Source organism: Aquarana catesbeiana, linkage group LG09 (genome assembly GCF_042186555.1).
Source record: "Aquarana catesbeiana isolate 2022-GZ linkage group LG09, ASM4218655v1, whole genome shotgun sequence".
In the NCBI taxonomy this organism is placed as follows: domain Eukaryota; kingdom Metazoa; phylum Chordata; class Amphibia; order Anura; family Ranidae; genus Aquarana; species Aquarana catesbeiana.
The window spans coordinates 4761243-4833331 of NC_133332.1; positions in this window are offsets into that span (position 1 = coordinate 4761243).

Consider the following 72089-nt stretch of genomic DNA (forward strand, 5'->3'; position numbering starts at 1 on the left):
CATGACCTCAAGGACAGCACCAGAAACCTGCACAGCAGAATCACCTTCCGTTCACTGGCTCTAGATCACCAAAAACTGGACCACATTACAACACAGAATGCCATTCCTTAGACCAGTGATCTCCAAACTGTGGCCTGAGGCTAATCACAGTGGTCACAGTATGGTCCCCTCAAAGTCTGAAGGGTCCTTTGTTTGGAAAGTTTGGAGACCCCTGGTTTAGACTTAAGACCTTCAACACTGGTTGGGTTTGAGGTTCCTCAATCTCTGGTCAAGATGACAATGACCCCTACCCTGCATACTCAAAACAGCCCGCCCCTCCACCCCTTACAGTCAGGTATGATGACCCAGGTCCTTTTGTTCTCTACCCTCTTCTTATGAACCCCCCCTATTGCCAGACACCCTTCCCCCATGCCATGAGGCCCCTTCACTCATTTGTCTTCTTGCTCTGAGCCCTTCTATAGTCACATCACCCACATCAGGTGGAATCTCTCTGGGACTCTGAAGGATGTTTTGGAGAAGTAGGGCGTTGTTGTCGTGTCTTTGATAATAAAACTTGGAAGGTAATTCTGCGCAGGACTCGGAGCGGGATTAATTATACATTATATAACATTAATTAAGCGTCCTGGATTCTCGGTGTTGTTTCCCCTCAGAGGAGAATCCACAGAAAACTTCTGAGCTGCGAAGACGCCTTTTTTGTAGCTTTGAAAGTTTATGCAACAGAACAAAACCCGTTCCACTTCTACGCCGGTCCATTAAATAATATCACAGCCTATAAACCCCCTATCTCTCTCTCCGCCAGCCGCGGACGCGTTGCGGCGTTTCAGGCGGAGTTTTTGCGCTGCGGCTTTGCTCGGTTCCACTTCTGTAACGGGGAAAGTTTGAGACATAATTAACATACGCTAATTAGATTTGTAGCCTTTTTAGCTGAGGGCAGAATGCAGTTAGCGGTGGAGGATGGGGGGGCGGGGGGTGTCTGTGCTGCAAATCTACTGAGCGCTGAATTTACGCAGTTATCTAAATCCCCCTCAGGTGTTGTCTCCTTATCGTTCTGTGTAAGCCGCCAGCAACCGGGCTCAGAGCGAACCGCGGCGAAAGGACTCCCAAAATCCCCCCCCACCACCACCACCACCATGGTTTAAAGTTACAGAAGTTTAAAGAGACCTGGATTCAGAAAAAGTAAAAATAAAATGGATTTGTTACGGTATTAGGAAATCTTTAGCTACCTAGGGGGCGCCATCACTGCAAATTTAGAATTGCTCTAGTTTTAAAGTGGAGCTTTAGTCACAGAATTAAGACCCTGGCGGCTTTTGCAAGTATAGCTATGTATGTGTCTATCCTGCTTAAAACACAGTAATACTAACTAATTCCAACCCTGGCTCTGCACATGATCAGTTGCTGCTCTGTTTTTTAAGCACTGTGCTGAATTTGTAGAGGCAGATCTGCCGACGGCCTGAAGATTTACTGCTGCTCAGGGGCTATTTCTAAAGGTGCTCATTACCAAGGTGTCACAAAAGAAACACCTCATGATGGGTAAAAGCAAAGAGCTTTTTACTCTAAGAGTGGCAAGGATGTGGAATTCCCTTCCACAGGTGGTGGTCTCAGCGGGGAGCATTGATAGTTTCAAGAAACTATTAGATAATCACCTGAATGACCGCAACATACAGGGATATACAATGTAATACTGACACATAATCACACACATAGGTTGGACTTGATGGACTTGTTTCTTTCTTCAACCTCACCTACTATGTAACTATATGTAGCGCTCTCAAGACCTTCATAACCTTATTGTTGCAAAACACACTGATGGCACTGGTTACAGAAGGATTTCTAAACTTCTGAATGTTCCAGTGAGCACTGTTGGGGCCATAACCATGAAGTGGAAAGAACATAATTTCACCATATTTCGGCCACCACCAGGTGCTCCTCGCAAGCTTTCTGACAGAGGAGTGAAAAGAATCATCAGAAGAGTTGTCCAAGAGCCAAGGGCCACATGTGGAGAGCTTCCTGGAGACCTGGAATGTAATGCCCTCACCCGCCATGGCCTGTATGCACGCTCACCACGGAAACACTCCATTGCTGAAGAAGAAGCATGGTGAAGCTCGGTTAAAGTTTGCTGCACAACATTTAGACAAGCCTGTGAAATACGGGGAGAAGATAGTCTGGTCAGAGGAGACCAACATTGAACTCTTTGGATGCCATAATACACACCATGTTTGAAGGTCACATCGCCCCAAAAACACCCCCCATACCAACCGTGAGGTTTGGAGGTGGAAACATCATGGTGTGGGCGGGGCTGTTTTTCAGCATACGGTACTGGCAAACTCCATATCATTGAATGGTGATAAAAATCTGCTGCCATCTACCAGAATGATGAAGATGAAAAACGATGGTGGACATCTCAGCAAGAAAATGAACCCAAACACAAAGCCAAGGAAACTCTCCATTGGTTTCTAAGAAAGGAAATAAAGCTGCTAGAATGGCCCAGCCAATCACCTGACTTGAATCCAATAGAAAATCTATGGAAAGAACTAAAGATCAGAGTTCATAGAAGAGGCCCACGAGACCTTCAAGATTTGAAGAGTATTTGTGTGGAAGAATGGGCCAAAATCACAGCTGAGCAACGCATGCGACTCGTTTCTCCATACAGCAGCCTGCGTCTTGAAGCCGTCATCACCAACAAAGGACTTTGTACCAATACATTTCATTTAGCGGGTTCCAATACTTTTTCCCAGCGTCCTTCCATTTTATTACACAGAACTTCATTTCTGAACGTATTTGTTTTGGTGTCTTTGTATTGATGGATTGCACGGGTTGTTACCGTCATGTGGGGAACATTTCATGTCAATATCACCTTTACCAATAGATCTACCTAGAAAAATGGTGACGTGTTCAATACTTATTTTACTCGCTGTATACATGACAAGGGTAATTCAGACAACTTACTGCCCCAACTCAATTATGTACCTACCAACACCTTTCCCTTTTCTCCCCAGTCATGACACGGACACTGTGTTGGATTTAAATGGCCGCTTGGCTTTTTATTAACTCAAACCTATTTAGAACATAAACCTTATATGAATAGATGATTTCAGATCCCCGACGACACCATCTTCCAAAACCTTTGGAATCAGTGGTACCTCTAAGTTAGTTTCTGTCCCCAGTCGCAACACCGCCTTGGGGACTTACTAACTGACCACAGACCCCTACCACCTTACTACCCGGTAGTCTAGACTGAACTAGACAAACCGGGAGGACTCCATACCCGAGACGGGTCCCACCGTTTTATCAAAATACCTCAATTTTGTACCTTCGTCAAGGACCCCAATCGCCACACCTTTTGCATGAAGTACTTCCAAACTTCTCCTCTAGGGCGGGAGGCCGGGACGTTCCACCACCGACTTCCACCTGCAACCGATGCCTCCTACTTCCTCCATTCACCAACTATCCAGCTCCTCCCTATCCTGCACTAAACTCCTCCAATCAGGTAAGGGGCCAGTTTATTTTCCTTGAACAGTCCCAACCCCTCTTTAACCCATTGCAGTCTAAAAGTTCCTTCCACCCCTGTCATGTATGGCCGGCGCTTACATTTCCTTACAGCTCCATACATGTCTGTATATTGCTGGAACAGTCCCTTTGGTCTTCTCTCCCACCAATGCTGTGTTCAGGACCATGTCCTGGGACCACAGTATTAGGACGACGAACAGATCCATTCATTGTGTGAAGAAGGAGATCCGGGGACTTTAGGAAAGGAAGTTTTGAACATTTTTTTCGGTTCATTTGCCGTTTTCTGGAAAGTAGTATTTCCGGGAACGTTCGTATCGTTGGTTGTAGGCGATCTGATGGAGATGTCTCCTCTCCGGTAGATGAAGGTTTGGAGATGATGGCTGATGGACTTGACAAGGTGGGATTGCAGAGTAAGTCATTATCCTGACACCTCGGAGATAATTAATCTGTACAGAAATTAATTGTTGTCATTCCTGTTGACGACTCATTACAGCGACGCCGAACTGTTTACTGATTAGCGCAACGTGAATTCCCCTCCACGCAGTGCGGCAGATAAGCTCTCCTCGGTGGTGTCACCATTGTTGTAGATGTTGATATTACATGTGTTTGTCCACGGCTTCTTTAATTGGAGCTCTAATAACGGGGATTGGATAACCCCCTTCCCCGCTGGGATACTGAGAAAAGTGTTAAAGGAAAGAAATATACATTGTAACTAAATGTAACCAAAGAACACTCACATCTTATATCAGGTACTGTGGGCTCCCCGGGTGTGTTGAGTCCGGAGATCCCGAGAAGGTCTGGTTTGGCTGTTGGATATTTCCAGAGAGGGGCCCTCAAACTGGCTCTGTTGGCGACAGCTGACATGAAGGAAAGCACCAATCTGTGGTCAAGAGTAAAATCCAGAAACAAGTTCTGGTCGGGTAGGCTGAAGGCCTCTTGAGCCCCCCTAGGGAAAGAGAGCCTTGACTGATGGGGGCATGGCTGGGTGCCGGACAAAGGAAATGATTGGTAGAAACATGGGGGGTGGGATGGGCCTGAGCTCAGGGGACGTGGGCCCCCAGGGAATTCTGGGTCTTTCGGAAGAATCGGATGGAAGAGCTGCCCACCCTCTCGCCCCTTTTTTCCTCTGTTATGGTATGTCACAGCTTGCTGCGGTTTCTTGACCTTGCCAGCATTTAAAGTTGCTGTAATGGACTATGCCCTTGATGAAAAATTGGCAGTAGGCTGTCTGTCCAGCACTTATGGTAAGGACAGGCCCCACTTCCCCCTTTTGGAATTGAGTGCCCACAGTATGACTGGCACTGGTTAAATATGTTCACATGTTACGTGTTGGAATTTAATAAAGCTGTGGCCTTGCCCTTTCCAACCTAATGGTTGCAAGTGTTTTATTTAATGGGGTAAAAGGGCAAGGGTGGTGGTGGGGGATTTGATCCCATTGGTTACATTAATTTGGACCTGGGCCCATTGCGCCTCAGCGGTCCAGTGTCCAGGCTGAACCATAACACAGGCCAGGGACCAGGAGGACAGCCAACAGACAGAGCTACAATAGAAGACTACCTGGGAGCAGTGGCTTGCGTGGGCAGGGCCTCAGGGGGCGGTTGCCCCCCGGGTGCAAAAATTCTTAAGGGGTGCAAAATTAGTAAGATTTTGGGGTGAGAAGAGGCGGGAGATCATGTTCTGGTCCTGTCAGCAGCATGGTCCTTCCTCTCTTAGGCTGTGTATGTGTGTGTGTGTGGGGGGGGTAACAGCTGGGCCATTCTAAGGAATGGGAGGAGTTGAGAAGAGAGAGCAGTGCCACCGGGGGGGGGGGTAGATGGAGTTGGGGGTGCACAGTTAGGGGGTGAAGGGATTGGGGTGGTGTATGGAGTTAGGGGCACAATGAAGGGATGAAGTAAGGGGGGTGCATGATAAGTGGGGCGGGGTATAGAGTGGGGGGTGCTCACTTTGGACATGGAATGTATGAAAAAGTTGGACACACAGGGGATCTCAGGTGAGGCACGGAGTTTCCCGCTATGTATCATACGAGTATTCTAGCGGAAGGGAAGAGAGTTCTAACAGTCCTTGGGCTAAGGGGTACAATACCTACCTTGCCCCACGCTATGCCACTGCCTAGGAGGTATGGTTACTGAACCCTATGGGGGTCTATTTATGTAAAATTTGCCTTAGCTTTCATAGAGCCATCTCAAATATTTCCCATAATGTGTCTAATGTGTGCATTTCCTATGATAATCAGCTCCATCTAGTGGCCATATTATGATATTTTCGTGGTTGTGGTGTTTCAGAACAATACTGCAACATGGCCACTAGGTGGAGCCGATGTCACACATATTAGAGACATTATGGGGATTATTTGAAACAGAAGGACTGGGGGGGGGGGGGATTCCTCCCTTCACCTCAATTGTATGGATAGAGAAATCCTTTCATTTTGATCGATCTATGGCCAGCTTCATCCTTGGCATTAGGTATTCTCCAGAAGCTCCAATGGTGCAAATGTTGCATTTCTAACACCTAGGGCACAAGGTGTTAGAAAATAGGTGTGCGCAGGCGGTGTGCCGCGGGGGGGTGTGCCAAGGGGGTGCGCCAGGGCAGTACAGCCAACCCTCCTGTACCGGGCCCAGGTCCTATCAGTTCAAAAGGGGAGCTTGGCCACCTGCCGAGGAGGAGGACCGGCTGTATTACCTTATTGCAGACACTGATTCTCTTGTTCCTCCCCCTGCAGCACTGCCAGCTTCTCCTCATTTTCCTCCCTCCGGGGGGCCGGGGGGGGGGTTGTCAGGAGAAGGGGGAGGGGCTGGAAAATATGTCATTTACTGGCCCCTTCCTTTTTTGAATGAACACAGTGAGCGATTGGTACTCCCGTGTCCATTCATCACTGAATGAATGTGTTTACTATGCTTCAGTTTGTGAATGAATAGGAAGCTGGTAAGTGCTTCCTATTCATTCATCTGTGTCTTAAATGTGAGACATCAGGGGTCCGCTTAGACCCCCTGAGATTTCACCAACTCCCCCCAACAGGGCACTTAAAAAATAATTAATTAAATAAAACAAATTAAAAAAAAAAAAAAAAATCTAAAAACTTAAAAAAAAAAAGTAAAAAGAAAACAAAATGATAAAAAAACATCGGTTTGCTCTCTATAATTTCTATAAACACCCCTAACCACTGCCTGTCGTTCTGAATCTGAGCTCATCCTAATGCACTGGGCTGCCCACTCCTATGCCAGGAGGGTATGTGGGGGATGGGCAGCTGGCAGACAGCAAGGCACAAAGTTTAAGACAATCAAGGAAGATGGCGGATAGAGAGCAGGATCCAAATACAGGTCAAATATCCAAGAGACGATCCGAAGAAAGTTCAGACGAGAGGATAAAAGCTGACAGAACCCGCTGATCGGGCGCTGGGGGGAAAGTATTGAGATCTTTGTGGGAGGAGTTTGGGGACGGCCCCTTCCTGTTCCAACGTGACTGTGCACCAGTCCACAAAGCAAGGTCCATAAAGACATGGAGGAGCGAGTTTGAGGTGGAGGAAGTTGACCGGCCTGCACAGAGTCCTGACCTCAACCCCGATAGAACACCTTTGGGATGAATTAGAGCGGAGACTGTGAGCCAGGCCTTCTCATCCAACATCAGTGCCTGACCTCACAAATACTCTTCTGGAAGAATGTTCAAACATTCCCATAGACACACTCCTAAACCTTGTGGACGGCCTTCCCAGAAGAGGTGAAGCTGTTATAGCTGCAAAGGGCGGAGCCAACTCAACTATCTGTGCAATGAAGAGAGCTGGAAGAAAATTTTAGCGGAGAGGAGAGGTGGGGGGGGGGGATTTTAGTAAGGAGGGGGGGAGGGGGATTTCAGCAGAAAGGAGAGCTGGAAAAGTGTATGAGAAGAAGGGGTTTATGCAGATAGGGGAGCTGGGGGCAAATTTAGCAGAGAGGAGAGCTGGGAAAGGGGAGATTTGTGCAGAGAGGAGAACTGGGAAAGGGGAGATTTGTGCAGAGAGGAGAGCTGGGAAAGGGGAGATTTGTGCAGAGAGGAGAACTGGGAAAGGGGAGATTTGTGCAGAGAGGAGAGCTGGGAAAGGGGAGATTTGTGCAGAGAGGAGAGCTGGGAAAGGGGGAGATTTGTGCAGAGAGGAGAGCAGGGAAAGGGGAGATTTGTGCAGAGAGGAGAGCAGGGAAAGGGGAGATTTGTGCAAAGAGGAGAGCTGAGAAAGGGGAGATTTGTGCAGATAGGAGAGCTGGGATAAGGGGAGATTTGTTCATAGAGGAGAGCTGGGAAAGGGAGAGATTTGTGCAGAGAGGAGAGCGGGGAAAGGGGGAGATTTGTGCAGAGAGGAGAGCTGGGATAAGGGGAGATTTGTGCAGAGAGGAGAGCTGGGAAAGGGGAGATTTGTGCAGAGAGGAGAGCTGGGATAAGGGGAGATTTGTGCAGAGAGGAGAGCTGGGATAAGGGGAGATTTGTGCATAGAGAAGAGCTGGGAAAGGGGGTGATTTGTGCAGAGAGGAGAGCTGGGAAAGGGGAGATTTGTGCAGAGAGGAGAGCTGGGATAAGGGGAGATTTGTGCAAAGAGGAGAGCTGAGAAAGGGGAGATTTGTGCAGATAGGAGAGCTGGGATAAGGGGAGATTTGTTCATAGAGGAGAGCTGGGAAAGGGAGAGATTTGTGCAGAGAGGAGAGCGGGGAAAGGGGGAGATTTGTGCAGAGAGGAGAGCTGGGATAAGGGGAGATTTGTGCAGAGAGGAGAGCTGGGAAAGGGGAGATTTGTGCAGAGAGGAGAGCTGGGATAAGGGGAGATTTGTGCAGAGAGGAGAGCTGGGATAAGGGGAGATTTGTGCATAGAGAAGAGCTGGGAAAGGGGGTGATTTGTGCAGAGAGGAGAGCTGGGAAAGGGGAGATTTGTGCAGAGAGGAGAGCTGGGATAAGGGGAGATTTGTGCAAAGAGGAGAGCTGGGATAAGGGGAGATTTGTGCAGATAGGAGAGCTGGGATAAGGGGAGATTTGTTCATAGAGGAGAGCTGTGAAAGGGAGAGATTTGTGCAGAGAGGAGAGCTGGGAAAGGGGAGATTTGTGCAGAGAGGAGAGCTGGGAAAGGGGAGATTTGTGCAGAGAGGAGAGCTGGGATAAGGGGAGATTTGTGCAGAGAGGAGAGCTGGGAAAGGGGAGATTTGTGCAGGAAAACTGAGAGAGGGGGATTTCTACTTTTTACTATTATTTGGTGCCGCTGTGCTTCTCTACCCTAAGGAAGGCGTGGTCGGGGGGGTGGAGTTTGGGCGTGCTTGGGGGGCGGGTTTGGGTGTGGTTGGGGGCGGAAAGTTGGCTGTGGAGTTCCTGCACCTTTTCTCTGAGAAAAAAAGCTCAGCCTTTACCAGTTCCCAACACAAATGTAACAGTTTCTTCACTTTCTCTACGATCTCTCCTTGTAGTTCTTCCATACACGGAGCTCCCGGTGTCTCTCATTAGACCATCCGATTCACTGACACGGAATCCCCTGAGCACCTCCAATCTTCTTGGTGGTATCTTCCTCAAGCGTCTCCCCCGCCTCTCTCCTGAGTCCTGAGCTTGGCACTTCAGATACTTCTCAAGCTTCACCCCGCTGGCCTGCTCGGTCCCTGGCTTGGCACACAAGACTGCTCTGGAAGTGTCACCTCCGATGGTTGGGTCCCTGGCTTGATACCCACTGAAATTCCCGATTCCTCACCGTCCCCGGTTGGTGAGAATTCTGCTCCGGTACTTGCTTCAGTTACTCATGGTGGTCCCTGGTAACAAGGTGGTTGGTCTACTTCCGACCACGAGAGGTTCTCCGGCCGGCAGAACCATCACTTCTGGTTGGACTGCAAGCCGCAATCCCAACCCTACGCTGCTCTCTTGCTTCTGGATAGGCTCTCACACAGCCTGGCAGCCAGATGCCCCCGGGATAGGCCCAAACTCTGGTCTAGCAGCCCGGGGCAATACAACATACGTCCGCCCAGACAGCCGTCCAGGTGGCACAGAACCCGGATCACCTGACTCCACCCAAATATATATATGTTCTCCCAGTAGGCCAAGGGATCCAAGAAAACCCCTGCCCATTGGCTGAGATACCCCACATACCCATAACCTGACCTTCCATTGCCCTTCTCATATCTAGTACCACCAGGGGTTTTTTTTCAGGGGGAACTTGGTGGAACTCAGTTCCACCACCTCTGGCTCAGACCCTTTGGTGCCCGCTCACCACAATCACTTGTAAACACAGAAGTCTGGTTTCTGTGTTTACAAGTGACAGCTCTGCACTCTGTATGTAATGCAATCCTGGTATTTAATGCCCCCTTAAGACCCTCCTACTGTTTTCGTGAAATTTGATTGAACACACCCACTATTTGATGTGATTTGGAGGGCGTATGCAGGGGGAGGGGTTTTGTGGGGCTGTGGTTAAGTTCCAGCACCTATTGTTTGAGAAAAAAAGCCCGGAGTACCACCAAGTGTCCGGCCACCTAGTGGTAGAAGAGAAAAGTACAACCGGGCCAAACTTAGGGAGAAATCAATGGATCTCTAACAATTAACCAAGATGACTATTCCTGGCAAGTAAATTTCAAGGAACAACCCTGCCTAAACTCCAGGGTGCTACATATAGGAGGGCCGGGTATATGGGAGAGCGGTGTATATAGGAGGGTGGAATATATAGGAGGGCGGGGTATATAAGAGGGCGGGATCTAAATTAGGGTGGGATATATAGGAGGGCAGGGTATATAGAAGGGCGGGGTATATAGGAGGGTGGAATATATAGGAGGCAGGGTATATGGGAGGTCAGGGTATATAGGAGGGCGGGGTATATAGAAGGGTAGGGTATATAAAGTAGGAAGGGTGTGGTATATAGGAGGGTGGGGTATATAGAAGGGCGGGGTATATAGGAAGGTGGAATATATAGGAGGGAGGGGTATATAGGAGGCGGGGTATATAGGAGGCAGGGTATATAGGAGGCGGGGTACATGGGAGGGTGGAATATATAGGAGGGCGGGGTATATAGGAGGTCAGGGTATATAGGAGGGCGGGGTATATAGAAGGGTAGGGTATATACAGTAGGAGGGTGTGGTATATAGGAGCGTGGGGTATATAGAAGGGTGGGGTATATACATACTCTGCCCTCTTATATACCCCACCCTCCTATATACCCCGTTCTCCCATATACCCCGCCCTCCTATATACCACACCCACCTATTTACCCCACCTGCAGTTATATGTTCAATTCAGGTGAAGCTCAGTCTTCTTGTCATTTCCTTCTGTGGTTCCCCCTCCCCCTCATCTACATGATAATGACATTATTCAATAAAACCTTTCTGTTTTCATTACATTCCTTATTTTAGGCTCAGTGATGTCATCACTGGGTCTCTGTGCTTCTCTATGCAATGCAGGCATATGATGGCTGGTGAGAGGAGCCAGCAGGGGGCTGTACAGAGCTTCCTGATAACATCCCAGCCCCCGACCTCTGTACTCATCTCAAGAGCCCTCAGTCCTGATGTAAGCAGTGGGAGGAGTTATGCAAATATCAAAATGTCATGATGGGTGGGTGTCAGTCTGGAGGAGTGGGCGTTCCTAGGCAGGCTGTATTTGCATAGGTAACGCCCACATGTGACTCTGAGCCTCCAAGATTGACAGAACGGAAATCTGAAAAAATGAAAGGGGTGGGGCCAGGCTGGGGAGAAAGACCCTAGATAATGCTGGACGTCCTCCAGCCAGGAAATGAGGGCGGGGCTCTGTCTGACTTGCTGCAGCTTGTAGTGCACATGGTGAGAAGCTCACAGTGTGCAGTGAAATCAGAGGAAGCCGCTACAACCTGTGCAGGACTGGAGGGGGGGGGGGCGGAGGGAGGATACGAGGGCTCTTTAAAATGTTTCCACACTTTTTTTTTAACTCTATTAAATATAAAAAGGTGCGGAAACTTTTTGCAGATAATAAAATGACCCCCTTCATAATTCTCCTCATTGAATGATAAGTACAATTACGTGAAATCTGACTTAACCCCTTCCCACCCGCCTATAGCCGAAAGACGGCTCACTCTGTTTGTCGTCCTCCCGGGATCTCGCTGCCCGGCGCGTCCTTCGGACTCAGCTGATCACAGATCGGGGTAAAGGGCCAATCACAGCGGCCCTTTACCATGTGATCAGCCGTGTCCAATGACAGCTGGTCACAGATGTAAACACAAGCCGGGGATCTGCATTTCTTTCCTCACACTGACAACATGAGGAGAGGAGAGGAGAGGAGAGCCGATAACCAGCAAGTGTTAGAGGGACAGCTATACTGATAATCAGGGCAGTCCCAACAGTGCCCACCAGTGCCTCCTCATCAGTGTCACCTATCAGTGCCCACCAGTGCTGCCAATCATTCCCCCCATCCCTCCTCATCATTGTCACCTATCAGTGCTGCCAATCAGTGCCTCCTCAACGGTGTCACCTTTCAGTACCCACAAGTGCTGCCAATCAGTGCCCACCAGTGCCTCCTCATCGGTGCTACCAATCAGTGCCCACCAATGCCTCCTCATCAGTGTCACCTATCAGTACCCACCAGTGCTGCCAATCAGTGCCCACCAGTGCCTCCTCCTCAGTGCTACCAATCAGTACCCACAACTGCTGCCAATCAGTGCCCACCAGTGCCTCCTCATCAGTGTCACCTATCAGTGCCCACCAGTGCTGCCAATCAGTGCCCACCAATGCCTCCTCATCAGTGTCACCTATCAGTGCCCACTAGTGCTGCCAATCAGTGCCCACCAATGCCTCCTCATCAGTGTCACCTATCATTACCCACCAGTGCTGCCAATCATTGCCCACCAGTGCCTCCTCATCGGTGCTACAAATCAGTGCCCACCAGTGCTGCCAATCAGTGCCCACCAGTGCCTCCTCATCAGTGTCACCTATCAGTACCCACCAGTGCTGCCAATCAGTGCCCACCAGTGCCTCCTCATCGGTGCTACCAATCAGTGCCCACCAGTGCTGCCAATCAGTGCCCACCAATGCCTCCTCATCAGTGTCACCTATCAGTACCCACCAGTGCTGCCAATCAGTGCCCACCAGTGCCTCCTCATCAGTGCTACCAATCAGTGCCCACCAGTGCTGCCAATCAGTGCCCACCAATGCCTCCTCATCAGTGTCACCTATCAGTGCCCACTAGTGCTGCCAATCAGTGCCCACCAATGCCTCCTCATCAGTGTTACCTATCAGTGCTGCCAATCAGTGCATCCTCAACGGTGTCACCTTTCAGTGCCCACTAGTGCTGCCAATCAGTGCCCACCAATGCCTCCTTATCAGTGTCACCTATCAGTGCCCACCAGTGCTGCCAATCAGTGCCCACCAATGCTTCCTCATCAGTGTCACCTATCAGTGCCCAGTAGTGCTGCCAATCAGTGCCCACCAATGCCTCCTCATCAGTGTTACCTATCAGTGCCCACTAGTGCTGCCAATCAGTGCTCACCAATGCCTCCTCATCAGTGTCACCTATCAGTGCTCACTAGTGCTGCCAATCAGTGCCCACCAATGCCTCCTCATCAGTGTCACCTATCAGTACCCACCAGTGCTGCCAATCAGTGCCCACCAGTGCCTCCTCATCGGTGCTACCAATCAGTGCCCACCAGTGCTGCCAATCAGTGCCCACCAATGCCTCCTCATCAGTGTCACCTATCAGTACCCACCAGTGCTGCCAATCAGTGCCCACCAGTGCCTCCTCATCGGTGCTACCAATCAGTGCCCACCAGTGCTGCCAATCAGTGCCCACCAATGCCTCCTCATCAGTGTCACCTATCAGTGCCCACTAGTGCTGCCAATCAGTGCCCACCAATGCCTCCTCATCAGTGTCACCTATCAGTGCTGCCAATCAGTGCCTCCTCAACGGTGTCACCTTTCAGTACCCACAAGTGCTGCCAATCAGTGCCCACCAGTGTCTCCTCATCAGTGTCACCTATCAGTGCCCAACAGTGCTGCCAATCAGTGCCCACCAATGCTTCCTCATCAGTGTCATCTATCAGTGCCCACTAGTGCTGCCAATCAGTGCCCACCAATGCCTCCTCATCAGTGTTACCTATCAGTGCCCACTAGTGCTGCCAATCAGTGCCCACCAATGCCTCCTCATCAGTGTCACCTATCAGTGCCCACTAGTGCTGCCAATCAGTGCCCACCAATGCCTCCTCATCAGTGTCACCTATCAGTACCCACCAGTGCTGCCAATCAGTGCCCACCAGTGCCTCCTCATCGGTGCTACCAATCAGTGCCCACCAGTGCTGCCAATCAGTGCCCACCAATGCCTCCTCATCAGTGTCCCCTATCAGTACCCACCAGTGCTGCCAATCAGTGCCCACCAGTGCCTCCTCATCAGTGCTACCAATCAGTGCCCACCAGTGCTGCCAATCAGTGCCCACCAATGCCTCCTCATCAGTGTCACCTATCAGTGCCCACTAGTGCTGCCAATCAGTGCCCACCAATGCCTCCTCATCAGTGTCACCTATCAGTGCTGCCAATCAGTGCCTCCTCAACGGTGTCACCTTTCAGTACCCACAACTGCTGCCAATCAGTGCCCACCAGTGCCTCCTCAGTGTCACCTATCAGTGCCCACCAGTGCTGCCAATCAGTGCCCATCAATGCCTCCTCATCAGTGTCACCTATCAGTGCCCACTAGTGCTGCCAATCAGTTCCCACCAATGCCTCCTCATCAGTGTCACCTATCAGTACCCACCAGTGCTGCCAATCAGTGCCCACCAGTGCCTCCTCATCGGTGCTACCAATCAGTGCCCACCAGTGCTGCCAATCAGTGCCCACCAATGCCTCCTCATCAGTGTCACCTATCAGTACCCACCAGTGCTGCCAATCAGTGCCCACCAGTGCCTCCTCATCAGTGCTACCAATCAGTGCCAACCAGTGCTGCCAATCAGTGCCCACCAATGCCTCCTCATCAGTGTCACCTATCAGTGCCCACTAGTGCTGCCAATCAGTGCCCACCAATGCCTCCTCATCAGTGTTACCTATCAGTGCTGCCAATCAGTGCCTCCTCAACGGTGTCACCTTTCAGTACCCACAAGTGCTGCCAATCAGTGCCCACCAGTGCCTCCTCATCAGTGTCACCTATCAGTGCCCACCAGTGCTGCCAATCAGTGCCCACCAATGCTTCCTCATCTGTGTCACCTATCAGTGCTCACTAGTGCTGCCAATCAGTGCCCACCAATGCCTCCTCATCAGTGTCACCTATCAGTGCCCACTAGTGCTGCCAATCAGTGCCCACCAATGCCTCCTCATCAGTGTCACCTATCAGTGCCCACTAGTGCTGCCAATCAGTGCCCACCAATGCCTCCTCATCAGTGTCACCTATCAGTACCCACCAGTGCTGCCAATCAGTGCCCACCAGTGCCTCCTCATCGGTGCTACCAATCAGTGCCCACCAGTGCTGCCAATCAGTGCCCACCAATGCCTCCTCATCAGTGTCACCTATCAGTACCCACCAGTGCTGCCAATCAGTGCCCACCAGTGCCTCCTCATCAGTGCTACCGATCAGTGCCCACCAGTGCTGCCAATCAGTGCCCACCAATGCCTCCTCATCAGTGTCCCCTATCAGTGCCCACTAGTGCTGCCAATCAGTGCCCACCAGTGCCTCCTCATCAGTGTCACCTATCAGTGCTGCCAATCAGTGCCTCCTCAACGGTGTCACCTTTCAGTACCCACAAGTGCTGCCAATCAGTGCCCATCAGTGCCTCCTCATCAGTGTCACCTATCAGTGCCCACCAGTGCAACCAATCAGTGCCCACCAATGCCTCCTCATCAGTGTCACCTATCAGTGCCCACTAGTGCTGCCAATCAGTGCCCACCAATGCCTCCTCATCAGTGTCACCTATCAGTGCCCACTAGAGCTGCCAATCAGTGCCCACCAATGCCTCCTCATCAGTGTCACCTATCAGTGCCCACTAGTGCTGCCAATCAGTGCCCACCAATGCCTCCTCATCAGTGTCACCTATCAGTACCCACCAGTGCTGCCAATCAGTGCCCACCAGTGCCTCCTCATCTGTGCTACCAATCAGTGCCCACCAGTGCTGCCAATCAGTGCCCACCAGTGCCTCCTCATCAGTGTCACCTATCAGTACCCACCAGTGCTGCCAATCAGTGCCCACCAGTGCCTCCTCATCAGTGCTAACAATCAGTGCCCACCAGTGCTGCCAATCAGTGCCCATCAATGCCTCCTCATCATTGTCACCTATCAGTGCTGCCTCATCAGTGCCTCCTCAACGGTGTCACCTTTCAGTACCCACAAGTGCTGCCAATCAGTGCCCATCAATGCCTCCTCATCAGTGTCACCTTTCAGTACCCACCAGTGCTGCCAATCAGTGCCCATCAATGCCTCCTCATCAGTGTCGCCTATCAGTGCCCACCAGTGCTGCCAATCAGTGCCCACCCATGCCTCCTCATCAGTGCTACCAATCAGTGCCCACCAGTGCCTCCTTTTTCATTTGTTTAGCAAAAAAACCTCAGTGGTGATTAAATAACACCAACAATAAATCCCTATTTGTGTGAAAAGAATGATAAAAATGTCCTATGTGTACAGTGTTGTATGACCGCGTAATTGTCATTCAAAGTGTGACAGCGCTGAAAGCTGAGAACTGTCCTGGGCAGGAGGGGGGGGGGGGAGTGCCGGTAGGCAAGTGGTTAATACTGTGTTTCCACACACCAGCCGCAAGCTGAAATCAGGCATGCAAGTGGGAGTGTCTGCTTTGTAAGCCGACGGGTCGGAAGAGGGAGTGACTTGAGAGTGGGAGGGCTCTGGTGATGTCATCAGAATTTGCTAGCAGTCCAAAAGAAGCCAGCAGGAGGCGGAGCTTTGGGCAGGTCCCCTCGGTGACATGCTGTAGGTCCCTCTTAGGACAGTCCCTTGTAAAGCGATATACTATTTTTTTTTATTAGGCCAATGACGTCACAGGGGGTGGGGGATTCTCATCCTTTGCAGCATCGGTTCTATTCTCTGTGTTTGGGCTCCGCCCTCTTCTATGACGGGCCGCCGCACATAAATATCCAGCAACTTCTCCTGCAGAGCAATGTTTTCCAGCTCATGAAAAGACTTCGGGTCTCTTTAGCTCCATCTAGTGGCCACAATGCAGTATTTTTCTTGAATGAAAATACCAATTCAGGACAATAACACATTATGTCCACTAGATGGAGCTGACGGTTATAGGAAATCTTAGGCACAATATGGGGATTGTTTGTGACGGCTGAGAGATTGCTGGGATGTTCACACTGTGATTTTTTTTTTATAAACAGACCCCCCCTCCCCCCAGAGCGAGTTGAAGTTTCTCCCGGTGGTGTGATTAATGGCCTCCAGGCTGTTTAGTGATTGGCGGAGCAGATTTTCCATGAACCCTTCATCTCACTATGTCTGACAGCTGATTGGTCATCAGTAATTCGGCACCCCCGGTTGGTGAGTCTGGCCCGGCTCATAGAGAAAGGTGCTATGCACAGAAGGCATGCAAAGCGAAGAAATCAGCCGCACTTCTGCATGCTGCCACTTCTTGAGGCCTTACAGTTCGCTAAGGTGACGTCAACACTTTGCGATTTTTCTTAATACTTTTTTTTTTGTCAATGTCGCCGGCGGTATTCGTATTTCTTTCATTCTTTTTTTCCCGTCGGCTCGCCTGGCTCTGCGTCTGCAGCACAAAGCACACAAAGTCTCTTCTTTTTCTTTTTTTCAGAAAAAATCTTCTAAAAAGCAAATTTTTCCTCTTTTATTCTTTTCTTTTTCTTTTCCGCGGCAGCGAAGAAAGGACCAATTTGGCGCACAATGGCGGGCGCTCCAATCAGCGCCTCTTCTGTCTGAGGTCTTTGTAGCCGTTTGTGAAATGAGGCCAATTACCAGAGAGCTAATGTCAGGGCAACGAGCGCTGAATGTCGGGGGCAGGGCTGATTGAGGGATATTTGTGTGTTCATCGCCCGCCGTCTGGGTACCTGGAGCCGCGAGAACACCTCCCGACCGCCAACATGGCGGGTCTGAGGGGTCTACAAAATAAAGACCCCACCAGTCACTGACGAGTCCGGGGTCGCCTAATTCAATTTCTAAAATGAATGTTACACCGAACGTTCTCCTCGCCGTACAACTCTGTGATACATTCTGATACATTGTTATACATTGTGATACTTCCTCATACAGTGCCTTGAAAAAGTATTCATACCCCTTGAAATTTCCCACATTTTGTCATGTTGCAACCAAAAACGTAAATGTATTTTATTGGGATTTTATGTGATAGACCAACACAAAGTGTCACATAATTGTGAAGTGGAAGGAAAACGATAAATGATACAAATAAATATGTGAAAAGTGTGGGGGGGGGGGGGGCATTTGTATTCAGCCCCCTTTACTCTGATACCCCTAACTAAAATCTAGAGGAACCAATTGCCTTCAGAAGTCACCTAATTAGTAAATAGAGTCCACCTGTGTGTCATTTCATCTCAGTATAAATACAGCTGTTCTGTGAAGCCCTCCCCTTGTCAGAGTGACGGGTGGCCCCGCCCTCAGGTACATAAGAGCTGTCAAGCTAGCGCCGCGTCATTGGCTGGGTGCCTCCGGTGGAGGCAGGATCCTGTGCGTGTTCCTCGCTGGAGTCGCTGGAGATCGAGAATTGGATTACATCGCTGGAATCTCTTTTTTATTTTTTATTTTTTTATTTTTAATAAAGGACTTGTTCCAAGCCGTCTCCCGTGTTTTTTTTTAACATTTTGGCACTTTATTTTTGTGAAATGGTAGGGGTACAAAGTACCCCTTACCAATTCACACGGGGGGGCGGGATCTGGGGGTCCCCTTGTTAAAGGGGGCTTCCGGATTCCAATTAGCCCCCCGCCCGCAGACCCCCACAACCACCCGGCAAGGGTTGTGGGGATGAGGCCCTTCTCCCCATCAACATGGGGACATCCTCCCCATGTTGAGGGCATGTGGCCTGGTACGGTTCAGGAGGGGGGTGCTCTCTCATCCCCCCCTCTTTTCGTGCGGCCTGCCAGGTTGCGTGCTTGGATAAGGTTTTTGGGGGAACCCCACGCCATTTTTTTTTTATTTTGGCGCGGAGTTCCCCTTAATATCCATACCAGACCTGAAGGGCCTGGTAATGGAATTTTGGGGGACCCCTCACACATTTTTTTTTCAATGACTTTCAATTACTTTTATGTGTATTGTCGGGACCGACAATACACAAAAGTGTCAAAAAGTGTCAGTGGGAGGAATAGTGCCCCATCATTGGTATCAGTGGGAGGAATAGTGCCCCATCATTGGTGTCAGTGGGAGGAATAGTGTCCCATCATTGGTATCAGTGGGAGGAATAGTGTCCCATCATTGGTGTCAGTGGGAGGAATAGTGCCCCATCATTGGTATCAGTGGGAGGAATAGTGTCCCATCATTGGTATCAGTGGGAGGAATAGTGTCCCATCATTGGTGTCAGTGGGAGGAATAGTGCCCCATCATTGGTATCAGTGGGAGGAATAGTGCCCCATCATTGGTGTCAGTGGGAGGAATAGTGCCCCATCATTGGTGTCAGTGGGAGGAATAGTGCCCCATCATTGGTATCAGTGGGAGGAATAGTGCCCCATCATTGGTGTCAGTGGGAGGAATAGTGTCCCATCATTGGTATCAGTGGGAGGAATAGTGCCCCATCATTGGTGTCAGTGGGAGGAATAGTGTCCCATCATTGGTATCAGTGGGAGGAATAGTGCCCCATCATTGGTGTCAGTGGGAGGAATAGTGTCCCATCATTGGTATCAGTGGGAGGAATAGTGTCCCATCATTGGTATCAGTGGGAGGAATAGTGCCCCATCATTGGTGTCAGTGGGAGGAATAGTGCCCCATCATTGGTGTCAGTGGGAGGAATAGTGCCCCATCATTGGTATCAGTGGGGGGAATAGTGCCCCATCATTGGTATCAGTGGAGGAATAGTGCCCCATCATTGGTGTCAGTGGGAGGAATAGTGTCCCATCATTGGTGTCAGTGGGAGAAATAGTGTCCCATCATTGGTGTCAGTGGGAGGAATAGTGTCCCATCATTGGTGTCAGTGGCAGGAATAGTGCCCCATCATTGGTGTCAGTGGGAGGAATAGTGTCCCATCATTGGTGTCAGTGGCAGGAATAGTGCCCCATCATTGGTGTCAGTGGGGAGAATAGTGCCCCATCATTGGTGTCAGTGGGAAGACCATCATTGGTTTCGGGGGCGGGGGAGAATAGAGCCCCAATCATTGGTGTCGGGGGGGGGGGGGGATAGAGCCTCATCCTCAGATTGGAGACCAGTGGTGTAAAGAATAGTTTTTTTCTACCATGAAATGTTTGTTGTAATTTGTTGTAAAGTTTATTCTCACAATGACAATGGGAGGTTTTCTAAATCTTCTCATTCTAATTCTCACCTATGATGACCCGGCCAAGCTCTATGAACAATCCCTTCCCCCGCTGAGCTCGTCCTGCTTTCACCGTAGAACGTTCGGCAGATGCCGAATTTTTGGAATCCTCGCTGTGATTTCCCCAACTAAGAGGGAAAATCCCGAATCTCTTCCGCCTCACCTCCTCTCTTCTCCTCGCTCCTTTTTACGTTTTTTTTTTCACTTGCGTCTGCAAAAAAAAAAAAAAAAGGAAAAGAAGAAAAGACTTTTATTGGGATCGGTGCAGCAATTTACACGCCGGCGGCGGATCACCCCCACTTAGCGGTGACACGCAGAAGAGTCTTTGAACACATTTAATTTTTAATTTTCCTGAATCAGTGTTAACGGGGAAAGAGATGGGGGGGGGGAGGGGGGGAGGTAATTGTTGTCAAGAGTATTCAGACTGTCAGAATATCCCTCAATCTCGGAGCTGTTAGAATCTGTGCCGAAGTAATTACCGGCGTCCCATTCAGCCGTAATAATAACCTGCCACCGAAGACGGCAATTACCCGCAAAGTGTAATACAAATCAAAGGAGCGTTTTTTTGTGTGACAAGTGCGCTCTCCGCCAAAGGTTTACTCTCCTCCGCCGCTGTTGACAATGATGATGTGCTTGTATCATTCTTAATCACGGATGGCGTGATGAGACCGCGCCAGCAACTCGCCGGTTGCCAACGCCGCTAATTGCGTGTTTCGCTTGACTCCGGCCGGATTATATTTTAAGTGCAGATGGGGATCTTTTAGCCGAGTAAAAGGTTAAGTATTGTTTCTACGCCGCTGTTTCGTGGAGAAAGAAAAGACGATCGGCTTCGGTGATTGAGCTCCTGTGAACTGCACGTCGCGATAATACGGCGGATTTATTACAGGTGAGCTCCGGGTACTGGCCACGGTGACTTGGAGCCCAATGGTGGCTGGTGCTCAATTTTACTTGGGGTAGCAGGCCACGGCCCCCCCAGCCAGCCAGCCAACCAACCACTGAACCCCCACCCAGTGCTCGCTTGATCAACCGCCGCTTCCCCCACCCCGCTCTCTTGCCCGTCAGGCCCCCACACTTACCCTATCCAGGTCGCAGCTTCGGCGGCTCCCCCCCTGCATCCCCTCCCGGGGTCCCAGTGGTCGCTTTCCCCCTCTGGCCAATTAGGAGTTAGGACTCGCGGCCAAACGGGTCTTAGGACTCCCGGCGTCTCGCTGTTTCTGAGAAAGAAAAGACGAGTTATGAATAGCGATCGGCTTCGGTGATTGAGCTCCCGTGAACCGCACATCGCGATAATACGGCGGATTTATTACAGGTGAGCTCCGGGTACTGGCTGCGGTGACTTGGAGCCTAGTGGTGGCTGGTGCTCAGTTTTCTTGGGGTGGCGGCTTCAAAGTTTCAATGATCGTGAGAACGGTGAGGAATCACCCCAGAACTACACGGGAGAATCTTCTCAATGATCTCAAGGCAAATGGGACCATAGACACCAAGAAAACAATTGGTAACACACTACGTCGTGAAGGACTAAACTCCTGCAGCACCTGTAATGTTCCCCTACTCAAGAAAGCTCATGTACAGGCCCGTCTGAAGTTTGCAAATGAACATCTGAGTGATTCAGAGGAGAAAGTGTTGTGGTCAGATGAGACCAAAATCAAGCTCTTTGGCATCAACTCAACTCGCCGTGTTTGGAGGAGGAGGAATGCTGCTTATGACCCCAAGAATACCATCCCCCAACGTCAAACATGGAGGTGGAAACATTATGCTTTGGAGATGTTTTCCTGGTAAGGGGACAGGACAACTTCACTGCATCAAAGGGACGATGGACGGGGCCATGTACAGTCAAATCTTGGGTGAGAACCTCCTTCCCTCAGCCAGAACACTGAAGATGGGTTGTGGATGGGTCTTCCATCATGACAATGACCCAAAACACACGGCCAATGCAACAAAGGAGTGGCTCAAGAAGAAGCACAATAAGGTCCTGGAATGGCCTAGCAAGGCTCCAGGCATTAATCCCATAGAAAATATGTGGAGGGAGCTGAAGGTTCAAGTGACCACACGTGGGCCTGGAAACCTTAATGACTTGGAGAAGATCTGCAAAGAGGACAAAATCCCTCCTGAGATGTGTGCAAACCTGGTGGCCAACTCCAAGAAACATCTGACCTCTGTGACTGCTAACAAGGGTTTTGCCACCAAGTCATGTTTTGCGAAGAGGATCAAATACTTATTTCACCGACATATGGAGTAGCACATCTTAAGCAAATATTCCATAACTTCTGACATTCGCTGCATTACAGAGTAAGTTCAGGGATGCCGAGTCCTCCAAAGGATTTATTTCACAAAGATATGCCCTGCTCTTGCAGTCCTACCTGAACCGGCATCCCTTGAGAGTGATGGAACATTAGGAAAGAGATATCAGTCACTTGGATGGTGTACAGTGGGAGGAGGCCTTTCAGGCAATAGTCACGTGCTCCTTAAATGTTTCACAAAGGTTGACTCAAATGTATCTCCTTCTCAGGGTGCATTATACTCCTCACAGACCCCACTTGATGGGCTTGAGATCAGATTCCAACTGCACAAGGTGTAAGAGGGACCACGGTGACCTAATGCACCTTTTGTGGCGATGTCCGAAACTACGCTCCTGCTGGGCGGGGGGTGGTACACTGGACCAATTCTGTATTTCAGGTGACCCTTCCCATAGACCCTAAAAGTCTGCCTGCTGGGCGTAGTGGATGAGTACGGTTGGGAAATGTGTACTAGGGAGGCCCGTCCTCTGAGTTTTGTTCCAGGCACGCAAACTGATTATGGTTCACTGGAAGTTGGAGGCTCCCCTTACTGTGAGGAAGCAGCAGGGGTTATATCATAGGCGTGCGCAGGGGGGGGTGCCGAGTGTGCCTGGGCACACCCTAATCACCCCGTGCGCCAGGGCCATTGATAAGACAGTACAGCTGGCCCTCCTGTACCGAGCCCAGGTCCTATCAGCTCAAAAGGTTGGGTTCTGTCACCCACCGTGCAGAAGGACCAGCTGTACTGCCTTATTGCAGACATCCTCTTGTTCTTCCCCCTGCAGCACTGCCAGCTTCTCCTCATCTTCCTCACTTCAGCTGCACTGGCGGATCGGGGGGGGGGGGTATGATAATTATGTAATTTACCGGATCTTTCCTTTTCTGAATGAACACACTGAGCGATGAGTACCAATCGCTCTTGTGTCCATTCATCACTGTGTTTACTATGCTTCAGTTTGTGAATGAATAGGAAGCCTGTAAGTGCTTCCTATTCATTCATCTGTGCAGCTGAGGCTCAGTCTTAAATGTGGGACCTCAGGGGTCTGTTTAGACCAACAGGGGACTTAAAAATTAATAAATAGATTTTTAAAAAAATTAAATATATAAAAAAAATAATCTAACTTCTAAAATAATATTGCTTTGCTCTATATAATTTCTGCCATGGCATAGCATCACAGCCGTGGCATGTGTACACCCCTAGCCACTGCCTCTGTTGCTCTGTGTCTGAGCTTTTGGGGGGCACACCCTAATGCAATAGGCTGCACACTCCTATGGGCTATATATGACCCAATGAGTCCAAGACGGTAACCCAAATCTCGAGAGAGCTGTGTGTCCAGTGAGACGCAGGCTCTCCCAAAATGGCGCCCGGAGTCCATGACACATTGGTCCTTTGCCAAGTTCTTCTCTAGAGCCCACTAGTGAACAACCACGACCATGTGAGTGCTTTGCATACCGCAGAAGTAAGAAATGATTTACTGATCCTGCAATTACCGCATCACCTCCTAACCCTGTTAATCTGATAGTTGTTCCTCCGATTATCAGCAGCTACACCAATACCTGCCAACAAGCAGTTTTCCCGATCCACTAGGTTCAGATCCGTTGGTATGCGGTCTTCTCTTTTTGCATTCTCTTCACGAGATGTAAGAGTCCAGGGCTTACTACGCATGCACCAATGGCGCGTTGCCGCAAGAGGAAATCCGTGCCAACTGAGCATGCGCCAAAGACACCTCAGGGCGCCAACCCGCACCTGCGCAGAAGACTTGATGGAAAAGGGCAGGAAAATGCCCGGGAAGTGCACAGAAAGTGACCTCAACCTGATGGAAGAAGGCGGGAAAATACCCAAGAGGTGCACAGGAAGTGACCTCAACCTGATGGAAAAAGGCGGGAAAATACCCAGGAGGTGCACAGGAAGTGACATCAACCTGATGGAAAAAGGCGGGAAAATTCCCAGGAGGCTCACAGGAAGTGACCTCAAACTTCCCTATATAAGCCCAGCCCAGACACTGCCAAATTGCTGGATTATCTTCAGTCCCCCCCTTGTTCTTGTGCTAGTGTGTGATCTGTCTGAACCTGTTGTGACCTGGAAACCTATTTGACTACTCTTGATTGCTGCTTGCCATTGACCTCGGATTTGTACCTTCACCATTCTACTTCTTTGCCCCATTTGTACTCAGCTGCCATAAGGAACCGATCCGGCCTGGATCTTGACCATTCTTCTTCTGATTAACCCTTTTATGCTTCATTGCCCAACTGGACTTGACCTCGGCTCAGATCCCGAACTAAGGCTTGCACAGTGCTCCGCACCCTTGGCACCCCTGTCCCCAGCAAGTCTCCATCTCCAGAGGCTTTAAGGACCCGAGGTGCAAGGAAGGCCTCCCCACTACTTCGGTCTCACATCAGGTACGTGGCCCTCCTGGCACGAGAGCTGTAATTGAACCAAAGCCTAAGGATGTGCTGAGAGGCATAACAGGGCTAATGGCTCCATCTGATTAAAAAAATTCATGGTGTCACCGGAATCGGTGATCTTTGCTCTTTCACATTGCCTATCGAACAAGTGACACGACAAGCTTCATCAGGTGGGGACATTTTCCCTGCTATGACTCTCAGCACATCTTACACTTTTTGGTGCACCTTACAGCCCGGATGAAGAAGATGCAAACCCTGAAAAGTGTTGTCTTTGATTATACATTCCCAAATAAAAAGTAATACTGCCCTTAAATATTGCGCCGGCTCACCTTTTTCTGAAGCTAGGTGTTGGCCTTCTGTCCTGAGAGGCGTGTGTGAGCTCCAGTTGTATCATTACGTATACATTGTATGTATCTCTATGTATTCGAGAGAAGCAAGATAACCATTTCCACATTTGTGACTCCCGATCTGTCCCCGATTTCTTCTTCTCTCAGCCCAGCTTACCAGGCCCATTTCCTGAGAAAGGTTAGCCAGAGAATGGGGATAAGCCTGACAAGGAGCTTCAAGTTTCCACCCCCCACCAAAAAAAATAAATAAAAGTCAGCAGCTACAAATCAAGTACAAATACTGTAGCTTTTGACTTTTAATATTAGGGCACTGTCCTGGGATCCAGCACTGTGCTCCACCGAGCCGATTTTTCAATCAGCTATCGGGTGCTGGTGCCACCATCTTGACTAGGGGAAACCTACAACCTACATCCCCTTTTGGGCGGAGCTCCACTTGAAAGTTTGGTGCAAACACAAGTTCAGATCGAGCCTTGGTTGTTCAGGCATTCGATGAAAGCCCGAACATCCACCCATTTGGCGGGAACCAACCATCTTGTTCAAAAGTGGTATTACTAGAGGGAGGACAGTCAGGGCCAGGATCTGAACCTAGGACCTCTACTGTGTCTGGTGGTGGCTCTTCTTGCCGTGCCACCTGAGATGCTAGACAGTGCCCTGCCTGACTGCTTAGACAACCTCGCCTTGAACCTTGTTTCTGGTGAGCCTTGAACCCTTTGCTCCTCCAATGAACTTCCTATTTTAAAGGAGAAGTATGGCCAAAGCTCAGTTGGCTGGGCTTCTCTTATGGGTCACAGGAGTAAAATTGGTTTTGCAGTCCTGTGACCTATTTTCAGCAGAGAGTGGGCTGAAGTCTGCTCCCTGCTGACGTCACAGGAATCAGTCCAGGCACCGCGTCTTCCCGGCAATGGAAGTCTGGATCCGCCAGGTGCCTGGACTTATACCCGTCTCAGCCTCTCAGCGAGCCGCTGAGAGCCTGAGACAGCCGCTCCCCGCCCCTCCACAGCCCTGCGCTACAATGAGCGAGGAGGAAGCAGAGCGGAGAGCTGATGATTGACTGTCTGCAGCACTCTGCTCGGGGAGCTGTGAGAACCAAGCCATCGGCGATGTTCCATTGCTCAATTCTCAGTGCAGAGGTGCTGGGGGACAGATGCAGCAACCACCTTTTAAGCCATGTGTCTGTTCCTGTATTCTTCCTGTTCACCAGATTGCTGTGGTACTGACCTTTGGCCTATTTACTGACTGTGCTTCTACTTGATCCGTTCCTGCTATATCTGCCACTGAACCCTGGCCTGCTCAATTCCTGGTGGGGTGTTCCTGAGGAAAATACTCAGGCTCGTGTCCTCTTCCAGGGTGACCTGCATGTATACCTATCCTGGTCAGTGGGAGCCTCTCTACTGCTATAGCTACTGGTCTCCAAGCCTGACCCCTGACCGTGATAGTTGTCCTCAACATAGGAATGAATGGGTTTTTCTATGCTCGTGAACAGGAGCAAAGGACCAGACAGAGAGTTCTGCGGCTCCCCATTGGCTAAATAGCATGGATCTGGCGTGAGGGTGAACAGATAAGTAACAATTTTGGGGGAGGGTGCAGGGAGAAGGATGTTTAACTTAAAGATTAACTACACAAAAGTATTCTAAAGGTGGCCATACACTGTTCCAATGTTGTCCAATTCCTAAAAAAAGTATCACGAACAGTAGTCAATTTTCTCTGCTGGCTCAGCTGAAATTTGAGTAGAGTATGGACCTGCCGGCACCGCCATGCAACTAAAGTTCATTGATTGATTAATTGACTTTTGTCCAAAGAGCCTGTTGGAAAATTGTCGGATGTACATTCAACAGCCAATCAGCTGCAGTCACTGTTTAGGTATTTAATGGCCTGGCAGGGAAGTTTCGTCCATTGGTGTAAAGAAGAGAACTTCTCCTGTTACTTTTTCTACTGCAAATCTTGACTTTGTGCAAGAGCTTCTGTGATCGAAGAATCCTCTTTGTTCAATAAATTTCTTAGAAGTGTCTAATTCCTCATTCCCCACCCTGGTTTGATATGTAGCGCTACCCAGGTAGGAGCTGGTCCTTCCCCAAACTTCTTGCTTCAATCAGTCTAGGGGTTGTCATTTTATAGTTTATTGCTTGTAGAACTTGGGATGGGAGAGGCGTCAAGGGTGGTATGGTATAATCAAGGCACGTGGAATAGTAACCCGAGTCACTTGAATCCCGAGGTCAGGTCCATTCCCGCAATGTGTCTCCAGGACAGCTGGATGCAGTGCCGAATCGCAAAAAAGTGCTCTGGTCAGGGGAAGGGGGGTGACTTCTTCCAGGGCTGAAGTGGTTAAGCAAGTGTTTGCATAAGACCCATTGTTATGTGTTTAAAAAATAAATAAATAAATATGTATGGCTGCATTAACTTTAACTGCTGTCAAGATGACGAGGTCCTGAGGAAGCTAATAGGCGAAACACGTCGACCTGTTGCATCACTTCTACAGAGTACAATGCTGATGGTTTAACAGTATGACCTGTTATATCCATATAAACATGGTGATGGCTCATTAACATGGCCAATTGCACAAAATTCTGGAATCAATGTTTTTATCCTTTTTTTTTTTTTCTTTTTTTTGGAATAAAAGCTATATTTTTTATAAATCCTATGTGGTCGTTCCTCTCTGGTACCAGTAAAGTCCGAATATTTTTTTTTTTTTCCTCTTAGTAAAATATATCCCTATTGCATAAAGGATAGTGTGTGTATGTGTATGCTTATGTATGTCTTGTATTGTTTTCATGTAACTTGAAGTAGTTTTGTATATTCAGCATTTTTATTTAGTAAAAGCAGATTACTATATTACGGGGGTTGTTTTCCTTGCCTTACTGCAAAAAAATTTAGACAAACGGCTATAAAGATAAAAGCATTTATCATTTTTTAACCACTTAAGGACCGGAAGGATTTGCCCCCTTGATGACCGGGCCATTTTTTTTTTTTTTTTGAGATACGGCGCTGCGTCGCTTTAGCTGACAATTGCGCGGTCGCGCGACGTTGCACCCAAACAAAAAAATGACGTCCTTTTTTCCCCCCACAAATTCTTTTGGTGGTATTTGATCACCTCTGCAGTTTTTATTTTTTGCGCGATAAACAAAAAAAAAAAGAGCGCCAATTTCGAAAAAAAAAAATATATTTTTTACTTTCGGTATAATAAATATCCCCAAAAAATGTATATAAAAAAAACACATTTCTTCCTTAGTCTAGGCCGATGCATATTCTTCTACATATTTTTGTTAAAAAAAAATCGCAATAAGCGTATATTGATTGGATCGCGCAAAAGTTACAGCGTCTACAAAATAGAGGATAGATTTATGGCATTTTTATTATTTTTTTACTAGTAATGGCGGCGATCTGCGATTTTTAGCGGGACTGCGACATTGCAGAGGACAAATCAGACACTTTTTTTACACTTTTTTTTTGGGACCAGTGATATTTATACAGCGATCAGAGCTAAAAATAGCCACTGATTACTGTATAAATGTCACTGGCAGGGAAGGCGTTAACACTAGGGGGCGATCAAAGGTTAAGTGTTCCCTAGAGAGGGGTTTCTAACTGTGGGGGGAGGGGACTGACCGGAGGAGAGAGATCGCTGTTCCTGATCAGTAGGAACAGCAGATCTCTCTCTACTCCTCTGTCTGTTTACATTGACAGATCCCTGTTCTGGCTCTCTGAGAGGTGTTCGCGGGTGGCCGGTGGACATTGCGGCCGCCAGACAAGCGCAGCGGCTCCGGCGTAGTGCCACGGGTGCACGCACACCCCCTACTGCTCCTAAAGCGCCCGACGTACACCTACGGTGTTTCGCGCAGCCGTGTCGACCTGTCGCAGTATAATGATGGCGGCTGGTCAGCAAGCGGTTAATTTAATCGATATACTTGGTGGACTATATGCATCAGATAGGCAGCCATATTGGTTGATAATCGATCTTGTACAGTGAAATCCAATTCAGATATGTGTCAGGGCTGGGCTCAGCCCTTCCTTCTCTGAGCTGGCCGCTCAGCTGTCGGCTAATTGCCAGCTCCTATCTCTCTCCACATTTGCTCAGCTGTTGATATCCTGCTCATCAGTCCTGCCTACTTAAGCTGTCCAGCCCAGTGGATCTCTGCCTTCGCCTTGGTCAACATCACAGAAACGTTCTCCTGCGATCCTGTTCAAGCCTTGCTTTGCTGACATCCCTTCTGGCTCCAGATCCTGCTTGCTGTTCCACTACATTGATCCCTGACTTCTGGCTTGGCTGACTATCCGTTCTGGTTACTGAGCTTTGGCTATGTTTTGACTACATTTGTTCTTTTTACTTTTATTATTAAAGTGGTGTTCCACCCAAAAAAAAAAAAAAAAAATTCATGAATGTGCCTAAAAAAAAATAAAAATAAAAAACATTTGGAAAAATTTTTTTTTTTTACTCACCTCTAAATGGCTGTTGCTAGGGGGTCCCTCGTAGTCTGCCTCCTTCAAAGCCTGGGCTCTTGACATCACTTCCCCTCGGCGCAGGAAGGGCTCAGCTCTGCCCCCTCCCTCTTGTCAATCATCTAGGGACGCGTCACAGGTCCCAGATGATTGCGCGGACAATCGCGGCACCACTCGCGCATGCACAGTGGGTGCCTGGCTGTGAAGCCACAGCTGGGCACCCACAGTCACAATGACGGCGCTGCCAAACAGAGGGGGAGGCAAGCGGGGCCTCGATCCCCCGCATCGCTGGACCCTGGGGCAGGTAAGTGTCCGATTATTAAAAGTCAGCAGCTGCAGTATTTGTAGCTGCTGACTTGATTTTTTTTTTATAATGGGAACTCCTCTTTAACCACTTCCCGACCGGCGCACGCCGATGTACGTCAGCAGAATGGCAAATGGGCGTACCCGTACGTCCCTTAGAATTTGCCACCGTGCCATTGTGTGCGCGCCGCCGGCCGGGGGCTCCGTGAGTCGGGTCGCGGGTCCCGCGGGCTCGATCGCCGTGGGGATGCCCGCGATCGCCTCACGGAGAGGACGAACGGGGATATGCTAATGTAAACAAGCATCTCCCGATTCTGCCTAGTGACAGTGTCACTGATCTCTGCTCCCTGTGATCGGGAGCAGAGATCAGTGATGTGTCACATGTAGCCACGCCCCCCCATGGTTAGTAACACGCCCCAGGACATACTTAACCCCTCCCTGCCCCCTAGTGGTTAACCCCTTCACTCCCAGTGTCATTTACACAGGAATTAGTGCATTTGTATAGCACTGATTGCTGTATAAATGACAATGGTCCCAAAAATGGGTCAAAAATGTCCGATGTGTCTGCCATAATGTCGCAGTCACGATAAAAATTGCCGATCGGCGCCATTACTAGTAAAAAAAAATAATAATAATAAAAATGCCATAAAACTATCCCCTATTTTTTAAACGCTATAACTTTTGCGCAAACCAATCAATAAACGCTTATTGTGATTTTTTTTTTCCAAAAATATGTAGAAGAATACGTATCGGCCTAAACTGAGGGAAAAAAAAATTTTATTAATTATTTTTTGGGGATATTTATTATAGCAAAAAGTAAAAAATAATGCGTTTTTTTTTTTTTCAAAAGTGTCGCTATTTTTTTGTTTAAAGCACAAAAAATAAAAACCGCAGAGGCGATCAAAAACCACCAAAAGAAAGCTCTATTTGTGGGGAAAAAAGGACACCAGTTTTGTTTGGGAGCCACGTTGCACGACCGCGCAATTGTCAGTTAAAGCGACGCAACGCCGAAGCGCAAAAAGTGCTCTGGTCAGGAAGGGGGGTAAATTCTTCCGGGGCTGAAGCGGTTAAACAAGTGCGATTTAACTGTACACCTGTCTCGGCCCGATTTCATGGTTTCTGACAATATGGTTCTGCACCAATCGATCGTTCTCTACTGGTTCAGTGACCCTCGATTCTCAGCCTAACGCTCGGGAAAACGACCTTGTGGCCTCCCACCGGATCGAACCGCTCGGATTACGAAGGACTTGCCCTTTAACTAATAACGTTAGCAGAGAAATGAATTTGCCTATTTAGGAGGCTTTTATCGTTTTTCTTTTTCGGTCGCACTCGGCGGGGATTAACGGCCTGCAAATGGACATTTGTTTGTGGCTTTTCCTCCATTAAAAAGGCAGCAATGAAAATGCGGCGCGGTCTCCTCCCTGCAACGCCATTTGCAGGCCGTAAGTCATACATCTAAACGGGACAGATTTTTTTTTTTTTTCAAGTAATAAAATGCTCAATTTGCTTCTTGCGCTGTTCAGATTCATAAACAGAATGTAAAGTAACAAGCGTGGAAGCCGCAGAAAAAAAAAAAAAACATGACGATCGGAAAAATATGTTTTAAAGGCATTTATCATCTTGCCAGATTCCCGAGCCCATAATACGTTAAACTGTCCCAGATGCCCTTCGCAAAGCACCAGTGAGGGGAAATGATAAAACTTAATGTCATTGTATCAAAGATTTTAATCCTTCGGAAAATGTGAGGCGGGGGGGGGGGATTGTCAGCGCCCGCGACGCCCCCCCCCCCCCCAATTCCGCCGCGGTTATTTTTAACAATCTATTGATTGCTGCCTCTAATTCAATCTTTTAAGAGCATGTTTTATGGCAGTGGGCGGAAATCCAATTTTCCAAAAAATATAGTTTAGGACGTGAATGGGGGGGGGGCGATTCGGCGCTGGCGGTATACGCGGCAATTGTGCTTTTTTTTTTTTTTGCGCAGGTCGATATTTGTAAATAACACACAGCCGGTTATTATTCTGGAGATTTATAAACGTTCCATTTGTCAAGTGAATGTGGAACATGGAAGACAACAATGTTATGTTCCAATTTTTGTTCTTTTTACTTAAAAAAAAAAATGCAATAAAATAAAATCTGATATAAATTTACTGTGTATAGAGAAATCTGAAACACACACACTATGTACACTATGGGTCGAACGTTTTGGAACGCCTCCATTTTTATTACATTAAGTACAATACAAATATGTCTGAAGGTTGTCACTTATCCAGGTCTTGGTATAAAATGTATCACAAAGTATAAGAAAGTATTACAATGTATCCCAACATGTAACAATGTATTATAATGTATCACAATACATAGTTACATAGTAGGTGAGGTCGAAAAAAGACACAAGTCCATCAAGTCCAACCTATGTGTGTGATTATGTGTCAGTATTACATTGTATATCCCTGTATGTTGCGGTCATTCACAGAGCCTTGAAAAAGTATTCATACCCCTTGACATTTCCCACACTTTGTCATGTTACAACCAAAAACGTAAATGTATTTTATTGGGATTTTATGTGATAGACCAACACAAAGTGTCACATAATTGTGAAGTGGAAGGAAAATCATAAATGATATAAATAAATATGTGAAAAGTGTGTGTGTGGGGGGGGGGGGCATTTGTATTCAGCCCCCTTTACTCTGATACCCCTAACTAAAATCTAGATCAGGGATATGCAATTAGCGGACCTCCAGCTGTTGCAGAACTACAAGTCCCATGAGGCATAGCAAGACTCTGACAGCCACAACCATGACCCCCCGAGGCAGAGGCATGCTGGGACTTGTAGTTCTGCAACAGCTGGAGGTCCACTAATGGCATATCCCTGATCTAGAGGAACTGATTGCCTTAAGAAGTCACCTAATTAGTAAATAAAGTCCACCTGTGTGTCATTTAATCTCAGTATAAATACAGCTGCTCTGTGAAGCCCTCAGAGGTTTGTTAGAGAACCTTAGTGAACAAACAGCATCATGAAGGCCAAGGAACACACCAGACAGGTCAGGGATAAAGTTGTGGAGAAGTATAAAGCAGGGTTAGGTTATAAAATAATCTCCCAAGCTTTGAACATCTCACGGAGCTCTGTTCAATCCATCATCGGAAAATGGGAAGAGTATGGCACAACTGCAAACCTACCAAGACATGGCCGTCCACCTAAACTGACCGGCCGGGCAAGGAGAGCATTCATCAGAGAAGAGCCAAGAGGTCCATGGTAACTCTGGAGGAGCTGCAGAGATCCACAGCTCAGGTGGGAGAATCTGTCCACAGGACAACTATTAGTCGTGTTCTCCACAAATCTGCCCTTTATGGAAGAGTGACAAGAAGAAAGACATTGGTGAAAGAAAGTCATAAGAAGTCCTGTTTGTAGTTTGTGAGAAGCCATGTGGAGGACACAGCAAACATGTGTAAGAAGGTGATCTGGTCAGAGGAGACCAAAATTCAACTTTTTAGCGTCAAAACAAAACGCTATGTGTGGGGAAAACTAACACTGCACATCACCCTGAACACACCATCCCCACCGTGAAACATGGCGGCGGCAGCATCATGTGGTGGGGATGGTTTTCTTCAGCAGGGACAGGGAAGCTGGTCAGAGTTGATGGGAAGATGGATGGAGACAAATACAGGACAATCTTAGAAGAAAACCTGCAAAAGACTTGAGACCGGGGCGGAGGTTCACCTTCCAGCAGGACAACGACCCGAAACATCCAGCCAGAGCTACAATGGAATGGTTTAGATCAAAGCATATTCATGTGTTAGAATGGCCCAGTCACAGTCCAGACCTAAATCACATTGAGAATCTGTGGCAAGACCTGAAAATTGCTGTTCACAGACGCTCTCCATCCAATCTGACAGAGCTTGAGATATTTTACAAAGAAGAATGGGCAGAAATGTCCTCTCTAGATGTGCAAAGCTGGTAGAGACATCCACAAAAAGACTTGTAGAGAAAGGGGGTTCTACAAAGTATTGACTCCGGGGGGCGCCATACAAATGCCCCTCCCCCACACTTTTCACATATTTATTTGTATCATTTATCATTTTCCTTCCACTTCACAATTATGTGACACTTTGTGTTGGTCTATCACATAAAATCGCAATAAAATACATTTACGTTTTTGGTTGTATCATGACAAAATGTGGGAAATTTCAAGGGGTATGAATACTTTTTCAAGGCACTGTAAATATATATATATATCTCAAACACACACACTATGTACACTATGGGTCGAAAGTTTTGGAAAACCTCCCTTTTTATTACATTAATTACGATACAAATATGTCTGAAGGTTCTCACTTTTCTGGGTTTTGTTATAGCTACAGTAATAGTAACCACTTGAAGACCGGGCATTTTTCTGACACTCTTTGTTTACAAGTAAAAATCAGTATTTTTTGCTAAAAAAAAATTACTTAGAACCCCCCAAACATTCTGTTTTTTAGTAGCAGAGGTCCAAGAGAATAAAACAGCAGTAGTTGCACTTTTTTTTATGTCACACGGTTTTTGCGCAGCGGTTTTTCAAGCGCAATTTTTTGCGGAAAAATACACTTAATAAATTAAATTTAAAAAAGAAAAACAATATATACCACAATTTTTATTTTTTTTTTGTACAGATGATGTTACACCAGATAAATAGATATCCAACATGTCATGCTTCGTGGAATAGCGCCAAACTACGGGAACCTAAAAATCTCTCATAGACAAAGCTTAAAAAATTGCTACGGGTTACCGGTTTAGAGTTGCAGAGGAGGTCGAGCGCTAGAATTATTTCTCTCCCTCAGACGTTCGCGGCGATACCTCACCGTTTACATATGTGGGCGGCACCTACGTATACCTTCACCACTGCACAGGAGAACGGGGAGGATGGAGGAGCTTAAAATGTATTTTTTTAATTATTTATTTTATTACTTTTTTTTTTTTTTTCCACTTTCTTTTTCAAAAAAAGATTTTGATTGACTTTTATTGCTATCGCAAGAAATGTGGACGTCCCTTGCAAAAGCAATACAGCATGACAGGTCCTCTTTATGGAGAGACTAGGGGTCTATGAGAACCCAAAATCTATCCTCTACCATCAAAAGTAAAAAAATAAATAAATAAATAAATAAAGATCTTTTGCTATTATAAGAAAAAAAAAAAAAAAAAACTGTTTACATTGGACCGGATCTGGAAGTGACTTCATGGCGCTGTTTTGGTCTTCCAAGGGCCCGGGCCACAGAGATGAGTGGAGGACATCTTTCCTTCGCTCATCTCTGTGGCCAGCGGCGGATCGGTTCCCAGAGCTACCGATCAGCCAGGTAAGCCCTGGGAACAACCGGAAAGCGGCGGCGGGAGTGGGAGACTCCTCCCACCACTTTCAAAAGTGATCCAGCGGCGAATCCGCTGCTCGGATTCAGTGGTAGATGGTGCTCCATCAGTCGGGAGGGATGGCAGATGAACCTGACACTACCCACCCCCCCTGTCGCTCCAGGCCGCACCGCACCCACCCTCCCCCCCCCCCCCGTCGCCAGCTCACACGCCCTGTGCTGACAGGCGGCAGGGTCAGGGGCAGTGGCGGCAGCTTCCCCCTTCAGTCTTTATGTGTCCCGGATGCGTCTCCTTGGCCGGCCGTACTTCTCCTTCTCATAGGCCAATAGAATGGCTTCTCCTTTCAGCCAAGTGGGAAATGGGTCTCACGACCCACTTCCTGATTGGCCTGGAGGAGAATCAGTGTGATAATAGTGAATATTCATTTGCTATTGTCACGCAACTGGGTGGGCTCGGAGCGCAGTGCTACATGAAATGGCCTGCTGGGCCAAATTCACCCTCATGCCACTATAAGTTTCCCCCCCTCTGGTCATGATGTCATGGGTAGAGCTGGTGCCCATATAATACCAGCTATGGTTGGGGCCCAGGAAGAGCAGAGTGTGGGTGCAGGACAACCCAGGTCTGTCACAATGTACAGCTGAGCTGAAGCTGCAGCAAGGAGCCCTTAGTAGTGCTGGTCTCCTCGGGAGACTGAGTCAGAACACTTGGGGAACAGATGGAGCTGTGTTGTCTATTGCCCTTATTCTGCAGGTCTGCAGCTTGGTGTGGGTGACCTTGGGGTCTATGTTGAAGTTCTGTGTGGCAAAGGACACCCTGTGAGAAAGTAAGACCCAAGAGCTGGGTTGAACTGAGAATATGAAATTGTGAGGAGCAAGCCGTATGCTAACAAAGGAGCCTTGCCCCCCTCACCCTGAGCTGCGGGTCTGTGGCTCGGTGTAGGAAGGCCTTGGGCCCAGGAATCTAGCATACTATTGGGAAGCTGTCCCATCTTTGTGGTGCTTCTGAGAAGAGGGAGAAGGGGAAGATGGCTGAAACCATGTACTGATAATGACTGCTGGAGGATGCATGTTTCCACTATAGTGTTCTGCACTAAAGATTCTGCCAGTATGTCTTGTATTGATGGAAGAAGTATTAATTGCAGTAAAGTGCTGAAAATGCATCTGAGAGTGGACATTCCTTTATTTAACAATAAGCCTCTGGTCAGAGATGTCATGAGCAATCCAATGGCCGGGAGAGGTGCGTCCAAGTTGGTGGATCCAATAGACAGATATGTGTGGGCTCTATCCAAGAAGAAGCGGGGTGAGACCTGGGACAGCTGGGTGCCAACTGCTGTCCAATCCAGGTCCCCCTACAGGACCATCAAACAGAAGCTTGTACGTCCCAATGATCCAAGTTCCAGCTTGGCGCCAACTGCTGTCCAATCCAGGTCCCCCTACAGGACCATCAAACAGAAGCTTGTACGTCCCAATGACCCAAGTCCCAGCTTGGCGCCAACTGCTGTCCAATCCAGGTCCCCCTACAGGACCATCAAACAGAAGCTTGTACGTCCCAATGATCCAAGACCCAGCTTGGCGCCAACTGCTGTCCAATCCAGGTGCCCCTACAGGACCACCAAACAGAAGCTTGTACGTCCCAATAACCCAAGTCCCAGCTTGGCGCCAACTGCTGTCCAATCCAGATCCCCCTACAGGACCATCAAACAGAAGCTCGTATGTCCCAATGACCCAAGTCCCAGCTTGGCGCCAACTGCTGTCCAATCCAGGTCCCCCTACAGGACCACCAAACAGAAGCTTGTACGTCCCAATGACCCAAGTCCCAGCTTGGCGCCAACTGCTGTCCAATCCAGGTCCCCCTACAGGACCATCAAACAGAAGCTTGTACGTCCCAATGACCCAAGTCCCAGCTTGGCGCCAACTGCTGTCCAATCCAGGTCCCCCTACAGGACCATCAAACAGAAGCTTGTATGTCCCAATGACCCAAGTCCCAGCTTGGCGCCAACTGCTGTCCAATCCAGGTCCCCCTACAGGACCATCAAACAGAAGCTTGTACATCCCAATGATCCAAGTCCCAGCTTGGCGCCAACTGCTGTCCAATCCAGGTCCCCCTACAGGACCACCAAACAGAAGCTTGTACGTCCCAATGACCCAAGTCCCAGCTTGGCGCCAACTGCTGTCCAATCCAGGTCCCCCTACAGGACCATCAAACAGAAGCTTGTACGTCCCAATGATCCAAGTCCCAGCTTGGCGCCAACTGCTGTCCAATCCAGGTGCCCCTACAGGACCACCAAACAGAAGCTTGTACGTCCCAATGACCCAAGTCCCAGCTTGGCGCCAACTGCTGTCCAATCCAGATCCCCCTACAGGACCATCAAACAGAAGCTTGTATGTCCCAATGACCCAAGTCCCAGCTTGGCGCCAACTGCTGTCCAATCCAGATCCCCCTACAGGACCATCAAACAGAAGCTTGTACGTCCCAATGATCCAAGTCCCAGCTTGGCGCCAACTGCTGTCCAATCCAGGTCCCCCTACAGGACCATCAAACAGAAGCTTGTATGTCCCAATGATCCAAGTCCCAGCTTGGCGCCAACTGCTGTCCAATCCAGGTCCCCCTACAGGACCACCAAACAGAAGCTTTTACATCCCAATGATCCAAGTCCCAGCTTGGCGCCAACTGCTGTCCAATCCAGGTCCCCCTACAGGACCACCAAACAGAAGCTTGTACGTCCCAATGGCCCAAGTCCCAGCTTGGCCCCAACTGCTGTCCAATCCAGATCCCCCTACAGGACCATCAAACAGAAGCTTGTACGTCCCAATGACCCAAGTCCCAGCTTGGCGCCAACTGCTGTCCAATCCAGGTCCCCCTACAGGACCATCAAACAGAAGCTTGTATGTCCCAATGATCCAAGTCCCAACCTAGCGCCAACTGCTGTCCAATCCAGGTCCCCCTACAGGACCACCAAACAGAAGCTTGTACGTACCAATGACCCAAGTCCCAGCTTGGCGCCAACTGCTGTCCAATCCAGGTGCCCCTACAGGACCACCAAACAGAAGCTTGTACGTCCCAATAACCCAAGTCCCAGCTTGGCGCCAACTGCTGTCCAATCCAGATCCCCCCACAGGACCATCAAACAGAAACTTGTATGTCCCAATGATCCAACACCCAAACACAAGCAAAGTACGAGTATATGCCGTGCAGTGTACGGAGGGAAAACGTACTGTAGGGTCGCATCTCTTCTGGACATCTGCCCGGTTGGGCACGAAACAGCCAGGCCACATTCTGCCCCTCTCTACAGATGCTGTCATTCTGGTTGGAACCTGCTCTGTTCACGTTGCTGTATGAGTGCACCCAGTGGGTCTTCCCAATAGACATGCGCGGTCCATTTCGTTACGAAACGAAATTCAGATGAATTTTTGGTTATGAAGAAATTCGGATGTAACTGAATTTCCAAATTACAATAGTAACGAATTTAAACGAATGCAAAATAACGAAATTTGTCCGAAATTTGAATTCGAAATCAAATTCGAAAACAAGAATAGAATAATATAGAAGAGAGTAAAACAGAACAGAATCCAAAATAAAAGAATAGAATTTAAATATAATAGAAAATAAAGAAATAGAATATTAAAAAAAGAATAAAATGAAAAAAATATATAATAGAACAGAAAATAAAATAGAATAGAAAAGAATAGTAAAACGGAACAGAATAGAAAATAAAAGAATGTAATCAAATATAATAGAAAATAAAGGAATAGAATATTAAAAAATAGAATAAAATAAAAAAGAATAGAAAAGAATATAATAGAACAGAAAATAAAATAGAATAGAAAATAGTAGAAAATAAAAGAATAGAATAAAATTGAATAGAAACAAAGGGGAAAAGAATAGAATAGAAAAAAGTAGAAAGAATATCACCATCTTCCAAAATTCAAATTTCGAATACAATAAATTTAAATTTGAATAGAATAGAATAAAAAAAAGAATGCAACCATCTACCGAAATTCTAATAAAATAAATTTGAATTCAAATAGAATAGATTAGAATAGAAAAAAAAATTTAACAAAATTAAAAGAATACAACCTTCTTCTGAAATTCGAATAGAATAAATGCAAATAGAATAGATTAGAATAGAAGAATAGAATAGAAAAAAACTATAGAATAAAATAAAAAAGAATATACAATAGAAAATAATAGAAAATAAAATAGAATAGAAAAAAAGTGGAAAATAATAGAATAGAAAAAAGTAGAAAGAATATAACCATCTTCAAAAATTCTAATTTCGAATAGAATAAATTCAAATTTGAATAGAATAGAATTGAATAGAATAGAAAAAACAATAGAATAGAATAGGATAAAAAAAAGAATACAACCATCTACCGAATTTCAAATAGAATACATTTTACCTCAAATAGACTAGATCAGAATTGAATAGAAAAGAACTGAATAGAAAAAACAAAAGAATAAAATAAAAAGAATACAACCGTCTTCCGAAATTAGAATAGAATAAATCCAAATAGAATAGAATAGAAAAGAATAGAATTAAAAAAAAAACAATAGCATAAAAAAATAATAGAAAAGAATATAATAGAACATAAAATACAATATAATAGAAAATAAAAGAATAGAATAAAATAGAATAGAAAAAAGGGGGAAATAATAGAATAGAAAAAAGTATAAAGAATATAACCATCTTCAAAAATTCAAATTTCGAATAGAATAAATTCAAATTTGAATAGTATAGAAAAGAATAGAATAGAAAAAACAACAGAATAGAATAGAATTTTAAAAAATACAATCGTCTTCCGAAATTCAAATAGAATAAATTCAAATAGAATAGATTGAAATACAATAGAAAATAACAGAATAATAAAAAAACAATAGAACAGAATTAAAAGAATACAACTGTCTTCGGAAAATTTGAATAGAATAAATTTAAATTCGAATGTCATGCTGAATTCGAAGCAAATTCGAAAACGAATAAACAAAACGAATTCCGAAAACTAATTTAAGGAATTTAACTAAATGAAATTATTTAAATAAAGAATTAAAATTAAACAAGTGTTTTCGTTCTGCACATGTCTACTTCACACCGGTATTGTTGTGAACTGTTGCTGCATTGCTTCAATACAAGTTGCTGCACCCAACCTACGGGCTCGACTCCCAACTATGCTTTTGTTTGGTCCCTTGTTTTGGCATCAAATAGCTGATTTGGCCTTTGGCTTGTCCCGACCTTCCTTCAACTGACCTTCCTTCATCTGACCTTCCTTCATCTGCTGACCTTCCTTCATCTGACTTTTCTTCATCTGACCTTCCTTCAACTGACCTTCCTTCATCTGACCTTCCTTCATCTGCTGACCTTCCTTCATCTGACCTTCCTTCATCTGACTTTTCTTCATCTGACCTTCCTTCATCTGACCTTCCTTCATCTGACCTTCCCTCATCTGAACTTCCCTCATCTGAACTTCCCTCATCTGACCTTCCTTCATCTGACCTTCCTTCATCTGACCTTCCTTCATCTGCTGACCTTCCTTCATCTGACCTTCCTTCATCTGACTTTTCTTCATCTGACCTTCCTTCATCTGACCTTCCCTCATCTGACCTTCCCTCATCTGACCTTCCCTCATCTGCTGACCTTCCTTCATTTGACCTTCCTTCATCTGACTTTTCTTCATCTGACCTTCCTTCATCTGACTTTCCTTCATCTGACCTTCCCTCATCTGACCTTCCTTCATCTGACCTTCCTTCATCTGCTGACCTTCCTTCATCTGACCTTCCTTCATCTGACCTTCCTTCATCTGCTGACCTTCCTTCATCTGACCTTTCTTCATCTGACCTTCCTTTCTCTGACCTTCCTTCATCTGATCTTCCTTCATCTGACCTTCCTTCATCTGACCTTCCTGGCCATCCTCTCACGGGGGGGGGCTTCATTTTTCTAATCCAGCACAAAGGAACCTAAGAGAGCCAAGCATATAACTCCTCCAATATGGTGGCTGCTGAAGGTGAGTAGCATTGCAATGGTGTTTACAAAACCTGGATAGGTGGCCGATCTTTACAGCCCCCTAATGTCAGGAAAGGCACGTGCTGATAATCTGGCACACAGCGCCGTCAGGATGTCCATAAAAGAAACCTCCGGGACCTGCGAGGATGGACACAATTTGATTAATCTTCATTACTGATGTAGAGGATCTCCCGGAAGCTTCACCCATTCTGCAGGAAGTGACATCCCCCTTCTTATTACCGTGTGTCCGCCGTCTCGTAAGAAATGAATAATTGCACTGAAACCCGGAGAGCAGGAAATGGGGGATAAAGGTCATCACATAAAATAGAGAAGGTGATCTTACGTCTACCGTCTAGCTCAGCCTTTCTCAACCTTTTCAACACTGAGGAACCCTTGAAATTATTCAGTAATGAGCCCCGGGCCCCCAGAGGCCTAATGGTGGTGACCTCAAGAGTCAGGGAGAGCTGACATCCTTCCTTGTAGAGTGGGTTACTAACTTACTAGGCATAGTGGGTGTAATGCAAGATGAAATGATGGGCGCCAGTCACTTTTTGAATGCAAACAAGAGATTTATTTTCTCTTAACAGGAACTGGAGGAGAGAGGGTTAGGGCCTGAACACCCTTAGGCAGATACAATAGCAATTGGCAGACCCCGAGACAAAATAGGCAGAGAGCTTTACAGGTTGAGGGCCTTTAAGCTGGTTGCAGCAACTGTATTTGTAGAACTGCTGTCTCCTATGGCAACTGAACTTGAAGGTTGACAGATCTGTACACATACCAGACTTGGTATCCCCGTTGTGTAGGGCCTGGCCTCCATCTCACAGCCTCCCGCTGTAGCTTTTCTCACCGAGCTCCCAGTCTTCTCACCAGACCTTCAGATCCCTGCCGCCCGCTTGATCCCCTGAGCTCTTCCACAGCTAACCCGCTGTACACTCCAGGCGTCACACACTCTACCTGCTGGATCCCTGGCTTGGCTCTCAGCTAACCCACTAAATCCCACTAAACGCTCACCCGCTGGGTCCCTGACCTGAACGCTGAAGCTTTCCCAACTTGTTCACCATCCCCGGCTAGTGAAAAAGGCTGCTCTGGTACTTCTTCCGACTTCAAAAAAAGCTGGCCTCTGATAACAGGAGAGATTGTCCCTTACTGGCGACTGTGTCCCCTTTATCTCTGACCTCTGGTTCTCACTCTGGTAACAGTAGTGGTCGTCCCATGTGGCAACTGCTTCTCCTTGACCTCTGGCAACACTCGGTTCACCGTCTGGCTGAACCTCTGCAACGACCAGGCTCCCCTCGGGCTGAGCCTCTATACACGTGGCTAGGCCTCAGGCCTCAGGCCTAACCTTCAGCTGCAGCTTCACATACGGCCCCCAGGCTTCAGCCCGGGGCTAAAAGAACACCGATCACCTGACACTTGACTTATGTCTATTCACAACCTGAACTTGCTGTGGTCTTGTCATTCTAATGCCAAAGGCAGCAGTGCCACCTATTGACAGAAGAGAGAAATGCACCAGGTTCAGGCTTAGGGTAAAAAATCAGTGGAAACAACTACAAATTAGCCAGGTTAAAGTGATTGTAAAGGCTCTTTTTTTTTTTTTTTTTTTTTTTTTAAATAACAAACTTGTTCTACTTCCCTGCTCAGTGCAGTTGGTTTTGCACAGAGCAGCCCCGATCCTCCTCTTCTTGGGTTCCTTTTTGCTGCTCCTGGCCCCTCCCTCCTCTGAGTGCCCCTCAGCCAGCAGCTTGCTACAGGGGACACCCGAGCCACGTCAGAGCTCCGTGTATCCATTCGGACAAGGAGCCCCGGCCTGGCCCCGCCCCGTCTCTCCCCTGATTGGCTGACTGGCTTTGTTTGAAAGCCGCAGGAGCCAATGGTGCCGCTGCTCTGTCTCAGCCAATCAGGAGGCGTGTACTGGATGGCTGAGGGGATCGGGGACATCGCTGGAGAGAGAAGGAGCTCAGGTAGGTAATTGGGGGGCGCTGGGGGGGGCTACTACACACAAATGTTTTTTTATCTTAATGCATTCTGCAAAAACCTTCTGCCTTTACAACTCCTTTAATGACCACCTAGCATAACTAAATTTGTTAGCAACCCTGCCTAATACCAGGGTGCTACATCTACAACTCTGGTATGGATTTTAAGGGGAACCCCACGCCAAATATTGAAAAAACACAGCGTGGGGTCCGCCCCAAAGTCCATACCAGACCCTTATCCGAGCATGCAGTTCGGCAGGTCAGGAAGGGGGGGGGTGAACGAGCGTCCCCCTGCCCCAAAGCACCTTGTCTCTATAGGAGGGGATGTTGATGGGGACAAGGGCCTCCTCCTGACAACCCTGGACTGTGGTGGTGGGGGCCCCCAGATCCCGCACCCCCATGTGAATGAGTATGGGCTACATTGTACCCCTACCCATTCACCAAGAAAAGTCAAAAATAAAGATCGGACACAGTTTTTGACAATTCCTTTATTTAAAAAACAAACAAAAAAAAAACAGTGCCCCCCCCCCCCCCCCCGCTGTAGATTCATCATTAATCACACCACCGCACCCAAAAAAATTGTGCTGGGAGGGGGATTTGGAGGGGGGTGGAAAATGTGTACTAGGAGGGGAAATCTTATAGGTAGAGGATTTGTGCTAGGGGGTGAATTATTTTTTGGGGGGGTTTGGGGGATGGGGGGGGGCAAAGATTTGTGCTGAGAGACGGTATTTCAACAAGGGGGGCAGATTTGTGTTTGGAGGAGGGGTCATTTATGTTTAGGGGGTAAGCATGCAGATTAGTGTTTTTGTGGGGGGGGGGGGCAGGGGCGTCTTTAACACGGGATAAAAGGGGCAGCTGCCCCGGGCCCAGTCATTGTTATGGGGCCCAGTGCAGCTTCCCCTTGAGCCCCGCACTGCCCGCAAATAGTTTGGGAGGGCCCAAGAACATGTTTGCCCAATCAGTATTAAAGATGGCCCTGGGGGGAGGGGATTTTTGTTAATACATGATGCTCATACATCTTGGGGTGGGGGGCGCATTTTGGCAGGTGCGCCCTGGGCTCTGGATGACCTTGTCCCGCAACTGCATGCAATAAAGAAACAATGTAACAGAAAAAAAAAAATTCCAGAACAAAAAGGGAGTTAAAGAAAAAAATGTATTTGCAGGATATCCTCATTACACCAATTCCTGAAACCATTTCCATTGGCTGGAACTTTCTTGCCCCTCCTCCGCAGAGAATCTTCCTGAGATTCACGGATCCAAGGAGAATAAATCCCACATATGATCCACGAATCTGCTAATCGCAGGGAAAAGGCATCACTTCACCATCACAGGAGCGATTATTCCCCAGCCCCGTATAATCCCGATAACGATCGCCCCCCCCCCCCCCCGATATTCTGATTGGTGATTGTGTTGTATAAAGTTGAGTTCTGGGATATTGATTGGGAAAACACGAGCTGTTTATTGCAGAGAGATAGTCGTTATCGGGAGCCGTCCATTGCGTCATCTGAATTACAGGTTGTGCCGCGAACGACCGCCACCGCCGCGCCGCGCCGCGCCAACATGTAATCAAACCTTGAAGTGGTCGCCACTTACAGCAGAAGAGCGAATCGCCATCTTATTCTCTGGATGAAGGGCAGACGAGTGTTTACAAAGAACGGACGATGCGGGGACGCAGTTAATACTCCACTCTTCACATTCTTATTATTTCTCTATTGTATTATCTTATATTATTACATGTGGAGATTTGTCTATTAACTCCTTTTGTACCACGCAATATTTTTTTATACAAACGTCTAAATCAGCGTATTTTTATTTTTTCGTTTGCTACAAATTACTTAGAACCTCCAAACATTATATATTTCCTGAAAGCAGAGGCCCTGGAGAATAAAATGGTGGCAGTTTCAATTTTTTTGACGTCACATGATTTTTGTGCGGCTCTATATAAAACACACATTTTCAGGAAAAAAAATACACTTAAATTTATTTTATTACTCACGCAAACACAATAAAATACCCATTTCTTTTTTTTTTTTTTTGTGAAATATAAAAGATGATGTTGTGTCGAGTAAACAGATAACAAAACACATCATGATTTAAAGTATAAACAGAAAAGTCAGTGCTACTACCCATACACCACATAGATAGCAGAGCTCCCAGGTGCTCGATCCACAGTCGCTGGCTGAGTAGAGTAATGTAGAAAAAAATGATCCGCACTCCGGTTGTTGCTCTTAAAATGTCTTCATTTTATTGAATAGCCGCAGTGAACAAACACAGATTAAGTCAGTTGACGCGTTTCAACCTATAAGGCCTTAATCATAACCACTGGTTATGATTAAGGCCTTATAGGCTGAAACGCGTCAACTGACTTAATCTGCATTTGTTCACTGTGGCTATTCAATAAAATGAAGAAATTTTAAGAGCAACAACCGGAGTTGCTGATCATTTTTTTTTTACATCACGATTTAATCAGTTGCCGACCAGCCGCCACATTTATACTGCGGAAAGTTGGCTCCGCTGCGTGATTCGACGTACCGGTACGTCGGTTTGTGCACTGGCTTTTGCGGGGGGGCCCACCAGCCAGACCCATGGGAAAGAGAGCCAGAACGGGGATCTGTCAATGTAAACAAACAGATCCCTGTTCTGTCAGGGGAGGAGAGAGAGATCTGCTGTTCCTAGTGATCAGGAACAACGATCTCTCTCTTCTCCCAGGCAGCACATTTCCCCCCATACAATTAGAGACACCTCCCTAGGGAACATTTAACCCCTTTGATCGCCCCCTAGTGTTAACTCCCCTTCCCCGCCAGTGTCATTTATACAGTAATCAGTGCATTTTTATAGCACTGATCGCTGTATTGGTGTCACTGGAACCCAAAAAGTGTCACTAATGCCGCGTACACACAACCGGTTTTGCCGTCGGAAATAAACTCCGAAGGTTTCTCCGACAGAACTCCGACGGAATTCTGCTGTCTTGCCCACACGCGGTCACACCAAAGTCCGACCGTCCAGAACGCGGTGACGTAAAACACGTACCACAGGACTAGAAAAAGGAAGTTCAATAGCCAGTAGCCAATCGCTTCCGTCTCGTACTTGCTTCAGAGCATGCGTTGTTTTTGGTCCGTCGGAACAGCATACAGACGATCCTATCGTTTTCCCGATAGGAATTGGTTTTATTTAGAAAATGTTCCATTTCTAGGTCCGTCAGAATTTTCGAAAAAAAAAAGTCCGATGAGGCCCCACACACGATCGGAATAGACGATGAAAAGCTTCCGTCGGACTTTTTCTGTTGGACATTCCGCTCGTGTGTACGCAGCATAAGTGTCAAATTCGTCCACCGCAATGTCGCAGTCCCGCTAAAAATCACAGATCGCCGCCATTGCTAGTAAAAACAATAAAAAAAAATAAAAAGTCCCTAAATCTTTCCCCTATTTTGTAGACACTTTCTTTTGCGCAAACCAATCAATATATAATTTATATATATTTATATAATCACACACATAAGTTGGACTTGATGGACTTTTTTCAACCTCGCCTACTTTGTAACTATATAATATACGCTCATTGCGATTTTTTTTTTTACCAAAAATATGCAGAATACATATTGGCCTAAACTGATCAATAAATTTGTTTTATATATATATATATATATATATATATATATATATATATATATATATATATATATATATATATATATATATATATATATTTTTTTTTTTTTTTTTGTATGTATTATAGCAGAATGTAACAAAAAAATATGTTTGTTTTTTTTTAAAATTGTTGCTCTTTTTTGGTTTATAGCTCAAAAAATAAAAAACGCAGAGGCGATCAAATACCCCCAAAATAAAGCTCTATTTGTGGGGAAAAAAAGAACGTCAATTTTGTTTGGGTACAACGTCGCACGACCGCGCAATTGTCAGTTAAAGCGACACAGTGTTGTAAAAAATGGCCTGGTCAGGAAGTGGATAAATCCTTCCGGGGCTGAAGTGGTTAAAATTATAAATGTCGAAAAATCAACAGTGCCCAAAATTAGGTGACACTTTAAAAGTCATTACTGGTCATCAATTTAGAGTTAATTGTGAATGAAGGCCCTAGAATTATTGCTCCCACTCTGACGTTCGCGATGACGACCATAGGCGTGTGCAGCCTATTGCAATTATGGCATGCACCTCAAAGCTCAAACACATGCAGGCAAACACATGCATATATATATATATATATATATATATATACTGACGGTGTCAGTAGAGCAGTGGACGGTGTCAGTAGAGCAGTGGACGGTGTCAGTAGAGCAGTGGACGGTGTCAGTAGGGCAGTGGATGGTGTCAGTAGAGCAGTGGACGGTGTCAGTAGAGCAGAGGACGGTGTCAGTAGAGCAGTGGATGGTGTCAGTAGAGCAGAGGATGGTGTCAGTAGGGCAGTGGACGGTGTCAGTAGGGCAGTGGATGGTGTCAGTAGAGCAGTGAACTGTGTCGGTAGAGCAGTGGATGGTGTCAGTAGAGCAGTGGACGGTGTCAGTAGAGCAGTGGATGGTGTCAGTAGAGCAGTGGACGGTGTCAGTAGAGCAGTGGATGGTGTCAGTAGAGCAGTGGACGGTGTCAGTAGAGCAGTGGATGGTGTCAGTAGAGCAGTGGACGGTGTCAGTAGAGCAGTGGACGGTGTCAGTAGAGCAGTGGACGGTGTCAGTAGAGCAGTGGATGGTGTCAGTAGGGCAGTGGACGGTGTCAGTAGAGCAGTGGACGGTGTCAGTAGAGCAGAGGACGGTGTCAGTAGAGCAGTGGACGGTGTCAGTAGAGCAGAGGATGGTGTCAGTAGAGGAGTGGACGGTGTCAGTAGAGAAGTGGACGGTGTCAGTAGAGCAGAGGATGGTGTCAGTAGAGCAGTGGACGGTGTCAGTAGAGCAGTGGACGGTGTCAGTAGAGAAGTGGACGGTGTCAGTAGAGCAGAGGATGGTGTCGGTAGAGCAGTGGACGGTGTCAGTAGAGCAGTGGATGGTGTCAGTAGAGCAGTGGATGGTGTCAGTAGAGCAGTGGATGGTGTCAGTAGAGCAGTGAATGGTGTCAGTAGAGCAGTGGATGGTGTCAGTAGAGCAGTGGACGGTGTCAGTAGAGCAGTGGATGGTGTCAGTAGGGCAGTGGACGGTGTCAGTAGAGCAGTGGACGGTGTCAGTAGAGCAGAGGATGGTGTCAGTAGAGGAGTGGACGGTGTCAGTAGAGCAGTGGACGGTGTCAGTAGAGAAGTGGACGGTGTCAGTAGAGCAGTGGACGGTGTCAGTAGAGAAGTGGACGGTGTCAGTAGAGCAGAGGATGGTGTCAGTAGAGCAGTGGACGGTGTCAGTAGAGCAGTGGACGGTGTCAGTAGAGAAGTGGACGGTGTCAGTAGAGCAGTGGATGGTGTCAGTAGAGCAGTGGACGGTGTCAGTAGAGCAGTGGATGGTGTCAGTAGGGCAGTGGACGGTGTCAGTAGAGCAGTGGACGGTGTCAGTAGAGCAGAGGACGGTGTCAGTAGAGCAGTGGACGGTGTCAGTAGAGCAGTGGACGGTGTCAGTAGAGAAGTGGACGGTGTCAGTAGAGCAGAGGATGGTGTCGGTAGAGCAGTGGACGGTGTCGGTAGGGCAGTGGACGGTGTCAGTAGGGCAGTGGACGGTGTCAGTAGAGGAGTGGACGGTGTCAGTAGAGCAGTGGACGGTGTCAGTAGAGCAGTGGATGGTGTCAGTAGAGCAGTGGATGGTGTCAGTAGAGCAGTGGACGGTGTCAGTAGAGCAGTGGACGGTGTCAGTAGAGCAGTGGACGGTGTCAGTAGAGCAGTGGATGGTGTCAGTAGAGCAGTGGACGGTGTCAGTAGAGCAGAGGATGGTGTCAGTAGGGCAGTGGACGGTGTCAGTAGAGGAGTGGACGGTGTCAGTAGAGAAGTGCACAGTGTCAGTAGAGCAGAGGATGGTGTCAGTAGAGCAGTGGACGGTGTCAGTAGAGCAGTGGACGGTGTCAGTAGAGAAGTGGACGGTGTCAGTAGAGCAGAGGATGGTGTCGGTAGAGCAGTGGACGGTGTCAGTAGAGCAGTGGATGGTGTCAGTAGAGCAGTGGATGGTGTCAGTAGAGCAGTGGATGGTGTCAGTAGAGCAGTGAATGGTGTCAGTAGAGCAGTGGATGGTGTCAGTAGAGCAGTGGACGGTGTCAGTAGAGCAGTGGATGGTGTCAGTAGGGCAGTGGACGGTGTCAGTAGAGCAGTGGACGGTGTCAGTAGAGCAGAGGATGGTGTCAGTAGAGGAGTGGACAGTGTCAGTAGAGCAGAGGATGGTGTCAGTAGAGCAGTGGACGGTGTCAGTAGAGCAGTGGACGGTGTCAGTAGAGAAGTGGACGGTGTCAGCAGAGCAGAGGATGGTGTCAGTAGAGCAGTGGACGGTGTCAGTAGAGCAGTGGACGGTGTCAGTAGAGAAGTGGACGGTGTCAGTAGAGCAGTGGATGGTGTCAGTAGAGCAGTGGACGGTGTCAGTAGAGCAGTGGATGGTGTCAGTAGGGCAGTGGACGGTGTCAGTAGAGCAGTGGACGGTGTCAGTAGAGCAGAGGATGGTGTCAGTAGAGCAGTGGACGGTGTCAGTAGAGCAGTGGACGGTGTCAGTAGAGAAGTGGACGGTGTCAGTAGAGCAGAGGATGGTGTCGGTAGAGCAGTGGACGGTGTCGGTAGGGCAGTGGACGGTGTCAGTAGGGCAGTGGACGGTGTCAGTAGAGGAGTGGACGGTGTCAGTAGAGCAGTGGACGGTGTCAGTAGGGCAGTGGACGGTGTCAGTAGAGAAGTGCACAGTGTCAGTAGAGAAGTGGACGGTGTCAGTAGAGCAGTGGACGGTGTCAGTAGAGGAGTGGACGGTGTCAGTAGAGAAGTGCACGGTGTCAGTAGAGAAGTGGACGGTGTCAGTAGAGCAGTGGATGGTGTCAGTAGTGCAGTGGACGGTGTCAGTAGAGCAGAGGACGGTGTCAGTAGAGCAGTGGACGGTGTCAGTAGGGCAGTGGACGGTGTCAGTAGAGGAGTGGACGGTGTCAGTAGAGAAGTGCACGGTGTCAGTAGAGAAGTGGACGGTGTCAGTAGGGCAGTGGACGGTGTCAGTAGAGCAGTGGACGGTGTCAGTAGGGCAGTGGACGGTGTCAGTAGAGCAGTGGACGGTGTCAGTAGGGCAGTGGATGGTGTCAGTAGGGCAGTGGATGGTGTCAGTAGGGCAGTGGACGGTGTCAGTAGGGCAGTGGACGGTGTCAGTAGGGCAGTGGACGGTGTCAGTAGAGCAGTGAATGGTGTCAGTAGAGCAGTGGACGGTGTCAGTAGGGCAGTGGACGGTGTCAGTAGAGCAGAGGACGGTGTCAGTAGAGAAGTGGACGGTGTCAGTAGAGCAGTGAATGGTGTCAGTAGAGCAGTGGACGGTGTCAGTAGAGCAGTGGACGGTGTCAGTAGAGCAGTGGACGGTGTCAGTAGAGCAGTGAATGGTGTCAGTAGTTTTTATTTTTAATATTCTATTTTTTATTATTTTTTTGCATTTTTTTTTTACAAACTTTTTAGGAGCCGTTAAGGGGGCTTTGCTGACATACCAGGGGTTTAAAGAGGGGGAATCTGCGCCACAACAAGCCCCTTTTGTGATAGCTTTGAGCAGTTGACAGGTACTCTTTATGGGTCTTATTAGACCCCTGATGTCTCCCTTTGCCCTCCAAAGCAACTGACCTAGCACAAATCATGCTTGGTTAGATGCTTACCTTGCGGTAACAGCCAAGGAATGACAGCTTCCAGGATCATTGGTCACAGAGGAGATGGGGGAATGGATGTTCCCCCATCTCCTCTGTGGGGAGCCATCCTGACCACTTGCCATGGTCCTGGACCCCCCGGAGGAACAGGAGCGCACAGGAACCACAGCAGGTGGCTCCTGTAAAAGTGATCCAGTTTTTGGTTCTAGCTCCCTGCTGTTAGAGTTTCACATGAAGGACATACTGAAGGTGAAGCCTCAGTGCCCGTTGTGCCAGGGCAGGACCAGGACAAAGGGGTGGACAGGAGGGGCAGCTGTCCTGGATAGAGAGGGTGGGTGGGTGCACCCCCTCACCGCATGCACACTCCAGATCAGTGGCTGGCAACCAGAGGGCATTGGCTTCATGTCTGCTCCAACAGCTGTTGCTGTCCCACTTTGCCCACTCTCCACCCCATCCTGCGCTAATTACCTTCTAGCTACTAGAAAACAAGCTATCAGTTAGGCATGTGTAGTGCACGCTCCATGCCATCCATGGGCAGCAGGAGCAAGGGGGGAAAAGTATATGCGTAGGGCATTACACCCTTTCTATGGGATGCACTAGCAGCAGGGACGGGGAGCAGGACAAGGCATGCTTGTCCTGGGGTATCCCTTATGTTGGTTTCTCTGACAGTGTCTTTTTCCCAGGTCGGGTGTTCTGTCTCCATCTGATGGCCCAAATAGAGAATGCAGCAGCAGCACCATTGTGCATTTGATCTACATTATACTGAGACAATTAGGCTTAAAAAAAATCCAAAAAGAGGAAGACTTGATGGGGCTTTTGGTCTTTTTTCTGCTGTCCTTCTTCTATGTCCTGTGTTTCTATATTTTCCTTCTTTGACCCAAAGTAGTCAGAAAGGGAAATCATTGGCCATCAGCCACTCAGGGCTGCAAGGTAACAACCTAGGAGCTCGTTGGATCCCTTAGACCACTGGTAGGGCACCAGGGGTCTGGAGAATATTATTTATCATTCACACTTCCATTTCTCCTTCCTTCTCCCCATACCTCCTTCCATCATTCTATTTAGCTGTCCATCCAACCGTACTTCCATTCTTCCATCCCTCCCTTCATTTCCTATTTTCTGACTAACTCCATCCAGCCAGGTTCCTCTCTGACTATAATAAAAAGCTTGTGCACCGCGGCAATCCAAATAAAGAAATGAAACGGAAGATGCTGGGAGATTACCGTCCTCCTCCTTCATTTGTTCTCCAGATGGGCAGACGGAGGTCACTCACCCCCGAGGGCATCACAAAGAAATGGGATTTCTGCAAGGGAAATTTGAAGAACAAAATGAGAGGATGGGATAATGAAAATATTCCATTCTATTTATCTTATTGATGTAGCGAGGATGGCACACTCCTCTCCCTGTCTATGTGACAATAAAAGAAAATCACCATGAATTTTCTCCACATGCTGGTCGTAGTCAATGGTTGTGTAGCAATGACCCTCCTCAGGAGGTGATGGATTTTTAGGCGCTCTCCTGCCTTCCTACTGGTGTCCGGCCCTGTAGCAGCACCCAAACACCCACCGACCAACCAAAGGGGGCAGACAAACTTCACGTCGTCATACTCAATCCTCAATTATCATGGCGGCAGAGGGTTGGAGATACAGGATACCCAAAAACAGAAGCAAAAGTTCCTTCTACTCAGGGACTTTTCACAGGACTCTTTAGGCCGAGACGGGTGACTATCTTACAGTATCTTTTGACCTCTGCCACTGGTCAGCTGTTCTGCCACAGGATGGTGTTGATTCTGTGGACCCAGATGGATGGCTACCATTTGGTTTCTTTGGCCTCTGCCATAGGCCAGGTTAGGACTTGTCAGCTTCTGCCACAAGCCATATTAGATGTTTTCAGGCCTCTGAAACAGGCCAGGTTAGGACTCACTCTTTGGGCCTCTGCCACAGGCCAGGCTAGGACACTTCAGGATTCTGCCCCAGGTTTAGGTTAGGACTCTTTGGGCCTCTACTATGGGCCAGGCTAGAACACTTCAGGTTTCTCCCACTGGTTCAGGTTAGGACTCTTTAATAAAGAGAAAAACACATGTGGGAGAGACGCATGCGCTGCACACCCCGAAACAATAATGTTAAAAATGGACAGTTTCCCCGGTGGGGCTTTAGACAGCAAAACCTTGATATTCAGAAATAATAAAAAAAAAAAAAAATTAAAAAAATGTATAACCAGTAAGTGCTTTTATTGAACCATGAACAATTGCAATGCTATAATTCAATTGGCATTACAACATAGAGCACTGGCCAAGTAGTACAATACGTATTCCACAATATAAAGTCGACACATCTTTACACAAAATTATATACAGTCATACATTTCCGGGCTGTTGACGGTATAAATCCCCTAGTACAATACGTATTCCACAATATAAAGTCGACACATCTTTACACAAAATTATATACAGTCATACATTTCCGGGCTGTTGACGGTATAAATCCCCGACGCGTTTCGACCTGTGTACGGTCATCATCAGGGGGATAGTTGGTTCTATAAAATACATTGAATATCTTCAAAATTTAAGAACATGTCATCATAAATCTCATTGTAAGGTTAAAAGTGGTAGTATATTTACCGCTGAAAAGTAGAGGGAATAATCCTTTGGCCAGTAAAAGCCGTAAATGGATCCGGGGGGCCCCCATATTCGCCCCTGTCTCCCCAGAGCGCATGAGTCCAGCCCAAGGGGCTTCAATGGTTGTGTAGCAATGACCCTCCTCAGGAGGTGATGGATTTTTAGGCGCTCTCCTGCCTTCCTACTGGTGTCCGGCCCTGTAGCAGCACCCAAACACCCACCGACCAACCAAAGGGGGCAGACAAACTTCACGTCGTCATACTCAATCCTCAATTATCATGGCGGCAGAGGGTTGGAGGTACAGGATACCCAAAAACAGAAGCAAAAGTTCCTTCTACTCAGGGACTTTTCACAGGACTCTTTAGGCCGAGACGGGTGACTATCTTACAGTATCTTTTGACCTCTGCCACTGGTCAGCTGTTCTGCCACAGGATGGTGTTGATTCTGTGGACCCAGATGGATGGCTACCATTTGGTTTCTTTGGCCTCTGCCATAGGCCAGGTTAGGACTTGTCAGCTTCTGCCACAAGCCATATTAGATGTTTTCAGGCCTCTGAAACAGGCCAGGTTAGGACTCACTCTTTGGGCCTCTGCCACAGGCCAGGCTAGGACACTTCAGGATTCTGCCCCAGGTTTAGGTTAGGACTCTTTGGGCCTCTACTATGGGCCAGGCTAGAACACTTCAGGTTTCTCCCACTGGTTCAGGTTAGGACTCTTTAGCCTCTGCCACAGGCCAGGCTAGGACACTTCAGGCCTCTGCCACGGGCCAGGTTAGGACTCTTCAGCCACTGCCACATTTCAGGTCAGGATACTTCAGGCTTCTCCCACCAGTTTAGGTTAGGATTCTTCAGGCCTCTACTACAGGCCAGGTTAGGGCTCTTTAGCTTCTGCCACAGGCCAAGCTATTACACTTTAGGCCTCTGATACAGGCCAGGTTAGGACTCTTCTGCCTCTGCTAGTGGCCAGGTTAAGACTCTTCAGATCTCTACCACCGGCCAGGTAAGGACTCTTAAGCAAACCTTCAAACTTTTTGAGATGGGAATGAAGGACACCTATTAGCAAAAGTATGCAGGCATAGAACACACCTCCTGACATGCCCCCTTAAAGGAGAATTATACAAAAAAAGATTGGTCAAACCCACAAGTGCTTTTTTTACCACTACTATTCCTTTATATTGGCTTTTGAAATCTACAAATGCATCAATTTACAAATTGAGATGAAAGGTTTAGCACTGGGAAACATGTTTTAAAAGATAACAAGGGCATTGTATATACAACTTAATGGATTAGACCAAAATGAGTGACAAATGAGGAGGAAAGAGGGACTTTGTTCCAAATAAGGGACAGTCCCTCAAAATCAAGGACAGTTGGGAGCTATGCTCTTAGGTCCTCTGCTAAAGGCCAGGTTAGGACTCTTCCTCCTCTGCCACAGGCCAGGGTAGGACCCCTTGGGCCTCTGCCACAGGCTGAGTTAGGACTCTTCAGGCCTCTGCTACAGGCCAGGTTAGGACTCTTCAGGCCTCTGATACAGGCCAGGTTAGGACTCTTCTGCCTCTGCCACAGACCAGGGTAAGGCCCCTTGGGCCTTTGCCACAGGCTGGGTTAGGACTCTTCTTCAGCCTCTTCCACAGGCCAGGTTGGAACTCTTCTGCCGCTGCCACAGGCCAGGCTAGGATACTTCAGGCTTCTCCCACCGGTTTAGGTTAGGACTCTTCAGCCTCTTCCACAGGCCAGGTTAGGACTCTTCAGGCCTCTGATACAGGCCAGGGTAGGACTCTTCTGCCTCTGCCACAGGCCAGGGTAGGACTCTTCTGCCTCTGCCACAGGCCAGGCTAGGATACTTCAGGCTTCTCCCACCAGTTTAGATTAGGACTCTTCAGGCTTCTACCACAGGCCAGCTTAGCACTCTTTAGCCTATTCCACAGGACAGGTTAGGACTCTTCTGCCTCTACCCCTGGCCAGGCTAGGATATTTCAGCATCTAACACAGGCTAGGTTGGGACTCTTCAGGTCTCTGCCACAGGCCAGGCTAGTTCAGGCTTCTACCAGCTGTTTAGGTTAGGACTCTTCAGGCCTCTACCACAGCCCAGGTAAGGACTCATCAGCCTCTGCTACAGGCCAGGAATGCACTGAAATGTGCAGCACACCACCCCTCACCGCAGCCTGAATGGACAACTTCCACACCATAAACTGCTGCTGTGTGCACAGGCCCTGAGGGGAATGGGCAGCACTGACAGGTATAAAATCAATAAATCAGACTATTTAAAAAGCAGAGAAAAGTCTAAAGAACATTTGAGGGAGATTTACTAAAACTGGTGCACTCAGAATCTGGTGCAGGGGTACACGGTAGCCAATCAGCTTCTATCTTCAGCCTGTTCAATTAAGATTTGGTGATAAAACCTGGAAGTTGATTGGTTTCTATATGCGGAGCTACACCGGATTCTGCACTCTCCAGCTTTAGTAAATGACCCCCCACCATTCCTTCACCGACCTGAGAAAGCCCCTAGGCAGGTGAACTGTTTACCTTTTGCTGCTGGGCTTTGAGGGCCACAACATAAAGGACCAAAGGGCCACCTGCTGCTTTTCTACACCTATCATGACCAAAACCTACTAGAACACCCATAATAATATGAATCCATCACTGAGTTTGGAGACAAAAAACTTTTATAACTCACAACCAATAACACTCAAAACCCCGCTCTGAAAACTCAGCGCCCCCAAAAAGTCTTCAGTTAATGATCTGCAGAAGTTTTTCCTGTTATCCGTCCCGCAGCGAGCGCAGTGGCGGCTCTCAGATTCATCTCTAGAAAGGTTACATTAATTCAGCGACCTTGACTGAACAAAAGCCCGTCTGATGCACATTCATAATGTTCAGCATTCCTGCAGGAAAAGGACAAAAAAAAAACATAAACTGTCGAATAAGCTCAATTTCATTTTTTTTTTTTTTTTTTGTGGATTTGCTCCATTTCAGCACTCTTCTCGTCAGAATGAGGTGAGCCGTTGTTTCCCAAACCGGAAGGCAGGAGATGACATTTGGAAAATAAACAGGGTCATTAGTCGTTGTATGAGGAGCACCGCAGAGGACGTACCATGGTGGAGCATGGAAGAACATCTACCAAATCCCAGACTTTCTGGATAATAGATCCTTGTCTGGTGTATACAACACAGACAATTCATAGAACCTGAAATAAATAACACCAATGTCAACCTTCAGAGAGATTGTGCCAGCCACATGTGGTAATACTCATAAACATATAGGAACGCATGCACGGGGGACGCAGGGGCACGTTCACCACAGATACTGGTGCCTGGTGGCCTATTTAACCCGGGGCCCAGCATGGGATCATTGCTGAATGGTCTTTCCCTCTTTTCCCTCCGATCACATTAGAGTTTTCCCTTCAAATTGGAGACGTCCCCCCCTATATTAGAGTACCCTCCTACACATCAGAGTCCCCCGTTCACATTAATGTCCCTCCACTTCACATCAGATTCCCTCCCATCACATTAGAGTTCTCCTTCACTTTGGGACCCCCCCCCCATATGTCTCTCCCATCAAATTAGAGTTCTCTTTAACTTTGGGACGCCCCCCATATGTCTCTCCCATCATATTAGAGTTCTCCTTCACTTTGGGAACCCCCCCTCATATGTCGCTTCCATCATATTAGAGTTCTCTTTAACTTTGGGACCCCCTCCCCCCATATGTCGCTTCCATCATATTAGAGTTCTCCTCCACTTTGGGAGGCCCCCCCCCATATGTCTCTCCCATCATATTAGAGTTCTCCTTCACATTGGGAACCCCCCTCCCTCATATGTCCTTCCTATCACATTAGAGTTCTACTTCACTTTGGGACCCCCCCCCAATATGTCGCTCCCATAACATTAGAGTTCTCCTTCACTCTGGGAACCCACCTTCCTCATATGTCCTTCCTATCACATTAGAGTTCTCCTTCACTTTGGGACCCCCCCCATATGTCTCTCCCATCAAATTAGAGTTCTCTTTAACTTTGGGACGCCCCCCATATGTCTCTCCCATCATATTAGAGTTCTCCTTCACTTTGGGAACCCCCCCTCATATGTCGCTTCCATCATATTAGAGTTCTCTTTCACTTTGGGACCCCCCCCCCCCCATATGTCGCTCCCATAACATTAGAGTTCTCCTTCACTCTGGGAACCCACCTTCCTCATATGTCCTTCCTATCACATTAGAGTTCTCCTTCACTTTGGGACCCCCCCATATGTCTCTCCCATCAAATTAGAGTTCTCTTTAACTTTGGGACACCCCCCATATGTCTCTCCCATCATATTAGAGTTCTCCTTCACTTTGGGAACCCCCCCTCATATGTCGCTTCCATCATATTAGAGTTCTCTTTAACTTTGGGACCCCCTCCCCCCATATGTCGCTTCCATCATATTAGAGTTCATCTTCACTTTGGGACCCCCCCATATGTCTCTCCCATCACATTAGAGTTCTCCTTCACTTTGGGACCCCCCCATATGTCTCTCCCATCATATTAGAGTTCTCCTTCACATTGGTAACCCCCCCTCATATGTCCTTCCCATCACATTAGACTTCTCCTTCACTTTGAGAACCCCCCTCCCCTCATATGTCCTTCCCATCACATTAGAGTTCTTCTCCACATTGGCGTCCCCCCATATTAGAGTTCACTCTACACATCAGAGTCTCTCCCATCACACGTAACCTCATGGACCATGGCGCACCAGGCTTTTCTGTCCTTTACTGCCTCCCGGAGCTTGCTTAACTTCAGGTTCATTGTTTTCGATGATGCTATCCATCCATCTTGCTTTCTGTTGTCCTCTTCTCCTTTTTCCTTCCATGTTTCCCAGCATCAGGGTCTTTTCCAATGTGTCCTCTCTTCGCATTAGATGACCAAGGTATTTAGGTTTCAGCTTCAGGATCTGCCCTTCCAGTGAATATTCAGGATTTGGTTTCCCTTAAGAGTGACAGGTTTGATCTTCTTGCCATTCAAGGGACTTCTTGCCATCCAAGGAAGTCTTCTCCAACACCATAGTTCAAATATTACAGCTATCCTGGTAATTAAGGGTCCATCGATCTGTCAGGGAGACCTGACTTGAGTCCAGCTTTTCTTTTTGTTAGCTTCATCCATTGTGGGTTCCTGTCTCTTGTTGGGGACAGAGATTTGAGTTCCACCCACGACACAGTGAGAAGATCTCCGCACTCTGGCTGCAGAATGAAAATGACTGACTTCAGATTTCTATGAGCCTTCCTCTGATCTTACTTTCCTCCTGTGTTTTTTTTTTTTTTGGGAGTTTTCCGCTGACACGTCGCCGTGACACAACAACAGCATCTCAATTCTGTATTTCACGTCAAACCTCTCCAGTTTGTTTTTTGCGGCAATGTATCGAGACACTCGGATTAATGCGATCTGAATATGCAGATTACATTAAGAAAAATACATATTAAAATCTTCAGTCGTTTGCCACATTGATCACCGGGAATCCGTCATAATTTGTGATTTGCATATCTGCTCTGATAAGCTTTCCGCAGATTGTCATCTTCCCACATTGGGCGTACCGTCGCTTTAAGAGCGCCATCCACACTCACATGTCACTCTGTCCCGTTCTTGGCGTCTTAATTAGTTTTCTTTATTAGCGAGGGCCCCTGTGGAAGGTAATCTTCCGCGATGTTGTCACACCTAGCGTGAGAGAACGGTGACGGAGGTGGCAAAAATATCAGCACTTCATAAATAATGTCAGCGAGCTGCAAGGGGGGGGGGGGGACGCATCCCTTTCTACCTGATGGAGGAGGGAACGCTTATTCCGATCGGCAACTTTTCTTCAGAACTTTTCTGTTACATTTGTATCATCTGGAGGAAGAAGCTATAATGACTAATGGTGGGCACGCGTTTCGCTTTTATTATCCAATCAATAACTTCCCTTCTGATCAATTTAGATCACATTCGATTGGCCAGCACAGAAAATTACTCATCATTTTGCATGCATCGGCAGCACTGAGATACTTTGTTTATGAATTCGATCTATTTCAATCAATCAGATTATGAGATGAAATGGTGGACAGGGACCTGTACGTCGGCAAATGTCTTCCGGGTTCAGGGTGCTCATGCGCACGCCCCCTGCCGACCCATGCTGTGATTGGACATTTGGCAGCAGATTTCACCCAATGATTTCGACTGAAACCTGGTGATTGGCTGTGAGTTCTGTGTTTACAAAAACACAAAGCCTTGTGTACAGGGAACAGCGATCTGGCTGTTTTTTTTCTCCCCTCTCTAAATCTAATGAACCGAAACCCACATGTCTATTCCAGGATTTCTCATAGGATCCTTGCCAGGTTTTCCCGGATTCCTCATGGGATCCATACCATGTCTTCCAGGAACCTTGTAGGATCCCTGTTGGGTCTTCTAGGATTCCTCATAGGTTCCCTCTTGGGTCTGCTAGTATTCCTCACAAGATCCCTGCCAGATGTCCCAGGATTCCTCATAGGATCCCTTTCTGATTTTCCAGGATTCCTCATGGGATTCCTGTCAGGTGTTTCAAGATTGCTCATGGGACCCCTCTCTGGTCTTCCAAGATTACTCACAGGATTCCTGCCAGGTCTTCCAGGATTCCTTGTAGGATCCCCACCAGATCATCCTCATAGGGTAAGATCCCTTATGAGATCTCAAAGATTGCTAGGACCTCCACTACCTCCAGGACTTCCATAGTTTCCAGTAACGATAATGAGAGTGTCCATTGACCAAAGGGGTATTTAAGCTCCAGTTTTTAATGTGTCCCTCTCTGAATCTAATGAACCGAAACCCATATGTCTATTCCAGGATTCCTCATAGGTACCTTGCCAGGTGTTCTAGGATTCCTCATGGGATCCATACCATGTCTTCCAGGATCCTTGTAGGATCCCTGTTGGGCTTCTAGGATTCCTCATAGGTTCCCTCTTGGGTCTGCCAGTATTCCTCACAAGATCCCTGCCAGATGTTCCAGGATTCCTCATAGGATCCCTTTCTGATCTTCCAGGATTCCTCCATTGACCAAACGGGTATTTAAGCTCCAGCCTTTTATGTGTCTGGTGGTATGTCTTATCATCAGCTGCCTGAGCAGAATTGTTTTTTAATACCTACCTGACTACTCTTTTGCTTGCTACCTACCAAGACCCCTTCCTGGACCTGGCTACACCCTTGATTGCTGGCCTGCCTAGACCTCTGCTCTAACCCAGGTGATTTTTTTGCTTGCTGCCTACTATGACCTTTGCCTGGACCTGACCACACTCTTTCCTACTGTCTGCCACTAGAGATGAGCTCAGGCATGTTCAGATCCTAGTCTGAACCCACCTGAGTGATCCTGCCAGGAAACTGTCACTGTACTTGGACAGTCGTTCAGCAGGCAGGGCATTCCCAGCCCACAGCCACACATACTGTATACAGGCCCCTAGTACTGTATACATGTAGCCGTGGCTAGGGGAATGCCTTGGCTGCTTACAATTGGCCAAGTACAGTGAAGGTTTCCTGGCAGGATCTCTCAGATGGATTTGGACTAGGATTCGGCCATGCTGGAGCTCATCTCTAGCAGCAGACAAGAGAGTAGTCAGGTCCAGGCAGAGGTCCAGGCAGGCAGCAGACAGGAGAGTAGCCAGGTCCAGGCAGATGCAAACCTCAGACAAGAGAGTAGTCAGGTCCAGGCAGTGGTCTGGGCAGGCAGCAGACAAGAGAGTAGTCGGGTCCAGGCAGTGGTCTGGGCAGGCAGCAGACAAGAGAGTAGTCAGGTCCAGGCAGTGGTCTGGGCAGGCAACAGACAAGAGAGTAGCCAGGTCCAGGCAGAGGTCCAGGCAGGCAACAGACAAGAGAGTAGCCAGGTCCAGGCAATGGTCTGGGCAGGCAACAGACAAGAGAGTAGCCAGGTCCAGGCAGATGCAAACCTCAGACAAGAGAGTAGTCAGGTCCAAGCAGAGGTCTAGGCAGGCAGCAGATAAGAGAGAAGTCAGGCCCAGGCAGTGGTCTAGGCAGGCAAGAGACAAGAGAGTAGTCAGGTCCAGGCAGAGGTCTAGGCAGGCAAGAGACAAGAGAGTAGTCAGGTCCAGGCAGTGGTCTAGGCAGGCAGCAGACAAGAGAGTAGTCAGGTCCAGGCAGAGGTCTAGGCAGGCAGCAGACAAGAGAGTAGTCAGGTCCAGGCAGATGCAAACCTTAGACAAGAGAGTAGTCAGGTCCAGGCAGGGATCTAGGCAGGCAGCAGAAAAGAGAGTAGTCAGGTCCAGGCAGAGGTCTAGGCAGGCAGCAAACAAGAGAGTAATTAGGTCCAGGCAGATGCAAACCTCAGACAAGAGAGTAGTCAGGTCCAGGCAGGGATCTAGGCAGGCAGCAGAAAAGAGAGTAGTCAGGTCCAGGCAGAGGTCTAGGCAGGCAGCAGACAATAGAGCAATCAGGTCCAGGCAGATGCAAACCTCAGACAAGAGAGTAGCCAGGTCCAGGCAGAGGTCTAGGCAGGCAGCAGGCAAGAGAGTAGTCAGCTCAGAGCAGAGGTCTAGGCAGGTGGCAATCAAGTGGGTAGTCACATCCAGGTAGGGACATGCCTGAGTCCATCTCTACTCACTATGACCTCTTCCTGGACCTGACTACTCTCTTGTCTACCAGCTTGTGAACAATCTCTGTGCTTTAACCTTTTTGTTCCAGCAACCTCTTGGCAGGGGTGACCTTGGGGGTGATGACCAAGGGCCAGTCTGCAGCAAAGAAAACCAGGGTCTCCGGCCCATCTCCACCATCAGGAGGAGCTCTGGTGAGGACCAACTGGTACTTAGACTCCACGCCTTGGGTGAGCCAACATCACCTGGCAGGAGCCATCATAACAGCATCAAAGTATTACTGCTGACCCCGTATGCACCCCTGTATGAGTCCCGAGGATATGGGGCATTTCCAAAAGAATTATGGAGGACAGGACATTTCCCGGCAGGTAAAATGCCACCACTAATTGCTGACCTATGCAGGGAATTTGAAAGAGATAAACAAGAGAGTGAATGACTTTCACCAAACACTCTCTGGTGGTGAATCAATCGCTGTCATATAAAACACACGATCCTGCAAAATATCACATTCACTGCTTTATAAATCTGCTCTCTGATAATATATATATAAACATTTTTTCTTTTTTTTTTACCCAGACTAATAAAAAAATAAATCTCACAAAGTTTCACTGAATGAACGATCCTTCCTGCCTGATGCCAAAGAGACAATGATACGATCGCTGAGATGTGCGATGAGAAAGACTGAGATCCCCAAGCGCCCCCTTCTGGTCACATCTCACATCCCATCAGCTAAGATCAATCCCAATAGGCGCAGAGTGAGAAATTGCAACAGGAAAACGACGTGCGACAAATGATCGATAACGTCGCAGTGATCATAGTTCATAAGGAGCCCTGAGCCACCTACTGCCAGGCGAACTAATGCGCTTATTCTGTGCGCACCACAGACCATAGACAAGAGAGGGCTTTTCCTATTTCTGATGCCGATGTCGCATTCCACCGCAGCACGATTGGCCGATATCGGTTTGGGCGGAGCACCTTTTAAATCCCCGACTCCCGGATTCTCCTTTCTTCACATGCCGCTTGCCTGATTGTCATGCAGATCATTTGGCTTCAATACTTTCTATATCAGTGACTGGGAAGGATGACTTCACTTGCTGCATGCTTATCCCAATGCAGTGACAATGTGCAGAATCTGGAGAACCGGCATGTTAAAAGGGAAGCTAACATTCTTAGGCCTACAGTGCCTTGAAAAAGTATTCATACCCCTTGAAATTTCCCACATTTTGTCATGTTACAACCAAAAACGTAAATGTATTTTATTGGGATTTTATGTGATAGACCAACACAAAGTGTCACATAATTGTGAAGTGGAAGGAAAATGATAAATGATACAAATAAATATGTGAAAAGTGTGGGCGGGGATTTATATTCAGCCCCCTTTACTCTGATACCCCTAACTAAAATCTAGTAGAACCAATTGCCTTCAGAAGTCACCTAATTAGTAAATAGAGTCCACCTGTTTGTCATTTCATCTCAGTATAAATACAGCTGTTCTGCGAAGCCCTCAGAGGTTTGTTAGAGAACCTTAGTGAACAAACAGCATCATGAAGGCCAAGGAACACACCAGACAGGTCAGGGATAACGTTGTGGAGAAGTATAAAGCAGGGTTAGGTTATAAAAAAACCTCCCAAGCTTTGAACATCTCACGGAGCTCTGTTCAATCCATCATCGGAAAATGGAAACCTACCAAGACATGGCCGTCCACCTAAACTGACCGGCCGGGCAAGGAGAGCATTCATCAGAGAAGAGCCAAGAGGTCCATGGTAACTCTGGAGGAGCTGCAGAGATCCACAGCTCAGGTGGGAGAATCTGTCCACAGGACAACTATTAGTCGTGTTCTCCACAAATCTGCCCTTTATGGAAGAGTGACAAGAAGAAAGACATTGGTGAAAGAAAGTCATAAGAAGTCCTGTTTGTAGTTTGTGAGAAGCCATGTGGAGGACACAGCAAACATGTGTAAGAAGGTGATCTGGTCAGAGGAGACCAAAATTCAACTTTTTAGCGTCAAAACAAAACGCTATGTGTGGGGAAAACTAACACTGCACATCACCCTGAACACACCATCCCCACCGTGAAACATGGTGGTGGCAGCATCATGTGGTGGGGATGCTTTTCTTCAGCAGGGACAGGGAAGCTGGTCAGAGTTGATGGGAAGATGGATGGAGACAAATACAGGACAATCTTAGAAGAAAACCTGTTAGAGTCTACAAAAGACTTGAGACTGGGGCGGAGGTTCACCTTCCAGCAGGACAACGACCCGAAACATCCAGCCAGAGCTACAATGGAATGGTTTAGATCAAAGCATATTCATGTGTTAGAATGGCCCAGTCACAGTCCAGACCTAAATCACATTGATAATCTGTGGCAAGACTTGAAAATTGCTGTTCACAGACGCTCTCCATCCAATCTGACAGAACTTGAGATATTTTACAAAGAAGAATGGGCAGAAATGTCCTCTCTAGATGTGCAAAGCTGGTAGAGACATCCCCAAAAAGACTTGTAAAGGGGGTTCTACAAAGTATTGACTCCGGGGGGCGCCATACAAATACCCCCCCCCCCCACACTTTTCACATATTTATTTGTATCATTTATCATTTTCCTTCCACTTCACAATTATGTGACACTTTGTGTTGTTCTATCACATAAAATCCCAATAAAATACATTTATGTTTTTGGTTGTAACAAAATGTGGGAAATTTCAAGGGGTATGAATACTTTTTCAAGGCACTGTATGTACGTCTCTTATGGGGGGGTCTTATAATACCCGGCTATGGTGGCCCCCCCAATACAAATAACCCCTGGGGGGTGGAGCGTTTTATGAGCCCCCCCCCCCCTGAGGTCAGAGCTCCGCCAGGAACTGAACAGACGCTCCCCAATCCTCCCTGCCAGGAAGACGTTGGTCAGGTTTCTCACTTATTGTTTTTCGGGGGTTTGAAGAAATCCAAAAAAATAAAATAAACGCTGAGAGCTGTCAGCGGAGAAATGAAGGAGTGAGCGCCGGGAGTGTCCGCCAATGTTGATTCAATTACCGCAATCCCCTCATATCCTAAAGCCTTTTCTAAATCAATTTCTGCTCTGGCCCGGAGGGGGGAGGGGGGGGCTGATTCTCGGGTAATGTGCGGAAACATCTGTACGGCTCTTCTCAGACTTCTGTCTCAGGAAATTTCTCCCTTTGTTTTCTGTTTTGTTTTTAGTGACAGCAAACATCCAGAGGCTGTGTATATATCCTGACAGCTGGCTCGGTATGCATTGCGCGGCAGGCCGCACTCCTTACTCTGATCTGAGCATGGCGCTATATATCTGCAGTGTGGGGTGTTCATACACTGAGCCCTCAAAGGGTCATCAACATACATTAGAATCTGCCCTGTCATCCTCCTCAGGCTTGTCTTGGGCCCGAGATCTGTATATACAAAGAGGATGATAGTCTAGGTCAGGAAAATCCAAACTTGAAGTCACAGAAGACAGAATGGTACTGGGAACACTGGACACACAATGGTACTGGGAACACTGGACACACAATGGTACTGGGAACACTGGACACACAATGGTACTGGGAACACTGGACACACAATGGTACTGGGAACACTGGACACACAATGGTACTGGGAACACTGGACACACAATGGTACTGGGAACACTGGACACAGAATGGTACTTGGAACACTGGACACACAATGGTACTGGGAACACTGGACACAGAATGGTACAGGGAACACTGGACACACAATGGTACTGGGAACACTGGACACAGAATGGTACTGGGAACACTGGACAAAGAATGGTACTGGGAACACTGGTCACCGAATGGTACCGGGAACACTGGACACAGAATGGTACTGGGAACACTGGACAAATAATGGTACAGGGAACACTGGACACACAATGGTACTGGGAACACTGGACACACAATGGTACTGGGAACACTGGACACACAATGGTACTGGGAACACTGGACACACAATGGTACTGGGAACACTGGACACACAATGGTACTGGGAACACTGGACACACAATGGTACTGGGAACACTGGACACAGAATTGTACTGGGAACACTGGACACAGAATGGTACTGGGAACACTGGACACACAATGGTACTGGGAACACTGGACACAGAATTGTACTGGGAACACTGGACACAGAATGGTACTGGGAACACTGGACACAGAATTGTACTGGGAACACTGGACACAGAATGGTACTGGGAACACTGGACACAGAATGGTACTGGGAACACTGGACACACAATGGTACTGGGAACACTGGACACACAATGGTATTGGGAACACTGGACACACAATGGTACTGGGAACACTGGACACACAATGGTACTGAGAACACTGGACACAGAAGACACAATGGTGCTGGGTACACTGGACACGGAATGATACTGGGAACACTGGACATGGAATGGTACTGGGAACGCTGGACACGGAATGGTACTGGGAACACTGGACACACAATGGTACTGGGAACACTGGACACACAATGGTACTGGGAACACTGGACACACAATGGTACTGGGAACACTGGACACAGAATGGTACTGGGAACACTGGACACAGAATGGTACTGGGAACACTGGACACAGAATGGTACTGGGAACACTGGACACAGAATGGTACTGGGAACACTGGACACACAATGGTACTGGCAACACTGGACACACAATGGTACTGGGAACACTGGACACAGAATGGTACTGGGAACACTGGACACACAATGGTACTGGGAACACTGGACACAGAATTGTACTGGGAACACTGGACACAGAATGGTACTGGGAACACTGGACACAGAATTGTACTGGGAACACTGGACACAGAATGGTACTGGGAACACTGGACACAGAATGGTACTGGGAACACTGGACACACAATGGTACTGGGAACACTGGACACACAATGGTATTGGGAACACTGGACACACAATGGTACTGGGAACACTGGACACATAATGGTACTGAGAACACTGGACACAGAAGACACAATGGTGCTGGGTACACTGGACACGGAATGATACTGGGAACACTGGACATGGAATGGTACTGGGAACGCTGGACACGGAATGGTACTGGGAACGCTGGACACGGAATGGTACTGGGAACGCTGGACACGGAATGGTACTGGGAACGCTGGACACGGAATGGTACTGGGAACGCTGGACATGGAATGGTACTGGGAACGCTGGACACGGAATGGTACTGGGAACGCTGGACACGGAATGGTACTGGGAACGCTGGACACAGAAGGGTACTGGGAACGCTGTATACAGAATGGTAATGGGAACACTGGACACAGAATGTTACTGGGAACACTGGACACAGAATTGTACTGGTAACACTGGACACAGAAGGGTACTGGGAACACTGGACAAAGAATGGTACTGGGAACACTGGACATAGAAGGGTACTGGGAACACTGGACAAAGAAGGGTACTGGGAACACTGGACACAGAATGGTACTGGGAACACTGGACACAGAGACAAAGAAAGGTACTGGGAACACTGGACACAGAATGGTACTGGGAACACTGGACACAGAATGGTACTGGGAACACTGGACACAGAGACAAAGAAGGGTACTGGGAACACTGGAGACAGAATGGTGCTGGGAACACTAGACACAGAATTGTACTGGGAACACTGGACACAGAATGGTACTGGGAACACTGGACACAGAATGGTACTGGGAACACTGGACACAGAATGGTACTGGGAACACTGGACACAGAATGGTACTGGGAACACTGGACACAGAATGGTACTGGGAACACTGGACACAGAATGGTACTGGGAACACTGGACACAGAATGGTACTGGGAACACTGGACACAAAATGGTACTGGGAACACTGGACACAGAGACAAAGAAGGGTACTGGGAACACTGGACACAGAGACAAAGAAAGGTACTGGGAACACTGGACACAGAATGGTACTGGGAACACTGGACACAGAGACAAAGAAGGGTACTGGGAACACTGGACACAGAAGGGTACTAGGAACACTGGACACAAAAGGGTACTGGGAACACTGGACACAGAATGGTGCTGGGAACACTAGACACAGAATTGTACTGGGAACACTGGGCATAGAATGGTACTGAGAACACTGGTCACCAAATGGTACTGGGAACACTGGACACAGAATGGTGCCTGGGAACACTGGACACAGAATGGTACTGGGAACACTGGACACAGAATGGTACTGGGAACACTGGTCACTAAATGGTACTGGGAACACTGGACACAAAATGGTACTGGGAACACTGGTCACCAAATGGTACTGGGAACACTGGACACAGAATGGTACTGGGAACACTGGACACAGAATGGTACTGGGAACACTGGACACAGAATGGTACTGGGAACACTGGTCACAAAATGGTACTGGGAATACTGGACACAGAATGGTACTGGGAATACTGGACACAGAATGGTACCGGGAATACTGGAAACAGAATGGTACCGGGAATACTGGAAACAGAATGGTACCGGGAACACTGGACACAGAATGGTACCGAGAACACTGGACACAGAATGGTACTGGGAACACTGGACACAGAATGGTTCCCGGGAACACTGGACACAGAATGGTACCGGGAACACTGGACACAGAATGGTACTTGGAACACTGGACACAGAATGGTACTTGGAACACTGGTCACCGAATGGTACTGGGAACACTGGACACAGAATGGTACTGGGAACATTGGAAACAGAATGGTACCGGGAACACGGGACACAGAATGGTACTGGGAATACTGGATACAGAAGGGTACTGGGAACACTGTACACAGAATGGTACTGGGAACACTGGACACAGAATGGTATTGGGAACACTGGATACAGAAGACACAATGGTACTGGGAATACTGGACACAGAATGGTACTAGGAACACTGGACACAGAATGCTACCGGGAACACTGGACATAGAAGGGTACTGGGAACACTGGACACAGAATGGTTACTGGGAACACTGGACACAGAATGGTACTGGGAACACTGGACACAGAATGGTACTTGGAACACTGGACACAGAATGGTACTTGGAACACTGGACACAGAATGGTACTGGGAACATTGGGCACAGAATGGTACTGGGAACACTGGACACAGAATGGTACTGGGAACACTGGACACAGAATGGTACTGGGAACACTGGTCACCGAATGGTACTGGGAACACTGGACACAGAATGGTACTGGGAACACTGGACACAGAATGGTACTAGGAACACTGGACACAGAATGGTACTGGGAGCACTGGACACAGAATGGTACTGGGAACACTGGACACAGAATGGTACTGGGAACACTGTATACAGAAGACACAATGGTACTGGGAACACTGGACACAGAATGCTACTGGGAACACTGGACACAGAATGGTACCGGGAACACTGGACACAGAATGGTACTGGGAACACTGGACACAGAATGGTACTGGGAACACTGGACACAGAAGAGTACTGGGAACACTGGATACAGAAGGGTACTGGGAACACTGGATACAGAAGGGTACTGGGAACACTGGATACAAAAGGGTACTGGGAACACTGGACACAGAAGGGTACTGGGAACACTGGACACAGAATGGTACTGGGAACACTGGACACAGAATGCTACTGGGAACACTGGACATAGAAGGGTACTGGGAACTCTGGACACAGAATGGTACCGGGAACACTGGACACTGAATGGTACTGGGAACACTGGACACAGAATGGTACTGGGAACACTGGATACAGAAGGGTACTGGGAACACTGGATACAGAAGGGTACTGGGAACACTGGACACAGAAGGGTACTGGGAACACTGGACACAGAATGGTACTGGGAACATTGGACACAGAAGGGTACTAGGAACACTGGACACAGAATGGTACTGGGAAAGATGAACATGGGGGCACAATGGAAAACAGCAGACAGGTAGGGGGGGATGGGCTCAGCTTAGGCGTAGTGGTTTATTGGTTCATTGCTCAAACGCTGATCAATGCACTGCCCAGCCCCTTGAGGGAGCACCAATCAGGTGAGCTGACTCCTGAATGGCCACTGTGTTGTCAAGTTTCAATGGTTTCCTTCATCAGTTCAATAGGGTGGGGGGAACTAACTATTTACTCAAGTCTCCCCAATACCTACAGGACTCTTGGTCCAGCCAATGTGCACCCTCTTCTCTGGGGTCAGCTGTAGTCAGACCCCACCTGGCGGCAGCTGCATGGTCCCCCCACCACCACCAACGTCGCTCAGCAGTAGAGTTGGGCAGAACATTCACCTGTAGTCACCTATCTATTGGCCAAAAGCTGAGGAGAGACCTAAAATTATAATGAGCTCCAATAATTTTGGTTGTTGTCCTCCAATCAGATTACACATTTGTACTTCAACCTGTTTTGCTGTTTTCAAAAGCAAACGATGTCCCCGGTTTGAATAATCACATCCAGAATGATACTTTGTAAAAGCACTAATCGCCTCGCTAATTTCACAGCAATAAAATGAACAAAAGTTACATATTTCAGCCCAAGAAAAAAAAAAAAAAACCTGCTGTCGTCTTTTCCAGGAGCTCCATATGTAGCTTTCCAGCTTCCTAATGAATGTTAATAATAAAAAAAAAATAATAATTACGTGTAAAATAATATTTTACCAACATCATTTTAGTTACTAACCTTTCCGCCTTCATCTTCACCATCAGAAAAGCTATTTGCGTGTAAACGGAGAGTAAACACTGCGAGTAAAAATAATAATAATGAAGTATTACAGATATACAGGGCTTGTGCTTCATTACACCTCATTAAGAATGAATTCATTTCAAAATAATTAAAGGGAAAAAAAAAAAATAAAAAACTCCCCCCACAAACATTTCTTTATTTACTAACATTTATGTCTTCATAAAATTTACATGATCATAAAAGCAATTTGCATATAGAGTAATATTGTTACAAATGGTAATAATGTTTTCTTTTTTTCTTTTTTTGTTTTAATTGATTAAAATTTCCAGGAAGGGCAGAATAATACATTTCCTCTTGAGGATAATATTGATATTATAGGGCGTTATATAATGTCGTGCTATAGATAAAGTTCAGTTATAATGTAACAAAGTGTATAGAGAGATAAAATGTATATACTGTTGTGCTCCAAAGTTTGCCCCCCCCCGGAGATTCTTTAATATACAAGATGGACCATTTGTAAGGAAACCATGAATGAGCCAGCAAACCCATTCCTTGTATTTCTTATGGGATTCCTATTCTGTACCTGGAGGTGATAACAAAACATGGTAACTAGTAAACCAATGACATGGCCCCCCTCCCCGTTTAAAGATCTTCACCTCCCCTTAGTTCTTAATACTGTGTATTGCCCCCTTTAGCAACTGTAACAGTTGTCTATGAGTGAGCCCTTGTCAGAAACCATGAAATCAGGCCGAGACAGAAGTACAGTTAAATCACACTTGTTTAATAATGAAAGTAAAAAGAACAAACGTGGTCAAAACCTAGCCAAAGTTCAGTAACCGGAACGGATAGTCAGCCAAGCCAGAAGTCAGGGATCAAGGTAGTGGAACAGCAAGCAGGATCTGGAGCCAGAAGGGATGTCAGCAAAGCAAGTCTTGAACAGGATCGCAGGAGATAGTTTCTGTGATGTTGACCAAGGCAAAGGCAGAGATCCTCTGGACTGGGCGGCTTAAGTAGGCAGGACTGAGAAGCAGGATCATCAACAGCTGAGTAACTGTGGAGAGAGATGGGATCTGGCAATTAGCCGACAGCTGAGCGGCCAGCTCTGAGAAGGAAGGACTGAGCCCAGCCCTGACAGCCCTGAATTCTTGCAGGTAGTAGAGCTCCCCATTCGTCTCTGCAAAATGCCTCCAGGTCATGCAGTCTTTTGGTGGTCTTGCATGAACCGCATGTTTGAGATCTCCCCAGAGTGACTCAATGATATGTAAGGTCAGGAGGCTGTGATGGCCTCTCCAGAACCTCCACCTATTTCTGCTGTACCCACTGGAGGGTCAGCTTGGCCTTGTGCTTAGGGTCATGGTCATGCTGGAAGGTCCAAGAGCGTCCCGTTCACAGCATGAAGAATGCAAATTGTCTGCCAGTATCTTCTGACAACATGCTGCATTCATCTTGCCATCAATAATCACAAATTCCCCCCGCCCCCGTTCCTTTATAGCTCACCCCCCCCCCAAAAAAAAAAACATCAGTGAGCAACCACGATGCTTCACAGTGGGGTTGGTATTCTTCCTCTCTAAACATATCGCTTATTGTTGTGACCAT